Raw genomic sequence first — 56,310 nt, 5'->3', positions numbered from 1 at the left:
ATTCCTTCTGCTTTATTTCCTTGAGTGCCTGTATGACTGCAGCTGTCTTGCAGTGTTTCTTGCATTTGGCAATGATTATAGCTCAGCACCAGTTGTATCTGTTGCAGATGCCATAGAAATGGGAAAAGGAGCTTGCTGTAAAACACCCGACACCCTACTACTTCTTCCCAAGGCCCTGTCTTGATTGTGGCCCAAGACTCTCCCACTACAAGGCAACAGGCAGTACCTCAGCTCTCAGACAACGTGGTCTGTGAGATCTTTCAGCATCACTTGGGTTCCTGTAGCCTGCATCCAGCAATGCTCATTTCTGTTGCATGTTGAAGTTGCAAGAGCCAGAAAAATGATGAGTGCACGTTGTGCTCAGTTTTGTAAGTTTTCACATCAGCTAACAAGGTGGGAGGTGTCACAACTGTTTAACCAGGGATAGGAATGTCTACTACTTAGTTGTAGGGCCCCATACTGTAAAAGAAGTGTGGAGTTTTTGGTGAATAGAATGATTTACTGTCTACCCACAAGCCTCAAAGCATTTAATAAAATGAGAGCAATGTCCTAATTCCTCATTTGCAGGCAAGGATACTGAGATGGGTAAAGGCTGCCCAGCAAACCTGTGACTGGATGCATTTTATTCCTAATTTTAAGCTAGAGTTTCAGCCATTAGGTCTTCTTGTACTTTCAGCTCAAAAATTGTATTTATTTTAAGGGTGTGTGAAATCAACTAGTAGGATAGATAGGTAGGTATCTAAAATGCAGTCTCCCAAGGGCCTTTAATTCTAGCAAGTCTGAGTCACCAGGAAAGTAAAAACTGTCACAAGACAATTCAGATGGATATGTTTCTTTCAAATAGGCATTACCTTCTGGAGGAGTGCTGCTTTCTCACTAAATCAGTGCGTATAGGCCGAGTGTGTGTCCTCATCTGACTGTAAATAGCACCCAGGATTACCCTAAGACACAGGTAATATGGCAAACAAGAAGTCAGTTTGCAACAGCCTGTCCTGATACTTCTTCATAACACTCCCACCCTGAACTTCATTGTAAGTCTAGCATTGCAGGAATGAAGTACATAGCATTAAGTAGCCCCTTTGACAGCTGAAATAAAGTGCTGTCCTGAAGCATGTAGCACTTCATATTATTAGAAGGTGTAAAACTATTTCTCTTCTGCCTGTCTCTTGGGCGCATGGAGTTTCCTCCTGTGATTTGCCATGAGCTGATAGAAATCTGAGCACTAAAAGGTAACACTTCTATTTTGAATAATGGATGAGAAGAGTATCTGTCTTCAATCCCGAAGTGTGCAAAGGAGAGATATCTGGCATTCACATTAAATAAAGCCTAGTTCTCTTATCAATCTGTTCTAACTTGATTTCAGATTCCTGCCGATACGCTTTAGGTGCAGACTTTCAGATACTCTCCATCTGTCAGTGTAGTCCTGCTCTTATTAATGACAGCAGTTGCGGAACTGTTTTTTAAGAGGAAATCAATAAGGTGGCACTCAATAAGTGGTATCTCTGTTGGAGTTTCCCATGCATAAACTGAATTTACCTATTTGTTATAGTTATCAGATACCTGCAGTATCTTAAGAGAGATGTTGTGAAGGGTAGTGGTAGGGAGCATTGGGAGATATATGTTCATTATTTCAGTAAGATACTAGAAACAGCATGAATTACTACTTGTAAATGTATATCCTTCTTGTTACTTGTGCTTAAGGAATGACTGAATAACAAATGAAGCACAAGCTCTGACCTGGGAGCAGTCTTGATTGTTGAGGTGGGAGCAACTGCCAAAGTGTGCTCAGAATAATCCCTTTGTACTCTGTGATATTTGCACTGGTTGCTGTTGCTGCACTGCATGCTTCTATTTCTTAGCTAGGTGGGAGTCACTTAGTGGCTTTTACCCTACAGCTTCTCTTCATATCTATTCCAGCTTTCATCTTTATGTAGGTGCACCTGTAGGTGCTATTTTGTAGTTCTTCATATCAAAAGGTGGGGATATGTATGTGCCCACACATATGCTCATCTATACAGGGAAACCCCCTGCCTACCTTTTATTGAATGTTGGCAAGTACAAGGAAACTGTATAAAGGGCTAGGAATCTCTTCCTGACCATGCTATGGTCTCAGATGGCAGTAAGTCACCTTGGGTTCATTGGAAATATTACTAAGATTTTAGGGGAATAGTATCACTCTGCTACCAATCATTGAAGTTCTGAACTGCTATTGTGTGAAGAATAATGCATATTCCATGTTGAATATTTGTGAATAATTGAACTGGTTTGCCCTTTATCTGTCCAAATCCACGTTCATTATAAAGCCCATTTTACAAACTGCAAACTACCATGTCACGTTCTGGCCACAGAAACATACTTCAGCTCTCAGTGTGATAGATTCTTTCTGAATAGTTTGTTTTGGGGACTTAGCAGATATCTTTCCGTTTGATGGTTACTGAGCACAGGCATGTGGTGGGCTCATAAAGTACAGCCTTGGTGATTTTTAGTTTGCTTTTTTGCTTTTCAAAGGCTGGAGAGAACTGGAAAGCAAGCCAGATCTGTTGGCAAGCACTAGCTGGGTTCCCAATCTATGTAAATAGCAATATAGAGACATTTATGAAGCATTAGCTAGCACTTAAAATGTAGACTTGAAACACAAAATACTTGCATCACAGCTTCTCAGTAACTGTAAGCCATTTTTTTTATCATGCTGGGGTTTTTTGTGTTACCTACTCACTATATGGTTGCATTGAGGACTAATCAACATACATAGTGATACATGGTTTTGAAGGCTCAAAATGCTCCCTTGAAAAGCATTTATCAAAGTGAGCTCAAAGCAAGCTGCTCTGTATTATGATAGTGTCATGGTTTGACATGACAGCCTTTTCTGGTAAGGGGGAAGGGGCTGCAAAGATGGCTCCTGTAAGAAGTTGCTCACAACTCTCCCCAGCTCTGAGCCAGACCCACTTCTGGGGCTGAGCCAATTAGACGCCTCCACGATCACTTTTTAAGAAGAAGCCGGAAGGGGAGGTGTCTTCCTCCATCTTCTTTCCTTCTTCTGCCCCTTCTTCTCTTCTTCTGGCTGGTGGTGGTGCAAGGAGTAGGAACGGTGAGAGAAACAACCATGCGGACTCCAAGGTCAGTGATGAAAGGGAGGAGATGTACTGTAGCAGAGACTCCCCTGCATTCTATGGAGAGAACTGGTGAAGCTGAGATTTATTTTCATTTCTTTAAAGACCCCGCATCAGCGGTACAGACTCATTTTGATAATGAGCCCGCATCAGGGGCAGAAACTCATTTTGCTAAAGCTGACCCCGGACCAGGGGCAGCGATTCACTTCATTAAAGGCACCAAGCCAGGGACAGTGATTTTGGCCGGAGGAGGCCTTGTCCCGAAGGAGGGGCCCTTTATCACTATGGCCGGAGGAGGCCTTGTCCCGAGAGAGGGACCTTGCAACTGCAGAAACTGCAACCGCGGTGAAGAATCCACGTCAGAGATATTCACCAAGGACTGTGTCCCGTGTGAGGGAACCTGTATCGGCAGAAGCCGCAGCTGCTGGGAACAACCCACACCAGAGAAGTTTGTTAAGGACTGTGTTCCGGGGGAGGAACCCCGTGTTGGAGCAGGGGAAGAATGCCAGGAGTCATCCTCATCTGAGAAGACAGAAGCGGCAAAGCCCATCTGTGAGAGACTGACCACATCCCCCACTCCCTGCCCCCCTGAGCTGTTGCGGGGGGAGGAGGTAGAGATATCGGGAGCAGTGAGCTGGGCCCGGGAAGAAAGGAGGGATGGGGGAGGGAGATCTTAAAGTGCTGGTTGTAATTTTCTCATCATCCTACTCCCTTTTTGCTTTTATTCCGTTCTGTTTCTTGTAGAATAAACTTTCCTACTTTCCTCTCTAAGTCGAGTACTGGAGTCTGTTTTGCCCAGAACCATAATTGGCAGTGAGCCCTCCCTGCCCTTGTCTCAATCCACAACAATCTTGCTTATCTTTTTACTCCCATTTCACTGGGTCCTCCGCCATCTTAACGAGGGTGGGGGTGAATGGGGGCATCGAGCAAGAAACTGTCGTGGTGCTGTTGTGCTAGCTGGGCCAAACCACGACATTATTGGCGCCCAACGTGGGGCCCCGAGTCTGTGGGACTTGGAGCATTACAGATTAAATTTGAGACAAGGATACTAATTGGGAGTGGTAACGGGCAAAACATGAACTGTACTGCTGACTATTGAGGTTTTAAGTGGTTCTACCTTTGGTGAAGGGACGAGGGGTGGATTTTTAACACCTCCTTAAAAAGCAATTCGTGAAGGCGAGGGGTGGAATGTCATGGTTTGACATGACAGCCTTTTCTGGTAAGGGGGAAGGGGCTGCAAAGATGGCTCCTGTAAGAAGTTGCTCACAACTCTCCCCAGCTCTGAGCCAGACCCACTTCTGGGGCTGAGCCAATTAGACGCCTCCACGATCACTTTTTAAGAAGAAGCCGGAAGGGGAGGTGTCTTCCTCCATCTTCTTTTTTTCTTCTGCCCCTTCTTCTCTTCTTCTGGCTGGTGGTGGTGCAAGGAGTAGGAACGGTGAGAGAAACAACCATGCGGACTCCAAGGTCAGTGATGAAAGGGAGGAGGTGTACTGTAGCAGAGACTCCCCTGCATTCTATGGAGAGAACTGGTGAAGCTGAGATTTATTTTCATTTCTTTAAAGACCCTACATCAGCGGTAGAGACTCATTTTGATAATGAGCCCGCATCAGGGGCAGAGACTCATTTTGCTAAAGCTGACCCCGGACCAGGGGCAGCGATTCACTTCATTAAAGGCCCCGAGCCAGGGACAGTGATTTTGGCCGGAGGAGGCCTTGTCCCGAAGGAGGGGCCCTTTATCACTATGGCCGGAGCAGGCCCTGTCCCGAGGAAGGGACCCAATATCCACAGCTGCAACTGTGGGGAGGAACCCACGACAAAGCAGCTCATTAAACTTAGGCCCAGAAGAGGCCTTGTCCCGAGAGAGGGACCCTGCAACTGCAGAAACTGCAACCGCGGTGAAGAATCCACGTCAGAGATATTCACCAAGGACTGTGTCCCGTGTGAGGGAACTTGTATCGGCAGAAGCCGCAGCTGCTGGGAACAACCCACACCAGAGAAGTTTGTTAAGGACTGTGTTCCGGGGGAGGAACCCCGTGTTGGAGCAGGGGAAGAATGCCAGGAGTCATCCTCATCTGAGAAGACAGAAGCGGCAAAGCCCATCTGTGAGAGACTGACCACATCCCCCACTCCCTGCCCCCCTGAGCTGTTGCGGGGGGAGGAGGTAGAGATATCGGGAGCAGTGAGCTGGGCCCGGGAAGAAAGGAGGGATGGGGGAGGGAGATCTTAAAGTGCTGGTTGTAATTTTCTCATCATCCTACTCCCTTTTTGCTTTTATTCTGTTCTGTTTCTTGTAGAATAAACTTTCCTACTTTCCTCTCTAAGTCGAGTACTGGAGTCTGTTTTGCCCAGAACCATAATTGGCAGTGAGCCCTCCCTGCCCTTGTCTCAATCCACAACAATCTTGCTTATCTTTTTACTCCCATTTCACTGGGTCCTCCGCCATCTTAACGAGGGTGGGGGTGAATGGGGGCATCGAGCGAGAAACTGTCGTGGTGCTGTTGTGCTAGCTGGGCCAAACCACGACAGAGACAGCCTTTGTGCTTTGGATTAAAGCCCAGCTTTTGTACAAGTGCATTTATTGATGTATTTAAACCCAGCTTTACAGATTTTTCTTATTTCCACTTACGGTGCAGAATTTCATTTGAATGTGACAGAGATGCTTGGTGTTTAATTTTAAATTTAGATTCCATCGGCATCATTTTCTCCAAGCTTCGAGTTAGGTGGTAATTGCAGTAGCACTTAGTCAAGCCAGCCCTCTCTTGTCTGTTTAGTCTTATCTTCTGTTTTTCTTCATCTGCATTTTTTTCAGGCTGTAGGCTACTACAGAGAAGGAATACCTTTTGTTGCTCCCAGAGCTTTAGCCAGCACAGCAAAAAGAAAAGATTAGCATACCACTGACTGCAGTTAACTTTGTCTTATATTTGTTGCCTGGTAGAGAGGTTAAGTGTGGAATAACATCTTCCAGACTTTCATACTGTTGGGTTTAATCCTTCTGCCATTTATATCTTTATTCTTTTAAAACAGCAGAAGGTTTTTTTGGTTTGGATTTTTTTTAGTGGTATTCCCTGGTACAGTTGCTCAATCAGATTTAAACCTCTAGAATATGTGATCACACCAAAATCTTGATAGCTAGTGATGATCATCTTCACCCAGCCATAGCGCTTAAACTTGTAACAAAAGCTGCTTAAGTTGATTCTAATACATTCCTCCTCTAGAGCCCTGGTATCCTGCACTTAAATTTAGTGCACCTCATCACCATATTCATTTAAATATTCTCTTCTTTTTTTCTCCTCAGAAGTTTTGTCTCTGTCTATAATGTCTAGTGACTATACATTGTTCACAGATATATTCTGAAACTCGTAGTTTCCATTTGTAAGAGGAATGTGCATTTACTTGGTATGACTCTTCTTAGGTGTGGCTTTTCTTCCAAAATACAGTGTGGTTGTCTTGTTGGTGCTGGGCACTGTAGAGCAGCAGAAGTGTTTCCCAGCAGGCACAATTAGCTTTCTGAAAGCAATCAGATTAGAAATGAGAGAAGAGAGTGGAATGGGGTAGGACTTGCCTACCCTACAGGTACATTGTTTTAAGTGTAACTTGATTATACTATGTGTGGAGGAGAGGGGGAACAGAATTCAAAACACTGCACTTGTTGCAAAATAGGGAGTGAGACCATGTCAGTTTTAACCAGTGCAAGAGCTGCTAATGCAAGAACATGCGCTGAAGTACAGGAGGAGTGAAGACAAAGCTGTTGCGAGTTGATTTGAGCCCCTTTTGACCTGTCATTTTGTACCAGGCACGGCTCCACAGTAACATCTCAGTGCAGCAATGTTCTCTTCTAAACTAAACCCTGGGAAATGTCTCCTTTGAGAACTTAGCACTTGCTCAAGTGGAAGAGAGATTTCACAAGCACACTTGGTATTATCAAAATGCACTGAGATATAACAATTGTTGAAGTTTCCCCTCCCTTCCATGTATCACTTTCCAAGCAAAGAGATGGAAAACTCTTAGGGTGAGAAAAAATATGCTGTTCGTTCACTTTAGATAGCTTGTTCAGAGGAAGTATGCACTTACTTTGCAGCAGGATCAAGATTTCAGAAGAATGCACTGATAGTGATGAGAGAGGCTGTCAAGAGAAATAACTGCAGCCTCTGTGGGGTGAAGACCCTCGTTCTTTCTTGCACATGCCACATTTAACAAGCAGAGAATAATCAGAAGTGTTAGCTACCTCTCCATCAGCTGGTCATTTTTCTCAAAGCTAAACTGAGCAGGATTAGATCTGACCACATAGACAGATAAACCCTTTAAGCAGAGCTCCTCAAAATGTTCTTCCTGAAATTCTGAGGCAGTTTTCTTCCTTCTCTCTTGCAACTGCAGATTCAGGGCTAGAAATGGGAGCCCTAGTAATAGCAAGGTACCTGCAATCCTGGCTATTAAGCTTTTTATGTAATCTTTAAAACCAAATAATTATTATGCTACCAGCAGCTGTGGCCTGGTGTTACCAGAGGTTGAGGTTAAATGATGGAAATTGAGCAAGAACGCTCCAGGGAGACTCCTGACTCTTGATGCACTTGTGGGTCCTGACCCACAAGTGGGCTGGAAATGTTGCTGGTTCCTTCCACCTGACAACTTCTGTGTTGCATAAAAGCTCTCCCCTAGAATAAAGCCAGCATCACTGGTTTTCTCATTGCTACAGTAATCAGTCCTAAAGTGAAGAGACTTTGTGGCATCATTTGTGAATACTCATTATGGTAGTGAGGGCACAAGAAGCACTTCCGTGAGTGATTACATTTGGACAGAACTTGTCAGCATGTGGGCTGAGTCAGGGGAGCATCTCTGGAGTGGCAAGTAGATACTGGGAGGTTTAAACATCTCTGCTTTTCTAAACTTGGAGCAGCAATTAGGTCCAGACTGGATGGGCAGATGTTTTTTAGGAAGTAAGGTGGAAGGGCCTAATACAGGAAAATTTGAGAAGCACAGCTCTAAGTATGTAGTTTTAATTACTGAGTTGGACTAGACTGATTTAAAACTCATTATGTGATAATGACTGGGCACTCCTTGCCAGGTGATCAGGCCTCGGATGAGTCCCTCTTGAATGCATTGCTAAAAATGACAATGTGCTTTACTGGCACAGGAGCTGTGGGTAAAATAAACAGTGAACCAAAACTATGCAAGGCAGCTTGCTTGTGTCAGGATGAAAACATTGACTGGGCACTTAGGAGGATGTTCCTGGGACTGCTGACTGTGCTGACCACTGTGACTTCATTCCCTGAGACTGCTTACTCTCTACCTGCCTCTGTGTGTTAAGTTTACATTTGAAAAAAGGAAACACATACACACACACAGACAGCACTTGAACAGGGAAAATGCTTAATCTTCAAGTCAGCTTTCAATTCTGAAGTATTAATGTTAAGATACAATTTACCTCTGTTCAATGCAGTTTTCTTGGGCTTACCTACTCACAAGTCGCTGTGTAGCTAGATAGAGATTTGGAAAGATTGTTTTGCTTTCCAAGAGCATTATCTGACTTGAGATGATTAGCAAAATATACCGTATTGCTGCAGGCAGATCTCAACAAATAGCTGATCTTCATATGCATTTTAATATGGATTTGGAGTGTTTGGGGATGGTGGTGATTTGGGTTGGCAGTCTTTTATTTTCTGTACTGCTTTTGAGCAAACGCAGCTTACTGCATCTGCTTTGACTGATTAGAATGCGTTATTGGCTTTTTTTGGCACAGTTTGTCAGGGTATTCACTACCACACACAAGGTAAAGGCAGCTTTTCTGTGTAGTGTGGCACTCACACTCAGATGGGGTAGACTGGATCTGCTGCCCTCTGTTCCCCTCTCCTAGAAAGGCAATTGTAATGCGTAACGATGTCTCCCTTTCTGTGCTCTTATAAGATGACACACTGAATACTTTGTACTAGAAGTAGCTTCACCAGCATTTTTTTTTCCTTTTTTCCTCCTTTTCTCTGTGTGTTTTTTTTTTCTTCTTGCTGATTGTCTTACACATGGTTGCTTTACAGATGGGACTACTTTTGCAGGCTGGAGGATGTCACCTAAAACTTGTCTTCCAGTTAGATAAGTACCTTGAAGTACCCCTTAAAATATCCCAGTGTTGTTCATTGACATTGATGAAGATAATTTATTCAATCCTTCATTTCAACACTGATGAATTTAAGTGTTCCCTTTACTCCCATCTCTCCTACTTGTGAATTACATCAAGAAATCCTTCACTAGTAAATTCATAGGGGCCATAAAAGTAGGCTTCTAGCACAAGTGGGATGCTTGTATGCAAGAAATAACCTCAGATTTCATCAAAGTAACACCTGGTTGGGATATATCCTTGCTAACTTGGATGGTTTTACTTGTGCTGCCTCCATGAACAACGAATCACAAAAATATTACTTCCTTGAGTAGTACTTCACTGAAACAGTAATCGTAACATCACTTAAAAACAAAGCACAGCAGTCTGATGCGTGACCTGTACTTGCACACACTGATAACAGCTTGTTTCCTCAGCCTCCAGTTGAATCCTTGTGAGGAAGGCAAGTAAAAAAAGGATTGGTGTATTCAGAGAACCACATTTCTTTTGTAAAATCATATATTTGATATATTTAGTGATTACTTTAAAAAAAAAGGTCTGAGTCTAGGAGACATTCTTTATATAGAAAATATCTGTGTATGTGTGTATACTTTTATTTATATATATAAATCACCGTTTTTCTGATGTGCTGAGGAGATGAAGGTTAAGCTATTGTACTAACAATCCTCATCTTCCTAACCTATTGGTCAATTCCAGCTGAATGTGACAAAGTGGAAGAGTACCAGAAGATGTCAGATTCTTGTAAATGCCAAGAAAATGTGCTGAGGATACCCTCTTAGCAGAAAACAGCTACGTGGAGTAGATTGACCTTACAAATAGCCCCACTGCAGCGAGTACTTCCCATGGAGTCTGAACTTACTTGGACATAGAGGTGAGCCAACCTCAAAGTTCACAGGAAACAAAGCCTTTTAATTGTGGGGCTTATGGGAACATCTGTGTCACAGCAAATTTCATGTCAGAATTGTCTCATAGTTAGCATTAAGGGAGACATTCACAAATATATGATGGACTTAAGTCAGCTTAACTTTAGTAATTAAAGCCACATCCATCTCAGAGCATCCTCTGCTTACTCTAAATCTAGTACTGCAAACCACAGGGCTGTGAAAATTCACATGATTTAAATACCAAGGTTGCCCACAGTAGAAGGACTGTTTTTTAGCTGCACTATGAATGTTTAGTAAAATCCTTACTGGTGTGTTTTTTCTCATGGTTCAATGAGCTTAGATAGCCTAACTCCTATCAGCTCTTCTCTCAATCTCTTAAAATCCCCAATTGAAAACCTTCCTTTCTTCTGAAATTCTCTTCTCCCTCACTGATCTAGCAAAGAAGTATTATCCATGCTCAGTAGCTGGTTAGTAGGGTGATAAATGACTTGTCAGAATAAGCTTTCTCAAGACATGTCATAAATGGGATAAGCCTTTGTTCTGAGGAAATCCCAGTCCTTCCAAAAGGCAGCCCATCATCCATCCCCCGAGGGCTCTGTAGTCTGATACCACGCACCATTCTCACACAGCCCAAAGCCTGCAATTTTCAAAGCAGAGTAAATGACTTGAGAAATTTAACAAATATTGCCTTTCTGATTCATTTAAAAATCCCAGCAGCTTTTGCTAGACTGGCAACAGACAACACACTCTGTTCTCTTTAAATACAGGCAGCCATAATAGAAAAATCATTCTCTCTCCTATTTCTCTCCTGTTTCTTCCAGGCTCGTATTTCTCTCTATAGTTGTTTTCAGGAACCTGGAACCGAAGAATGCAGAAAGATGCTGCCTTGCATCACTGCAGCTGTTTTTTCCTGCACTCACACAAGGCTTACCAGGTATGAGCAGTTTTGCATGCTGGTTTTCTGCATTTGTCTGTAACAATGCTACAAAGGCATCCACTGATTATTTATAGTGATGAGCAGTGTTCTGTATCTTCTAAAACACTGGTGCCTGCACCACTATGTCCTGCTTTGAGTTCAACTTGACTGTGTTTTTGTGCTTTGGAGATTTATTTCTTTGTTTTTATTTTGTTTGAGGGCTAAGACTGTTTTATGAATACAAATATCAGGGTCATTTGTTCTTTGTGTTCATTGAAGTCTTTTGGCACTGGTCTACTCGCAAAGATAAATTGCTGCTTTGAAAATACAGATACCGTATCGCTCAGTCACTTGGAGATTTAATCACAGAATTGTTTTGGTTGGAAAAGACCTTTAAGATCAAGTCCAATAGTTAACCTCACACAGTCAAGCCCATCACTAAACTAAACCATGTCCCTCAGCACCTTATCTATACATCTTCTAAATATAACCAGGGATGGTGACTCCACCACCCCCCTGGGAAGCCTTTGCCAGCGTCTTATTTACCAACCCTCTCAAAAAAGTGGAAAAGTTCTTCCTAATGTCCAATCTAAACCTACCCTGGCGCAACTTGAGCCCATTTCCTCTTGTCCTATCACTCGTTATTTGGGAGAAGAGACTGACCCTAACCTTGCTACCACCTTCTTTCAGGTAGTTGTAGAGAGTGATTGCGTTTCCCCTCAGCCTTCTCTCCTCCAAACTAAACAATCCCAGTTAGGTGGTCTAACGTGTTCCTGTTAACATTTTGCTCTCCTTCTGTTAATGGATAGATGTCAAATGTCTTTGCCCCATATTACCACAACAGCTGTGCAAAGCAGTATAAAGGTAAGTAAAACATATGCCTGTGTGTCTCTGCTTTCTCCTTCCATGACTGTGTTCTCCATGGCTTAAGTCAGTGCTTTGCCAGGCTTCCAGTTCTCCTCTCCTGCACTTAAGCCTGCTGTGACAGAGCAGGTACACCCTGGTACCTCTCCCCAGCCAGCTGCTGTCTTTCTCAGCAGATGCTGCAATCAGCCCACTGACCTTTTTGTTTGTTTTTCTCCCTCTGGGTGGGGATTTTCCACCTTTAAACCTCGCAGCCGACCTGCATAAAACTAATTCTCCCTGTGCATTCCTGTGTGACCTGATCTATGTGGACCTGCTTTGGCAGAGGGGTTGGACTGGGTGATCACTAAATGTCCCTTCCAACCCCTGCCATTCTATGATTCATTACCCAACTATTGGCCAGGCATAGCCCAGCTAGTGAGATTTGAGAGATCTGTATTCTACTACCACTTCAGGACAAAGAGGTGATGTGTTGGGCATTGGAACTGCATGTATATTGTACAGCTGGGGAGCTAGAGCACTATCAAGATCATAGCTTTATGGAATTAACTGGAATTCATGTTTGTGGTTTCTCAAATCCCTTGGGTCATCTCTTGTCATGTTCTGTATAACACGGACAAAAAAAAAAGTCAAATTTGTCAATTTAGTAAAGGGTGTACTTAAATCCATAGGTTTTAATTATAGATTTAAAAAGATGGAGAGTCTACTGCTGTACTTAATAAATAATTGAAATAGCTAATTATGCTGTATTAAAAAAAAAAACCTCCAAACAACAAAGATGCTTTATTTTCAGTCTGAACTTGTCCAACTTCAGCTTTCAGCCATGGTATCTCATTCTCTCTGTAGTTATAGGCACACAGCAAGCTCAAGTCATCTCCTAATAACTGAGCATAGTATAAGGCACACTTTAAGTCTCTGTCATGTTTCAGGGTGTTGTACCAACCACAGCAGGGCAAGATAGCTGTCTTAATAAAGCCTACAAGCAAGCTGATGGCAGAAGTTCTGAGGTGGCTGTAAACTTTCTCCCTAAACATGGATGATGTGATGAAACCACAGTGGAATTGTTCGGTCTTTCCCTAATTATCTAAAAACAAATATGGCATTGACAATTATTGAAGGTGATCTTTCCCTCCAGCTGTTTTGCACTAGGCTTGGGTGCTGTATAAACAATACCTGCTGTGATGTACACAAACACTTAGGCAAGCACCATCTTTAATGAATAGAAAAAATATATATTCTCAAGTGCTGTAATCACTAGTATGTGTTTGTACCATAGTAATATTTGAAGGCCTACAGAGAGCTGTTGACCCAAATGAAAATGTTTGAGTGTGCCTCAGGGACAGCTAATCTGGACATGCTCAGGAGCAGAATAAGCTCCTTCCTCACATAACATGACACTGGACAGTCTCTAGCATTCAGATGACTTGTGATTTGCAGTTGTGAGAAGGCCTGGCCATGAGTTGCACTGGAACTGTGCATGCAGGCTCACTGTAGAGCAAGACATTTGAGAAACAGCCTGTGAAATGCAGTATGGGCAGACTCTTGCAGATACATTACAGATTTAAGGTCCTTGACCCCAGAGCATGAAAACCACAACTCCCATTCTGAGAAGATTTGTGCATAGACGTCACACTTCTCACTACAAACTCTTCTCTTGAGTAGACAAGCTCTCTGCCCTGAAGTTAAGCATATGGGTACAGCGTGCAGAGATGGTGTTTCAAATACAAATTGGCTCTGGAGGAAGTAAGCAATTTTTCTTGAGCACAGTATCTAAGACACGGCTGTGTTTCAGGGCTGGCAGGGATTTTAGATTCCCAGAGCAGATAAAACAGCTGGTGAAAGGCTAATGCACAGAAAATACATGGCTTATGTACTTTGTCATTTCTTTCCTTAGCACAGTCTCTATCACCAGTTTATAATGGACTATGAACTAGGAAAGAGAAAAAGTCAGTATATTACTGTTCATGGCATGAAGTTAATTCTCTGTATGGCACTGCCTATGTTCTAAGACAGCTTATATCTGTGTATCTAGAGTCAGGCCTTTGTCCATATAATTCAAGTAAACATAATGTAAATAAATATTTGGAAGGAGTACAGAACACAAATAGCTAAATTTTGCATTTGCCAGAATTATAGTAACTTATGTATCTGATGATCAAATCACATGTGCTGTCATTACTCAGACTGCAGTTTCAATCGCTGTTGATTTTATGTTCGTTAATGTTGGGGTGCACAAGCTTCAAAACCAAACAGACGTTGCATTCAGTAACCCCACATACAGATACTCAACAGATTTGCAGAAAAATAGTAATTTTGAAAATATAAGCAGCTCTTTTTTTCCCTCTCTGTTGCAGCCAGTGTCTCAAGTATCCAAGTATCCCAATGATTATTTGCTTTGCAAAATACGGGTTCATACAGAGTCATTTGCCTTGATTGATCATTAGGCACACCTATAGCACACGTCACTAGCGAAGTACAAATCAAGTATTTCTGGTTTGGGTTAGTACAAATCAGTTTTTCCATATGGTCATAAGCCGCCAAAGAGTAATATATGTTATTAATTACTTAAATTTATTTGTAGCTCAAAGCCTACACCTTGCTGGTTCCAAAAAGCCACTAGGAAATACTCCAAACACTTCTTGATTTAATGCTAACTAAAAATATCACATCCTCAGTTTAGCACAGTGGGATGTCAAGGGTGAGAATATTTGTCCTGGACATCCGACATGTTCCTTTCATATGACCTGGGTTCCACAGAAAGTAAAATTCCATTCTTTCCCTCTTCAGAATAAGTTCCCTTAGCTTTCTTAGATCACTCCCAGGTGCTTTAAAGACAGTAAGTTGTTGACTGAAATCTATTGATCACCCGTGAAAAATGTTGATCACCTTTCCTTTTCTGTGTTTACTTGTCTTACCTAAAAAAGAAGTCTGAATAACTTTGGCAGTTGAAAATTCTAGGATTTGGGAGAGAAGGGAAGCTGTATTTCAAAACCTGAAAACCAATTCAGGAAATTCCAGTCAGCTCTACTTCTTGGGCCCATGAGTCTGCTTTAATTAGCACTTCCAGTTGGCCAGATTGTTGCTAAGAAGGTAGTTCTAAAGACCCTGACCAGTAATCTCAGAAATGTTGATACCTCAGGATTTGAGAACCAAACCAACTTAAATGGAAGACTCTGTCAATTAGATATCAAGACATTCAGCCCTCTACTTAGAAACCTGATAATGCTCGTGTCAACTATTTTGCTATTGCTGAAACATTTACAAGATTTACAGTGAAAGGCTTCATGAAATTAGGGCCTTTTTTTCCTAATCACAATTTACTTCTTTATAGTAATGAAGAGGGATTACAATCTTGACTGGTATTTAAAAGCGTCACCAATCCTCCCCTTGAAAGGTTAATTTAAAATACAGAAAACAGGCCACCTTCTTCTCTCCTGATAGTTCTGTAATAAAAGGTTGATTGTTCAAGCAGCAGCACTCAATTATTTTGCTTCTGATACTATCTACATGTAAAAAAAACCTAGCTAAGCTGAGATGGTCCCTGCAAGCTTTCCAGTTCTAGCCTTCAGTGCAAGGATGCAAAACAAAAAGTTAGAGCCTCACAGTTAACATTCAAAATGGGAAGTATTATGTTGTCAATTTAAAGAATGAAAGTTGTTTCCTGGAATATCAGTGACATGGGAATGTTTCTGGAGTGTTTGCCCTGTTTTTTTTAGTGAAACTCATTCTTCAACTATGTTTGCCTGCGGAAAAATGTACTAACTAGGGAAGTCAGAGTGGCAGCTGGTGTTCAGAGGAGTTGCTCAGAAATGTAGCCATCTAGTTCTTGTTGAATTAGTCATGGTAACTAGACCTCTACAACAGACACTGAAAACTTATGCTATATTAACAGGTTTAGTATAGCTGAAACAGTAAACAAATGTTTCCCTATCTGTGGATTTTGGTTTACTTTTTATTCCACTGGAGCTGGGACACTTCAACGATAGATGTGCAGAACAAAAGCAATGAAATGTAGTGCTCTGATTGCAAGGGTTGAAGCAACATTGACCTCCAGAAGTTAGGGAGGAAAATAAATACAGAGTTTTAGCAGTACACATCAAAACCGAGACTACTGAATATAACATCCTGGAAACACAGTGAGAAAATACATCCAGTGTAAAATACCTGAGCTTTTGAAGGGAAAGCAGTGAATTACTCAAACCATTTGGAAACTTTTCATTAATTTTGTTGTTGGCATGAGTTTTATCCCCACATTTACTCATTTTTACTTCCTGATCTTATAGGTGGGAAACTGAAAAGACGGGAGTCTTTCAGAGGAGAAAATCAATGCTGTCATAATGGATCCTCACAAACAGCACCTCAAAGCGGCTCTGGCATAGGAAAGAAGCTTGGCAGTGCTGAGCAATCAGATAAAGCACTTTTTATTTGCAAGCCAGTCGAAGCAGGTCTCTAAACAGACCAGTGCACAGATGTGTTCTGTTTTTTTTCAAGTCTTATCATCTCTTATTTAAGAGAAAGGGACAAAATGGGAATGCAACCAATACAGAAATGCCCGTAACCACCAAAAAAATCCTCAATTGTTTTGCCAAAACATGTAAAATTCCTCTTTCCTGATTGAGATGTTTGAGTGTGTGGTTTGCTAATGGTCCATTTCTTTTCCTCACAAAGAAATTGTATGATCTGTCTATATGCTGAACGGCTGGCATCTCATTGTGATGACCTTCAGTTCGCGTTCGCAAAACTGCCACATTTATTCTGCCATCTTAAATGAAGTGTCCAGTGTCTATGAGCATGTGGAGACTCCACAGAGCCTGAGCCAAGACACACATTCCAAGAAGCTCATGGAGTGCTATGACACAATTACACTCTGAGCAGAGGCATAATCATGCAAGAGAATCAGTTCCTTTGGCTAATTCATGTTCCCTGTATTTCTGGGAGAAACTCTGCCATCCTCATTCCCCTCCTCCCTCGTAGCTGCTTCAGTTCCTTGCTGAAAGGTAATACTGCAAAATCCCTCCTTTCTTAGCCAGGAGAGCAGCATTAAACAACTTGAGGACAGTAATACCAGACATATGGAAAACACTTCATTTTTACTGAGCAGACACATGCAAATGCTTTGCTAATGAGATTTCCCAAATGTTGAAAGAAACTATAACCTGCTTGCGTGTTGTTGAAGCACCGTACTTTTTGTAGAGTGGAAGATCTCTTTAGAAGCTCTGAAATGAACTAGAAATTATTATTTTTTACAAGGCAGCAATGAATTCTAGACTGGAAACGTACTAAAAATATAGGTTAGGGAGCAGCTCAACACTCAGGTAAGTAGGCCAGTAATGACCTCATACTTTCCATTTCCAGTGACTTTCATGGCTTTTAAGAAGTCTTTGGCACAGGAAGACTTTTAGTTGTTTAGAGGAGCTCGATTAATCCTCATTTTCAGCTCCATGAGGTCTATGGTATCTCCTGGCACTTCACAGTGGTTCCTCTCTTAACAGTGTGCCTCCAATGAGCACTGGCAGCCATGAGAGACAAGAACCGACAACACCAGCACATCTCTTAACGTTTGCTGCCCGCGGAAAAAAGCAGTGCTAGCCTCGATGGACGGTGGTGGCGGGGGCTGGACCCCCCCCCACCAAACCGTGCTCACCCCTGAGGCAATGGCAGTTTCTCGCGGAGTGTTTTTCCAGCGAAGGGCTGGCTCAACCCGGCTCCTCGGCCACACTGGAGACAGACACCTATAGAAGTCCAGGAGGTCGGGAAATGGTTTCAGAGGGGTCCCGCGTTGCCCCTCCCCCGAGCCCTTCCCTAGCGCTGCGGATCCCCCGAGCAGGGGTCCCCCACAACGGCTCTGGCAGCCGGTCCCCAGCGCCGCCCCTCAGCCCCCCGCCCGCTCCTTCCCCGTGAGCCGGCTGCCCCACTCCGGCTCCGGGCTAGCTGCGGAAGGGCTGGGCGGGCAGCACACCCCCGGACCCGCCTCTCCGCCCGGGGCCGGCCGCTGAGCACCCTCCTCCCCTCGCTGAGGCGAGGGGCTGCCCGCGGGGCCGCGGCCACATAAAGCGGCGAGCGGCTGCGCGTTTCCCGCCGCCCCTCAGGCGGCAGCCACCCCCCGCCTCCGCCCCGCCGCGCTCGGGGCTGGCCGGGAGGCGCGGGGCAGCCCCGCGGCGCCGACGATGGAGCCGCCGGTGCCGTCGCCTCAGGAGCAGCCGCCGCGCTCTCGCTCCCACACGGTCACCACCACCAGCAGCTCCTTCACCGCCAACCTGTCGGCCAGCTCCAGCACCCTCGCTTACGACAGGGAGTTCCTGCGGACTCTGCCCGGGCTCCTCATGGTGACCGAGATCGTGAGTGACCCCGGGCAGGCGGCGGCCATGGAGGAGCGCTCGGGCCGGGTCGGGGTGCGCGGAGGGGCGCGGAGCGTCGGGCCGGCATAGGGTTTCCAGCTGGGTTTCCGATCAGCCCTATGCGGAGTTCCCGCTGTGGGTTGGAGGGTGGGCGCGTTCCCCTCAGTTCATCACCTGATGCGGCTTCGATGTGTCCGTGCAGGACGGTGAGGCGGAGGGAAGGGACGGCTTGGCAGCAAGGGTGGCTTTACCGAGACGGGCACAACGCTCCCGCCTCGAAACTATGGCCAGTTGCAAAAGTAGTGCAGGGCACATGCAGTCTGTGTCGTCTCTTGCCTATCATCACCTCTTGTAGCGGGAAAAAATAGTCTTGGCAGATTGGGATCTGGTTTTTGGAGGCTTGTCTTTAACTTCATTGGTTATATACTCTTCATACTTTATAATGCACAGATAACAGTGTTGCGGGAGCTAATTGGGCAACTTATCTTTATTGTCTAGGTCAATAAAAAAGTATTTCCTTACGCTTCTCATTGATTAGATACAGCTATGCAGAATGGGATATGAACTAGCACCTCTTGGGTTTGGTAGTGATTTTATGTTTTGCAGGTAACAAACATACAGAGGGCCGAGCAGTGTGGGTTTTAGTCATTTGTCTTAGTGGTAGGCAGTGAATGACACAGCACTGGAATCTCTGCAGGCCTCTCTGGCTCTCAAGGTGTTAAGAAATACTCACCACCTTCATTCAAAATGAACACATTTCGTTCAAGTCTGCCTGTTAATAGTTAAGGAACTTAAAGAGCTATTTGTCCTGACAAGTTTTTTGCTTCCTGTATGATGTTTTTGCATTGATGGCACTGGAAGGATTAACTGATCTGACCAGACCCATTTTCAAGGCTTGAAAACATTGTGCTTCACCAGAGCAGTGGAATGACTGTTGGTTTTGCTGACTTCAAAGTTAAAATAACCAAGCAAAGCTTGAGGCTGATACGGAGTGTAAGGACCTCTGATAGGGACAGTGCTGTCCTTGAGAGAGGATGTGCATTGAGGTGTCAGCTACTTCGCGGGCAGGTAGCAATGAGGGTGTCAAGTGGGAGCCTGCAATCAACTGGCAGCTTGTATGCCAGCATGGATGGGAGTTCTGGCAATCTTTAGTAGGCAGGTGATTATAGGATTTTTTCAATTGTTAGATACACAGAATTTCACTTCACTGTGAGAGTTGTGGTAGATCTGTGAATAAAGAAATTTTAGTTTTTGAAAGGAAAGCTTTTTTTTTCCCACTCTTTTTCTATTACTAATTGCAAAATAATTATGAACCTTTATCAGAAGAGTAATCCCACTGTTGATTGTTAGAGAGGTGCCCAAGGCTTTTCCCAGGCCCTGCTGGAATGTCACATATTCAGCCTGGTTTCGAATGCTGCATCAGCTGCACTTACGTGGAGCAATTTGGCTACAGCGCATGGATGGGCTCTGGCTTACTTTTTGCTGGAAGTGTGCTTTCTAGTTTTTGGCAAGAGGTGATGATACCCGTGTAGTTTACCTTTCTAAAGAGAGTGATGAGTGTTCTTCGGGGGCCTTTATTTCCTATCAGAAGTTCCTGACTCTTGGAATAATTATAAACTAATCTTCAACCACCATTTTGAGATGCCCGAGTCTATTAATATTGTCATTTAGATCCATCTTTGGTTACGCTTCATAAGTGTTTGAGAATACATTTACCAACTTCAGAAAGACCTCGGCACTACCTGATTTTGTAGGCTACTGTAGAGTTGTGTGTACAACAGGCATCCACATGGATATTTTTATTGATCATGTGACGATGTGTTCCTGGCCAGTTCCAAGGAGCCAACAGATGTCTCTGGTGTAGATGAACTCATACAGGTTTGTGATAATGTATTTGGAATAATGGAGGACAGTTTTAATATGAAGTTGAAAGCAATAAGGCAGGTATGGTGTTATTAGATATTGCCTTTGAGGAACTACTTCTGCTTCTTAACCTCACTTCTTCTAAAGGAGGTAAAGTAGCTCTTCTTTCATGAAATTAAAGGAAAAGCATGTTAATGAATGCATTGATAAGGAATTAATTGAAATGAAAACACCAAATAAGTGATTTTTATATGTCTGTCTGTGTATACTTTTGTAGATATATGTTTGACATTGGTTTTTGGATAAACCTTTTGCACCAGTTCTGTATGTTCTTTTCTTTCTGAGAGATGTGCTTTATGAGATCATAACTAGCTTTACAGAAGATACATATTTCAAAATTGGCTGTGCATATTCAACAGTAGTGGAGTTGTATACCTTAAATCAGTCTGTTCCAGCCTGTATCGTCCTGTATACATCAAAGTTCTGGCTTGCCAGCACAGATGGTCTCTTCAGGATGTTTCTGACTCTGAGTACTGATCCTCCAGCTCACAGCACAATCCTCCTGCTAAGGGTTTGCAAACCTGTAAATGGGACCGACTCATGTGCATGTCTGTATTTCAGTCTCAGGAGTCTGCAGCTTGAGAGAGCATTTTCAGTCTAGGCATCAATCTCTGAAGTACAGCAGCTGTAATAAGAGCATACCTTTGCTTCAGCTCTGGAGACACCTACGAGACGGTCAGGGAAGGGGACTGGTTTTTGTAGTATCTGTTTACCACTGCATCTACTCCTCTGCCACAGCCCATGTTCATTAAGATACTACGTTAAAGCTGAAATAGGGATGTTAAACAATAGTGCTAAATGTTCAGAGACTTTGCACTGTGGGGCTGCATAAATATTTGGTTGTTGCTGCTGTCAGTTAGCAATGTGCAGGCAGCAAGAGGAGACCAGCTCCTGGCACTGAAACTGGAGCTCTCTTCTCTGTATTGGCAGAGAGCAGATCTGTGTTATTCTTCAACCAAAGAGAATGGAAAGCACAAAGTTGGCACATAAATTCTTTCAATCCCTTAAATGAAGGCTCTTGATCAGCTTTTGCTCATACCTCCTTCATGTGAATGCTGTGAACATGAATTAACTGCTGTAGAGATGTCCACGTGTGCTAGTTAGTGACCAACCTGCTTCTGCTCTGAGGCAGTGGTTTAGTGACACAGTAAATTCAGTTTAACAACTCCCACTAAGAGATTCCCTACAATGCTGCAAGGCACTGGTCTGCTATTAGCTCAGTCTACTGTTTCCAATTTGTTCAAAATGAGTTATCTTTGTAACGATGGGTCTTATGATGGATCAGGTATTATCTGTCCTTTATGTAACTGCTTTAAAGCCAGTGTAAATCTGGAATGAGGTTGACTGTGCATATTCAGTAGTAATGGAGACATGTACCCAAACATGGTTCAGCTTCATTTTGTAATGCCATTTGGCGTATACTGCACACATCCAGTATAAATGAGCACAGAACTGCAGCCTGAAGTGCAGGCTAAATTACCTGGTGCTGATAGATTGTCATTGCCTTTTGCATCTGTCTATGCAACAGGAGGGCTAGTGAGGTTTCCTGACACTCACTGAGGAAAAAACTGAGGCAGTTTGTTTCAGTGCAAAGAGCAAAATAGAAAATGCCACTGGATTTCTGAGGGAGGCCTTTGAGAACTGGCATAAAACAGATCTTTGGCGTTTGAAGGATTGTATAGATTACTTACAGAAGTAATGATGCTTGCTGAACAGGGCAGGGGTTTCTTATTCAGGAGGCTTGGATTCACTGGCCTTAGTTGTCCAGGGACTACTAACAATGAATTTATCTTCTCTGAATGACTTCTCCCTTCACAGGATATGGATGCAAATCTTTGTACTGCACACTGAGACCTGTTGGGGAAAAGCTGGATTTAAGATGTAGGCAGCGTTACATAAATTCTTTAATTCAGATGCCGACCATCTGAGTTGACACTGTGGTAAAAATATATACAGAAAGTAATTGATACATATTCCTATAGTGTAACCCACCTCCCCCTCCCCAAGGAGGACTTACATTTTCAAAAGAACCAAGTACAGCAATTTCCAGAGATGTCTTTTGAGTGTTTCTGTTCTGTACAATGATGACCCAGAAAGACTATATATTTGTCTTCCCAGGAATTTTATGGCCAAGATAAATGATGGCTAGTGCTACCTTCTTAGAGCTTTAAATCAGTTTCTGAAGTCAAGCATTATGGATCACTTTGCTGAAGTGGAGAGTTTTGTGGTTGCTATGGATATAGTTATAAAAATATTTACTTTCTAGCAGAATTACATTGATTCCTTCAGATTGTTGGTTCACACTAGTATGTTGCTCGATACTATCTCGTAAAACTTGCCCTGATAATTTTAAGACTTGTATCTATTTGCCCTTAACAAAAACACATACTACATAGCTCAGAAAGGTTACGCTGCCGCTGCAAGCAAAAGCCTGTGGTGGTGTAAACTTTAGTAAATTGTAATTACAGTTGCATTTCTTCATGCTTTTCTATGCAGATTATTATTTGAGCGAAATGCCCAGAATAAAATTTATGCTTGAAATAGAAGCCTGATAGGAGACTCTTTACATTATTGGCACCACATAAAATCATGGTTTGAAGTTACATTTCTGGACAAAACAAAAAGAATTGTCATCACCATTTCATTATTCTTCAAACGTAAGGCTTTTGATGGTTTAATTGAGAAAGTCTTGTTGAATTTGTTTATTCTAATAGAATGGTGAGTCTCAAAATACTAAATAGATGTTGAAACTTATGTCAGATTTAAGTTACTGAGGTTAGCACAACCACAACTGGGCATGTCCAAATGTCTGTTCAATAGGCTTTCTACCCTCCTTTTTTTCTGAGGGAAATAAAAAAATCTTCTACAGATCTTCAGGTTTTTAATGAAGTTAGCAATGAAATCATATAAATGTTAAAAACCCAGAAGTAATACAATGGGACCATCACCTTGAAAAACCTAAAAGACAAAAAATGTACTTAAATAATTTAAGTTTTCCTTGCATTTAGCTTTTTATTTGTTTTTTTTCCTTTGCTTTTACCTCAGTTCAGAGTTTTGTGTGTAGGTCCCACACTCCTCTTGCACCCCTAGTTCTTGGATAGCCTTCAGAAACACAGGGAGTTTCATAAAGCCCCTTTCCTCATCTGAGTAGCATCAAGACTTTCTCTTCTATCAGGAGCCATGGAGATGTTATTTCTGTTTTTTCTTCTTATAATGCAGTTTTTACTTCAGTCATAGTATGTTTACTTGCTTGTAGTTGACAACACTGAGACACCTCCTGATGTGTCAAACAAGTGCTTTGCCTAGGGGAGATGTACATAAGCATGGTCTTAAAACAGTTCACTTCGCATTAATGAGTGAAAAGAGGTATCTTGTACTAGTCACTTCATACAGTAGCTTTGTCTTCCTGTGCATGATTAAGAAAATGCACAATGTAAAGTCTAAGCTCTCTCCTTTGCTCTTGATTAGACAAAACTCTCATGGAGGTCTGTTATGTAATCTCTTTTTTAGATACCATTGTTATGGCTAACCCTTAGTGTACCTGCCTCTATTGTAGTGATATACACATCCATATGTGTGTTCCTCTAGGATCATACCATTGTTTAAAGTTCTGTTCCCTTAAAGGTCTTTGGTTTCCTGGATGAGATCAGGGTGTTTCCTTGGGAAGACAGAACTGTTCAGGGGATGCAAGAAAACAGAAGCTTTGGAAAATGTCTGAATCGTGCTTTAAATGCAGATAGAAACAGCATTAGGACTGACGGGTAAGAGGGTGAAAATGCCTCTCAAGCTGAATGCAGGTATTTTACAAAAGGTCAAAAATGCAAAATATTCACAATACCTCAAGGTTAAGGTGGACTATGTATGAATTGTTATTATCTCTTCATGAGAAAAATGCTTTAAAGACATACTTGAACATCAACTTTCTCCTTTCCTCCCTGGAACACCAACTTTAATCTCCCTCACCCTTCCTAAACTCTAGAAAACAATTTCTTTCTTTTGTACCTACGAAAACACTTATACAACCCCAAGCTGTTTTTTTTTCCTTTAGTAGCTCATGTCTGTTGGTGAAACGTGGAGGTCTCCCATTATTCCTAGTGGAATAGGTGCAGCTTCCTAGGTGCTCAGCTTTAGAGCTGGGGCTGGGTGTGTAGCTCACGAGGGTAAGTGCTGAGGTTAAAACCATCATGGTCTGAGGACAAAGGTTGATGATGCAGTTGGAAAGAGATTGAGACTGCATCCCTGACAACTGCTTTTTTCCAGCTATGCCAGCAGGTCCTATAAAAATCATTATGGAAGCTCCCTGGCTCTTCAGAGTCCCACGTCCCTGGGTAATTGCACTATGGCAACTGAGTTGCTTGTGAAGACAGTGGTATTAGCAGATACAGCAAATAGTGGAGGTACTTGATTCTCTGTTTAGTTATAAAATTAATACCAATCCCAGACCTTTATGTATCCCTTTGCACTGTGATTGTTGGTTTGTTTGGGGATTTTTTTTTTTGTCCCTTCGTGTTCTATTCTTTTTTTCCTCTTTCTGCACTGGGATTCCAGCCTTCTCCTTGAAATGATTTATTACACACTGTTAAGACCTCAGATAAGAGGTCTTAAAGTAGGGTATACCTATCTTAAAAAAACCAAACAATGTTCTCCATGCCATGTGTGATGGAGAGATACATGTGCTGACAGTGTTGTAAGAATGCGAGCAAGATAAAAAGCTTGACTGTGAGTGACACAGGACTCTTTCAAAATCATAAATAGCCCCCAAGTTTTTAGCTCCTAGTCTTAACCATTAACAAACTGCTGCTTCTACAGTAAGAGCAGATGCCTTTCACTTCCTGCCCTAAGATGCTGGGAGCGCTCCTGCATTCCTGAGGAGCCTGCAGGTGTGTCTGCTCTGTCCTATGTCCTGCACCAACTGCATAGCAGCAACAGGCAGGGTTAGAGCAATAGTGGCTTAAGGATTCTTCTTGAAAGTTGAATTATCAAATGCACCAAAAAAAATCTCATAGGGAGTCTGAGGCCTTCTGAAATGGGAAAAGTACCAGGAGTTGTGATGTACTGCCCTTGTTTGAAGAGTGCCTTCTCATTCAGCCTGCTGTTCTTTCCTGTTTTCTCCTGGGAAGAACAGTGCCGTAGCCGGTTTCTAATGGTCCTGCTTTTATATATGAATGTATTATTTTTAGCTTCATTTTTCTTTTGGATAAAGTATGTATTGTAACAGGGGGATATTTCTGCACTTGTTCTGTTTCAATTCCAGAAAAGCAGTAAAAAGTGTGTCCCTACAGAGAACCAACCCCGATTTTTCTAGAGTCAAAGAGCAAATGGATTTTAGTGTCCATCAGACTTTTGGAGAGGTAGTTCTGTTCATGTGATGAGCTAGTCCGTGTGGAAGCTGCTGTCACTGATTGACCTGCCTGTGAAAGGAGCAGCTCAGGTGTAAGACTCATAAAACTCTAGTGAAGGAGGAACTTGAGTAAGGAAGGAGTCAAATCACTGTTTTCAGAGGATTTTAGATCTAGTCCAAGGAAGGTTTGCTATTAAGCATAAGTTAGGGAAATGAAAGAAGCTGGGGTCTTGGTTCCACATTCACTAGCACTGGGTTCAAGTTTTACCAGATGACTTGGCTACACAGACTCATGTAAGTTCTGGGTGTGACTATGTTTTGCCAAGTTAGAGCACAACATTGAGTGTTTACAACTGTTCATTTTTGCAATATATTGGTGTGCAAATGATGTTAGTGCAACCACAGATTTTCTGAGACTAAAATCCTCAAAGCAAAACAAAACCAGTTTCAACAAATTGGTAGTGTTAGAGTGGTGCTTTCCCAGCAGTTTGTTCTGGGCAGTGCAATGTTTCTGATGCAATAAGAGATCACACTAAAATCAGATTTAGAACTGAGGTGAACTAAGCAAGTGTGGTAATTATCAGCAAGATGGTGTCAACCTTTGGAGATACCATAATCTAGGTACAAAGAATAAATATATTGAAAAATCCTAGGTAAGGCTGTAAAGATGCCTTGTGGGAAAGTATGCTCTGTGATCATACTCCAGTAATTGCTGTTTTTGTTTAGCTGATGGCCTAATGTACACAACTTGAAAGGAAACCTGTCAAAGACCTATGCTTCATACCTGAAAACAAGACTGGTTTATATCATCAGCTTCAAATGTGACTCATATATCCAGGTCTGGATTTAAATATATTCAAAGTGACATTGTTTCACACAGAATCCGTTTATTTAGCTTGGAAGCTGTACAACCACTAACAGGGTCCCTTTTGTTTTTTTCTTTATCTGTGTGTATAGTTGACTACATGAAAGAATCCCTCTAATAAGTTTTTTAGCAGCATTTGCTTCTTCAGTCAACAGTAGTGCTATTCCCAAGGCTGCATCTCCTGCAGCAGGTAATAGCTGAATGTGGCAGCAGAGTTCTGAGAGAGAAACGTAAAAATGGAGACATGGAGAGTGTTGTGGGTAGGAATTAAGCATTGAAAGGTAAGGGAACAAGCAAAAAAAACCACTCTTCAACAAAAGGAAAACCTCTGCAATGTGCCTTTAAAATGACACTTCAGCTGATAAAATCAGCCTTGTTTTCTCCAACTGGAGACAGCCCCTGTAGGGCAGACTCTGACAAGGATCAGATGAGGGGAGGGTGATTCCATGGTTGGACGCCTGTTACTACTGTTGTAGACTGGAAGGCATAAACAAATGAGGTTCAGGGCACAACCATCATCCACGTTGTGAAGTGTGCTGCTCTTATTCAGTCCTTAGAGGGGGAAAAAACACCCCCAAAATTACAAACATCTGCACTGATTTGGTTTAGTTTAATTTCTGAACCATGATGTACCTTGTTACCTGTAACGTCACATGTGATTTCAAAGAGATAGCATGAGTATAGGTACATTAAAAAAACACTAATAAACTTTTATTCTAGGTTTCGGGAAATTAAGAAGCATCAGAATTGAGGCTCACTCTGGAAGTGTTGGTTTTGTACTGGATTGTGTGCAGGCACTGGAGTCCAATAAAAACCTGTGTGAGCTCATTATTTTTATCAAGAAACTTCTGTCACGGTCACTGCACAGGAGAGTTTTTTTTTCTGGGAGTGACTGTGATATTGTGCATACAAAGTTGGAGGAAAGTATGTCCCGAGTAAAGAAAGGGATTATTCAAAGAGAAAGGATAGTCTCCTGGCTAACTGCTTACTTGGAAAATTTGATTCTTATCTTCTGCTTGCACCACAGTGCTCCTGTGGGATGACAAGTAAGCTTTACTTTTTGGTGTGCTTGCTTTTCTCCTTGTTTTCCGGATCTCAAACTTTGGGTCTGAGATGCTAAAGAAGTTATTCAGCAGTTGTAACTGCAGCCAGTCAAAGCTATGTTCTGAAAACGCAAAATGCAATGCCACAGTAAGTGGTGTAGGGGGAAAAAAGGTTTTCCAGTGAAATTTGGCAAGAAGTACTCAACCTTAATTTTAACACGCTATCTGTAAAATTGGGAAACCACGCTTCTTTATCTCACAGAGATATGTACTAATGACTGAGAGATAATTCAAGGTACTTTTTTAAAGAGCTCAAGCAGGTAGAAGGCTTTGAGTTCCATGCAAGGAGCAAGTCTGTAAGCCACACAAGTAAACGAGTAGAAAGCAAGATAGTGGAATGCAATAGTTCTGAAGAAGACTCTCCCTTTTGTTGCCGCATGCAGGTGGTGTTACAAGGAAGGGCGAAGTATGTGGTCATGTAATTACAGCCTATGCTGTAATGTATACTTAACTACTGATAAGATGTGTGAAAAACTTACTTCCAGCAGTGTTGTACACTTAACTGGAAGTGTCTTTGCCTCTGTCCCAAGTCCTAATTTTCCAGCTCTTCCAATTGTGAGGGGTTTTTTTGTCTCTTCATGCCTTCTTGCACAGCAGCTCAGGACAACTTGCTGAAGGCCTGCTTTGCATGACCTTCATCCAGTCTGTTCTTCAGACCTGACACAGTTAATCAACTTTGAAATTGCAAGTCCTACTATAAGACTTTGGCAAAATCGCCTCTCAGGACAGGAGGTGTGAAGCAACTGAAAGAATAGTCTCTGCTCAATATAAGGTGTCCATCTTTAATGATTTCATAAAGCTGTAGGTGGATAAAACTATGAAAAATGGTGTTTTAGAGAAATATTAGAAACATTGATATTGATACAGTGATTTTGGAGATTATTGGTGAATACTGTGACCTTTTTTACATTGTGGAAGGTGATTGCCTTTAAATGAAAAAATGCTTTTGGCTGAGCCATGCGCATAGAGCAGGTTGGGCAGACTGGGGTTTGTTCAGACCTACCACAATCTTGTGATAACCTCAATGAGAGATTTTAATTTTTTTTTTTTTTTTTAAAGGCTGCAAAGTTCTTCAATATACAAAAGTCAGGATGCGTGGAAAAGCAGGATCTCTATTAGCATTTCTGATTATTTGAAGCCTAGCTGTGTGTGTAAGCCATGTTCATTGGACTGTGCAACAGTTATTTACTGTTGTGGATTGCCAGTTGACCTCCAAGGTGGAAATATTTCTCCTTCCCTGTGGTGTGACTAAGATGTAGCACAGTACAAATGAATACATTATTAGTGTTCTTTTTTTCTTCTCCTGATGCACAGGAATTTGGCTAATGACAGTCTGTGTGCCAAATAAAATTCATACCAGCCAGAAAGACATTTGTCACTGGGAAATAACTATATTGAGTTTTGAAAAACCACAATCCTTATTTTACTCTTTTGAGTAGATTCTTGCATTAATGGGACTTGACTTTTTAAAAGGCAGTGTGCAAGAGGCAAGTAATGACCTAGTTGAAGAGATGACTTCTCTTGTGGTGTGTTTTCTGCTTGAAATATGAATTCCATTTAAAGATGTATGAAACAAGCTTTGAACATATAACACAAGCCTATAGAACTACAATTGATGAGACTTAGTAGAATAGAATTCTTCCTGTTTATCTTCCCAGCAAAAAAAATCTCAGCCAGGAGAATAAGGTTTCCAAACGTTTTGTTTTAACTTGGGATTCCTTTCTAGACCTTGGTAGTCATGAAACATGACCAGATGCTTATACAAAGAACCTGATATTCTGTTTATGGACTAACAGAGAACTACCTAGCAAATGTTTGCCTGAAGTAAGCAAGTCAAGATAATGTGTTAAAGGTGAGATGGGTCTCTTAGAAAGTGTTTTACTATGTCAAGTTAAAACTAAACTGAGCACACAGCAATAAATGAGTTGAAATTCTCTAAGCTTGGTTACATTTGATTTTCACTTTCTTATTGGGCTGAACAGTGGAATGCTAGCCTCAGGGGGAAAAAAACCCTCAAAACCACTTCAACCCGCCACGAACTATGTCTGAAGTATTTTTCACTTTAAAAAAATCGAGGTTTATTTCAAAATGCCTCTTCAATTCAGGTTTTGGGTTTTAAAAATGAATAAATGTGTTTTATAAGAAGACTTAACTTTGACTTGTGGTGATTGCTTTTTCTGTCAGATTACACAGATGACATACATAAACAAGAAGATGACCCCGAGAAGAGATGAAAATAAGAGTAAAGATGAGTCGATAGGATGGAGATCTAATGTACACAAATAGTATAGTTATGAAGGCTGTAATGAATCAATTCTTGATGGTATTAAAACCTGTTGCTTTCAAATTTCACACTGACTTCAGTCATCCCCACATATCTGCACATGAAATGAAAAGAACCTGAAAGCCTATCTACTGCTGAGATTGCACATACTAATGGTCCCTTGTATTGTTTGTCGGGCTCTTAAAGACCAGCAGCGACTTTCCGATAGTCATTTCCTATCCCCTTGTTAGCATTTGGTAAAAGGGAGGCTCTGCTGTTCCTTCCGTTTTTTTGCCAAAGGAAAGTGTATGCCCAGAAACTTTCCCCACTTGTTTCTTTTGCCAACTCCATGGTATAATAAGACATCACCTTCCTTCAGACCTTTCCTCTCCAATACTCTGGTGATGGGAATGTACCATTAAATTAGAGCGAGATTAGGAGGAGCCTAATTAACACATTTTTCCCTTGTGTTTACCTACTGTGCTAAAATTTACTTTGGGAAAATGAAAGGCACAGTTAACCCACTTGTTACCAAGAATCCTATTTCCTATGTGCAGCTTCTTTGGCTTGAACAGAGTAGCTAACAGATCAGAGAATCACAGAATCCTAAGGGTTGGAAGGGACCTGGAAAGATAATCTAGTCCAACCCCCCTGCCAGAACAGGACCACCTAGAGCAGGTCACACAGGAACTTGCCCAGGTGGATTTTGAATGTCTCCGGAGGAGACTCAACAACCCATAAAGGGGAAGCTGTGCAGATCCATTTCTCAGGGATGCCCTTTTATAATGCAAATGTCTATCATACATTTGTTTGAAGTCAGGTATCCCACAGTACAAGTAGATATCTTCTTTCATGATGAAGCATTTGGCATTTTGTCCCGTCCACATCACCGTAGCCTCATGGTGCTATTTAATCCTAGAAGTCAAAACATCTCAGCGTCAAAAATATCAATCTAAACCTATTTCTTCAGCCCAACAAATGAGTGTGTCCCATAGTTTTCCTGCTTCATCACATACGCTTTCTCCTGTATGGAAGGCAAGTCACTATGCATACTGTGTTCTTCCTTTTCCCTTTATGTGAACTAGCAGAGCTCCCAGATAGTGGTGCCTTTCAGTGCCTGATTCCTTTTTGCTTTCTTGGATTTTATTTGCTAAGACCTGTAATATCAGCAGTAGGAGATTACATTACATGCTTCTGTGTTTGTGCACAGTTTATGATAGTGGGTTGAGTTTTCAATGTGTGTGGATTTGAGCATTTTAATATATAGCAATAGTTGGTAGCCTGAAGAAGGGAATACCTGCAAAATACTACTTTTGTAGTCAGATCATTTTTTTTTTTTAGTTCTTTAAAGAATTTCTCGTCTTTCTTTTGAATTTTCCCTCTCTGATTTGAAACTGGTAATATCGTGTTTGGTGGGGGGAGGGGAACAACATACTAAATATCTCTGACTGCACACAGACTTTTTAAACAAAAAGCTGCCATATCGCTATACAGGCTTAAGGCTTTCCCTTCCCCCCCTCGGTGGGAAAACAGGAACTTCTGAGTGGGAGGTAAATAGCTGAAATACTTAACAAAGAGTGTTTGAACAAAGACTGGTAACACCTCTTTATTGTATCTGCACCATTGTCATTCTAGGGAAGAAAACTCTAGGCTGAAGAAAGCTGTGATCCAAATCAGAGGAAAGAGAAAGGGGAAAAGGTGTGGAAGTTATCTACATAAATATAATTTAGTTGGTTGTGTATATTGGGATGGTATAATATAAACAGAACTAGAGGAAAACACTTAGGTTTTGCAGAAGAACCACTTGGGTTGGAAGGGAGCCTGCTGCCAGCACAGCCTGTACTTAACCTTGGCTACTTCGGGTTTGTTACCTTGCCTCAAGCTCTCCTCCTTAAAACTTTGGTGTGCATGCGGCATCACTCGCTGCTAACAAATTGCAGGTCTGATGCAGATAGTCTTCAACAAAGTTGGTTGCTGCATTTTTGGATATTGGTTTTACCAGCTGTCCACTGGGTCAGGTGGTGGCTGCCTCCACTGAACCAGCAGCTGACCCAGTCTCGATTTCCATTCCCTTAAACCGTGATGAACTGTGACCTGAGCACTGCAAAGGTGCTTGACTGGTAAGCAGTTCCAAATTTGGTGCTGGAGGCTGACAAGTTGACTGCCCTCTAATTATCTGCTTTACTCATCTGCTAATGGTTTGGTGTAGTAGCCTTGTCCTCTCTTCTCAGTTTAGTCTATGTCTATGGATGAGACCATGCTCTGAGACAGAACTGTTATCCTGATCTGCTGATTCAGCCTCTGTAATGCAGGGAAGGCAGGGACGGAGTTTGAATGGGATGGAGAGCAAGCAGTGCCTTGTATTTTACACTGGTATTTACATCTTCTGCTCAGGAGATTTGACTGAATTTTTGGACAAAATTCTAGCCTGTCCTAGGGCTGTGGGTACACTCTGTTAGATACGTCTGGGAGTTGTACCAGTTTTCAGTCTAGCAGCATGCTCATCTCGCAGAGAAAATCACTATTCCTGCAGAGGAGTTAGTGTATGGGGAATAAGTTTCCATTCTGAGATGTAATTGCTTTAAAATCTTCACTTTTAGGCATGGGAGATCCACTAATCTGTAGTTAACCCTGGTAGTTTGAAGCAGGTCTGACATCTGTGAACTGTATTGAAAAAAACAGATTTAGGGAGAGAAATGGAGTTGAGTGTGCTTAAAGATTCAAAATCTACTAGTAGCTGTGCTGTGGGGACAGTGAAGTAGAAGTGCATGCAATGAGAGCAGCAGCTAAGAAGAGAAGGCCTTGTTACTGCTTGTTTCTTGACTTTTCTGTGTTTACATATTACAGGAGGCAAATACAGAAGTTCTGGTTTCAGGCTGGTTGCTCTTAAATGCAGACAGCTGAAAAGATTTCCATATCTTGCTGTTCACTGCAGTTCAGATTAGCATATGGTGATACCCCAAACCAGTGATGTGTTTACCACAGACTCACTGGTCAATAGAGTGTGGTAATTCAGGAGCAGCTTTGCATGCAGTCACTCTTGCAGGGAAGCGACCTCTGGCAGAAAAGCAGAGCCAGACATCTGAAGGATGGTAAATCATTTCTGCTCACTTCTTTAAATCCGAATAAGCCAACGTCTTCAGGCTATGATGTTTTGGTTTTTTGATTGGAGACTTTTTTTCCTTGCACTAGAAAGCTGCCGTTTGTATCCAGTTGTTCTATTCTTTGTTTACATAAGGCCCTTGAAGCAGTTAGAGAACATTACACCCTGCCTCACACACAAGCACATATATACTTAATTTATGACTTTGGTAGTTTGAATTTCAAGTGTCAGGTATCCCACGGAGTTTTTACTTTGTTCTGTTATGCTGCATGCACCATTTGAATATTTATTATGGAGAGCAGAGAGGCTGTGGGAAGTCCTTCAGGCTTGTGGACTTCCCTTCTTTGAAACATTAAAAGTAGAGTTACAGAACATGGTAACAAGGACTGCTATAAAAGCATGACTGATCTGCAGTGTCTTTTTACATGTTTGTCTAATTATTTTTTTTACTTTGGCATTGTTTTCACTTGCATATAATCCTTCATCTTAAAGCTGCTTTTATATCCTAAACTTCTTATTAATTGTGGGACAGGAGTAACAACCTAAATAGTTCTCTCTTGAAAACTTAATTCTAGATTTACCCTGTTTCTGATTCCTTCAAAGTAAACTCTTTCTACTACTGTTGTGAAAAGAAAAAGGAGGAAAAATAAAAGGAGGGAGGGAAAGCTTTTTTTTCAAAGCAGTGTTGGTGTTTGATTATCTCTTGTTCAGTTTTTCTTGTCAACCATTTTAAATACAGCTCTTAGTACAAAGTTTCCTTTGATATATCAGTGACAGGTGGACATTTCAGAAAAGAACATGCCTGGAAACTCAAACAAATTCAGGTGAGAGGTGGGGCTGAGGTTTCTCAACAATAAGAGTAGTGGGCATGATGGTAGCATATTTAGAAACAGTATGAATCTTATCATTGCTGTAACTATGCCAAGATATTATCTCTTTATAAAAAACCATGTTGTACGTTGAAGTCTTTGTACATTGCCCACATGGCCAAAATGATCCTTTTTGACTGTGAAGTCAGTAAACACCATTGCCTCCAGAAAAGCAAATTTGCAAATGGTAAATATTTATAAACATGCTGTCTTCTATGTTGTTAATGCAAAATGTATTCAGGAAAGAAACCCATTTTGCCAGGAAAGGAAAAAGATTTTTCCATGAGGTGCTTTCACAACATGTGTATCAGTCTGTGAAATACTTACTCTTTACCCTAAAGACATGGATAATGGTTCCAAGGGCTGGACTTCTATACTTGGCACTCAATATAGAAATAGTTAAGAGACACAATAAGCTCCTAATTAGGCAGACAACAGCATATCTGGACGCAGATTATTCAAATTTCTTCTGTTTGTGATGCAAGGGGAACTATTTCAACTTTTGATGACTAGAAGATTTTGTCTTGGAGCAAGAAAGAAATACATATTGTACAACGTCAATTTCTGTAGTGTTCAGCTGGAAATTAAAAGGAACTTCCATTCTAATTTTTTTAAAGAAACTTTTTTGAATGAGCAGTTAACATTTTCCTCACCTTTAAACGCGTGTAGAAGGTAGCAGTAGGCTTTCCTAACAGATACTGTCTTTGATTTTTCCATTGCATCATATTTGGCTTTTAACTATTCGGCAAAGTAAAAGTTATTCCCAAAAGAAGTAATAAGCTTTCTATTTTAATGGAACAGTTAAGATTTGTGAAACAATGCTGTGCGTCCGCTAATTATAGGCATCTCTATTTACATGGCCTAACAGGAAGATGGAGATGTAAAAATAGCAACAAAGAGGCAGTGACATTATTAATAAAGCAGCTGTATACAGCATTGTTCTCCTGAAGAACGTAGACACCGTTTAAACAGTGGACACGTAAATAATCAGTCATAATTCATAAGTAACCATTGTTGGGAATGCTCTTTTAAAAATAGTTCACCTCATTAATGGGCAAACGATGGCAGAATGACTTTCTGTGTGCATGTGTGTATTTTACATGGACACATGCACCAAATGTTAAGAGTAACTTAATAATTGTCGTTTATTTAGAAGCTGGTGTTTTTTCTACTCTCAGGAGCGATATCCCTTCAGGGGAGATGAGAGAAAAGAGTGCTTTAAAGTTTCTTCCAAAGGAAAAATTTATATCCAGACAGAAGAGGCAAGATCAAGGTAGGAGAACACTTGCATGAGTTTATTAGAACAAAAGAGCAAACCCTTCCTGCCATCATGTTCCATTAAGAAACAGTTGTGTTAACAAAAATAATACTAAATAGCCACACTGGGGAAGATACGTTGAGACAGACATGTGTGACCATCTTTATAACCCAGGATCTGCTTCTGAGCTTATCCAGTTTAAATAATAAAAGAAAAAGTAAAAAGATATTACTGACAGTTAGAGATTACTGAAGCTAATAGCTTTTTAAAATTCCCTTTTATTTTTCTATGCATGAGGAATAATTTCCTCACAATGCACTTCCCAAAAAATATGAAATCAAACGTACATTCAGTGTACGTGGCAGGGTAAACTTGCGCACTCCCAGCTTGGATGAGTGCTTTTTAAAGGAGAAATCATATTCAGAGCACAAGGGCTATACCATGGACTTCGCCTCCAGAAATATATCTCTGCTACTTGACTTGAAAACCTGCAGACTCTCTCAGAAAAGCTCTTTGTGAACCAGACTCTACATTTGCACAAACAAAAGATGGTATGTTAAGCTTGCCACCTGCCCCACCCAAGAAATGCTCTCCAAAACCCCCAAACCCAGAACTGGGAGGAGGCAGACCCTATCCCACAGCTAAACAGCAACTGCACTTCTGAAATCCTTTCTGTCTTGAGAAGAGATATGGAATTTATCATCAGTTGAAACTGTTAAATATGAAAAAGCTTATTCCTTTGTCCAGATCTCATCTTCAAGTCTCAACTTTTAAATTTGAATTACTGCAAAGCAGCACTTCAAGCCCTTTTAAGTCCTTCCTTCCACTAAATAGCTGATGTTCCCTACTACTGTGAGCTCTCAAATCTGCACATAGTTTTGTCACATGAAGGTGTTTTAAAATTGAAATCAATGACATCATATGGCATTGTGTGAGTTTGGTGATAGGACTTATCACAAATCAACTAAATTCATTGCTCATATGTTTCGTGTGGGTCATATAGGATGTCGTTTTGCTTCTCTGCTGACTGGATAGGGACACAACTGCTTAGGAGACCAAATTGTGAACTTTGCTTCTTGAAGTTGTTTAAAAATTTTACTCGGAGTTCCACAATGCTTTAGTGTTTGAATGTTAAATACAATAACATTTAACCCTGTAGTTTCACCTGTCTTGATGATTTATATCTAGGCTTTGAAAATAAAAAATGATCAGAGTATGCAATTTATTTGCTAATTTTAACTCTGAAGGTGCTTGTACCAAATCTTCATGTTTTTCCCAAAAGCCCCCACTTCCAGAGGCTGCACAAAAGCAACCCCTAGGAACAAATAAATACGTATCCTGTGCCACGTGTCTGACTATTTTGCTTTGCAATTGTCTTCCTTAAAATTCGTACTTGAAAGCAACATTAAGTGAAAATTTCCTCAGAAAGTAACTGAAAAGATTATTTTGTGTTTGACTCTAATATGCTGTTACTTTACATTTTCCTTTCTCAACTACTAAAAAGCAAAGCATAGCAGGAGTTCCAATGAGTAATTCCCAGCTCCATGATACCATGGTGTTTGCTATAGCAGTAGCACGTCTCCCAGCTGTGACAGGAAACTCTAGAGACAGTGAATTTGAAATCAACAGCATTGCTGCACAATAGCAAGATGTGTCTTGGGAAATGTGAGGTGGTGGGAGCAATCCCTGCTGCAGCCAGGCCTTGCTGAAGTGGAAGGAAAAGGGAGCAGCAGTATTCCTTTTATTTGCATCCTTCATGGTTGCTAGACAAGAGGCCAGGCAACCTTGCATTGAGGTCACATTTTCAGATTAAGCACTGTGGAGGTCATTGCCTTCTAGTTGGGTGCCCTTCTAGAGAGGTAAGTGCTTTTTGGACAGAGTGTCTTTGGTGTTTTACACTACCCTTCTTTATATTACACCGTGGTCCTGGGGAAGCCGTTGACAGCAGTAACCTGTGTGTTCCCAGTCAGCTGCAACAGCTCTGGGGTTGGTTGCAGGTGTTCTGACTGACTGACCTGGGATGGGCACATCACACTGGATCCTGTGTAAAGATACTTCGTCAGATAATGGAATGTTATGAGCAAAGTTGAGTCTGTGTCTTCTGCTGTGGCTTTGTAGATAAAATGATAGGTAGCACTCTGTTAGTAAGGGTGTATAAGCTAATATATGCATAGTGCACAGTAACCTATATAAAAGTCTCTGTGTGCAGATCCTCAGGCAATACAGAAGTGTTAAGCTGGAATTTACAGGCCTCGGTAAACAGTAGTGTGCTTCTGAATGCGGCCCTCAAACCTTAAAGTACTTAATGTGGAAAGTGCCCTGGGACAAGAACCAATCTTTATGCTTTGTACACATTTTAATGTTCTGTTAATGATCAACCACCCCTCTGCAGAGAAGATGAATTTTATGATGATATTCAAGTCAGTTTCTTCACCATTGCTTGAGATTATTCTGTGTAATTCTGCTTTAGAGACAAATGGTATATTCACGTGGGATGTAGTCATCCATCCCATCCTATTCTATTAATGCTTTTGCAGCTTCCAGAGCTCAGTTGCCAGAGTCTCCTGCAGGAAAGTAAGACAAATTAAAACCAGAAGTTGGCAGTGGTGGCTGTAATGTATCTGATCAGTGATCTGTTCAGTCCAATATTTGAAGGTTTAGGAAGGAGTGTTAAGAGGGAGAACATAAGGCAGATTCTTCTCTGCTGTAGTTTTCTAGCTTCTAGCAAACTGTTCATTGAGGAATTTCCAGGTTGCACCTTGGCTATCATGTATGTAGGTAATATGTACAGACAGGACTGACCTGTATTTCAGGAACATCTATCATGTTTCCTGTGGTAATGAATTCTGTAATTTGGTTATGTATTGGGTTTTTCTTCTTCTTGATTTTTTAAAAAAATACCACTTCCTTCTGTTTGTTTTTCAACTTTCTGCCTGATAATGTAGCGGGATACTCCGTGTGTTGCAAGTCCCAATCCAGCCCTTGTTCCTTTCTTTATACCACCTGTCATTCTACAGACTTCCCGTATCCTCCTTCAGTCTTCAATAGAAAGTGGGACTAATCTTTTTCCCATTTTTAACCTTTTGGGTTTTTTTGCAGGACCCATTCTCTGTGCCTTGCATAATCCAAAGGAATCGTTTTAGAAATGGGAGAGAGGAAGTAACAGAACATAATGCGTGGGTACACCACTGATTTATAAAGCACCGTGATATGTTCTGTTTGGTGGAGTGTTTTAGTATTTTATTCTTTTCCTAACAGTTTCTAATCTTCTGTTGTGACATTTTTGGTCACAGGGAATAAAATTTACAACCCATGCCCTGTCTTATTTCTTGTTTACCTTCTGAATATCCACTACTCCACCTTGAGCTATTTTTTCCAACAAAACTTCCTGAGAAACTGTAAGAAATAAACTCCCAGCAATTTTGATGGGAGATGAGACAGTCTGTTTTCCAGAAAATACATCTTCCTTTTTAAATTTAAGCTACCTCCTTTTGATCTGTGTTACTGGCGTTAGCTCCGGTCTCACACATTCCACACATATTTCTCAGGTGAAGCAACATTTGAGCATTGTGGTACAGCTGGGATGGACAATAGGGTTTCCTTACTCTCTCCCACCCTGGAGTTATTTTTCTCAGCTGTCAGTTGCAGTGAGTGGAGCTCAGTGTCACAGAGGAGTGACTCTTCAAGCATGAGTTGCAGTATGGTCAGTGAAGTTAACAGTGGAGGCTAGAGAAGGAGTACCTTTGTGATTCATTCATTTGAGTAGATGGTGGGCTCATTAAGGTAACGTGAAGTTGGGGTGTGATGCTACATTTTGCTCAGGTGTTATTGTCTTTATGCCTAGGCAGCACTGCAGTATTGCAATACCCACTGTAATCAGAAATATGTTTCCCACTTGCATGTCAGCCACTGCTTCCCTCTCTTGGCTCTTCTCAATGAGACTTATACTTTTTGGGAACTTCTGCGAGCTGGCTCTGCCTCTCAGCACAAATCCTTTTGTAAATGCTAGCTGCTGCCCTTATTTACACCTGCTGTGGTCAGGTCAGTACATACTCGCTGCTTGGTTCTTCTGGATAATGAGTGTCCTGATCTGAACATCAGGATTATGCCCTTCTTTACTGGTCTTTCTTCACTGGCTCAGGTGTGAAGAGGAGAGGTCTGGTCCCCATTTTTTTAGGTGGGGGCGCTCTTGGACTCTTTCCTGGGGAACTGGGGTAGGTGTGGGAGGACTTCCCTGCTCTGTGGAGCTGTGGGAAAGGCACTAGAGGTCTGTCAGCTATTGAAGGGCTTGGTCTGAATTCTCACTCCGGAATAGGCGTGATCCCTAGTGATATAAATGTCTGCCAGTGGGCCTTGACTCATTTCAAGCCTGGGTCAGGAAGTTTTTCTGTGTGGCTTGTAAAAGGATTGTATAAAACTTTTAAGTCAGTCCTTAGTGAAAACATACTTCTGGAGCATATTTTGGCATGCGCTGCTTCTAGTAGTTTTCTTACTTAGGTTATCTACCCTAAAATTAAGCTCTGTGAGGGAGTTCTCTCAAGTGGTGGTTAGTATTGCTAGTATTTTGAGCCCTCCTGTTTGGTCTATACTGAAGGATGCTTATTGGTGCTGCCAAGGATACAAGGACATGACAGAAAGTTTGAAGTCTTGTGGGAAGATTCAGTGGTGAAACTGTTTGCTTGAAAACCATTTAAAAGGTATTCAGACAATTTTTGGAAATTCTGTGACAGCAGAAGAGATGAATTTTGCATAGGTTTTTACAGATCAAAATGAGAATTTTTTCTTCATGTGTGTAGAGCCTGAGTTCTCTTCTGCAGGACTGTCCCGCCAGATCCAGGTGAATCACTAGGCTTTCCTCCACTAAGGAACTCTTGGTGAAATAAATGCTTCCAGCTACTGGTGGAGAAGTGATACACAGTTGTCAGTAACGAGGAGGGGAGTGGTAGTGACTGGCTGATGTTAACTCACTGTAGTGTTTGACTGAGACTGGGAAAAAGGAGCTGTAGGCTAAGGCAGTGTATCCGTTAGATTATTACAGAGTGTGTTAACATAGTCCTTGAAATTTCAGAGACATTTAAGGATCTTATATCTCTAAAAAGTATATCTGAAAGGTGGTTTTGAATCTCCTCATCTTTGCATCTTTACTCAGTGTTAATAGAAGTCTTATTTAAGTTTGAATCCTTCCAGTTTTAAAAGCTGAGTTTTAAAACGTGTTCATCACTTTCTGATTGCAACACAAACAAGATTTTATATTTTGGATTTTAGTCTGAGTTGATATCTGATTTATCCACTATTTGCAGGCATTCACCTTAATTTCTCGTAGGCGTTTTTGCTCCATGGGTATTAAAATACTATTTCCTAAATAGTGGGGAAGAGTTTTGTGTTGTGGGGTTATTTTTTGGGAGGAGTTGTTTTGTTTAAGTAAAACAGTCAAATGAACCTTGAGTAGTTTGTAGGTAAAGTTGCATTTGCTATTGCTCTTGTAGCCAGTGTGGAAGTGAACCTATCAGCTTAGCATAACCTTTGTGAAAGATTTCAATACATCTGCCACTTAGTTTGGGCTTTCCGTTGCAGTCCGCAGGGGTCCCTCTGATGTTTTTGCTGGGGATCTGAAGCCTGACCAGTGCACTCTCTTCCGAAGCGGTTTTTCGGGGAAAAAAAAGCAATGATCGTGCTCCCTCCGGTGGCCGAAGGCGGAGTTGTTGTACGTCACTTCATGCGCCGTGTAGGAGAGCACAAACCCTCCGATTTAAAGACATCATTTAAGTGCAGTGCAAACTACGTTTAGCCATAGCTTGAAGATAGGAAAATAATTCGTTCTATATCTGTCAAATATAAGACAATTAAATCTGCCTGTTCTTACAACTGACTATCCAGAGTATGTCTTAAGAGAAACAAGGGAGGAGGAATCCTCTTTTTTTCCCATCTCTTTTGGTCTTTAAATAATGCCTGCCCCCTCCCTCTCGATATTTTGATTGACAGTATAAGGTCCTACGTTTTAGTGTGTGACCTATGTCATGACAGGTTTGCAAGAATGTTTGTTAATCCTCCCAAAAGCACCCAAAGAGTGGTTGACTAACTGACATCAAATAACAGTGCTGAACTGCTGGTCTGGCTACCCTTGGGCTCCTTGCTTACCCTGTTAGTGCCCGAGGAAAGTGTCTCCAACCTTGTCTTCCGAAGGGGCATGAAAGTTGAGATAAAAAACTAGGGAGCAGGGGTGAAAAATGTTCATGCTCTCCCTGCCTACAAGAGACTAAGTGGATTTGGGTTTTTTGGCTGCAGAGAGTAGTCAAAGGAAGAAAATTATGGAGGTTAAGACATTCAGGGGCTGCCTGTGGTGCTACTGGTGAGGTAGCTCCTGACATGTGATTTAGTAGTGAAATAATGAAGTGCAGTAGTTCAGAATGGTCTCTGAAGTCATAAATCTCATTTCTTCGGAGGGAGACGCAAGATGTCCTGCTTTCCACTTGTTGAGTTCTGTCCATGTTGAGGTGACTTGAATACAGGAGACAACTGTTGCTGGAAATGCACAACTCTCCTAGTCTTCTTCTACCATCATTTCCATCTGTGCTACTAGTAACTGTGTATAAATCTTACACCACTTAGACATACAGAGAACGGAAATGGTCCTAGGAAACATCTCTAAGATAAAGAGTAAAAAAGGTTTCGGGCAAACATGTCAAATAGTTGTGGGATTTCTTTATTTCATGAAACTAGATAAGCCTTGGGTTTTTCTCCCTGTCAATTCTACCACAATGAGACTTCTTTTTCTTTTGAAAAGGATGCATGAACATTTTTAACTGTGTTGCTGAGTTAACCAGCCAAGATGAATGCTGCAGAGTTTTCAGCACTAGTGTCACTGGACAAGAGTCACTACATTATAGGCTTTTTAAATACAGTTTGCAAGTATGAGTTCAGCTCTCCAGTTTTTAAGCTGCTTCAAAAGCAAAACTGGAGACCAAGATTCAAACTCACACCCACCTTCATACCTACTGAGTTGTACCAGCGACATGAGACAAGATGTGTCTTATCTAGTAAGCAACAAAGCCTTTACTTTTTTGTGACTAAATAGTTAGATACTTTTGAAGTGCTCGGCAATGTGGAGAAATGATGACACTTATTTAAGGGTTTGAATATTCCATTAAGCATCTAATTTTAAACCTGCACACTCAATAATATTGGACTTTGCTACAAAGTTATTTCCTTTTTATGGTGTCTGCCAACTGCTGAAGTATGCATTAGTGCGTTTGACATATTAATGCCTTCTAGTAATGGAGGTACCTGATCAAGCAGTGGCCAAATGATCCCAAATTAGATGTCTGACGTGAAATTGGAGACTGCAATAAACAAGGGACAACTGCTTGCCTTTATCATGTACTGACAGGTGAAATCCTAGTCTCCCATCTGACTTGAAAACCTGGACCCAGTTGGTGGAGCCCTTCTACTCTCATCGACTTCCACATGCGTTATTTTCTTCAGTCTTGATGGATTTTCCTCCCTTTCTCAGAATCATTTTTTACAGGGTCGTAGTATGTTCCTGTAATTCTGAATAAGCATATTCTGACTAGCTCATCAATTAAAATAAAATACTTAGCTGTTACAGTTACACTAGCATACCTGGTTATAACAAGATACAGGCTTTTCCCCTGTCCTGAGTGGAGGTTTTTCCCTTGTCTTTCAGCTGATCTGAAGCACAGAAGGTAGCTGTATATTACCTGTGCATGCTGAATTACTGTGGGCACTCCTCAGGTTTTGCAATCACTGGTCTTTGCCTTACAGTATCACATACCTACCACTCACTTGCCAGATTCTGTACTCTAGGTGCTCATTGAGACATCATTTGAATATAGTGCAGTTACTCCCAGCGGGGAGCTTTGTTATCAAATAAGCAGGTGAAGCTGCCCCCTCGGTTCCAGCAAATGCACAAGTGTCATTCAGTTTGTACTGATCTGTTGAACACCGAATGTGTAATGTAAGGGGTGGTCAGAATATTAGGAGACGGGCTTTTAACAGTGCAGAAGCTATCTCAGTATTTAACATGCCAAAAAGACAAGCTAATCACAAAAGACTTGTCTAGATGTCTGTGCTCCTTTGACTCCTTAGGTATTTTGTAGATGCTGACAGCCAGTGTGAACTTTTAAATCAATTTATTGTCTATGTTTACATATGCAGTAAAACCATTTGCTATATCATTTAACTACACACAGAGTGAATTTTTGACCATGAGCTGATCTGACCTTTTCGGGTCTAATCAAGAAATCTGAAACACTGTTTCAGCTTGTCAGCTCCAGTAATATGCAGTAAGAGTATCTTGATCTGCCTGGAAATGTCAGATGCGCTCTAATACGCAACCCGTCAAAGATAAGATGCATGTGAACCAGGAACTGGCTAAGAATGTAAATCTAACATCCGTGGTGCATCTCAATCGCTTAGATAAATTGTTCTGCCATTGAAATGGGCTGGCTAAAAGCATACATTAAAAGCAATTCTTTGCAATACCTATGAGATGCACAGCCACTTTAATATTTAAATGATCTTGAAAGAGAGATGATAAGACCAGGTTCGAATATTACTTTGAAAAAACAGTGACCTTACCGGTGCTCTGATTAATGTCTCCCCAGCTTGGTCATGTGGTAATGGAAGATTAGTGGTCTCATGTAGCCTTGAAATTTTCCTTTTTAATTTTAATAGTTTGCTGCTTGTGAAGCTTTTACTCTTTCCAGAAATAATCTCTCAAAGAGGCTGATGTGTCCTTATCAATCTTACTTGTATTGAATTTAGTATGAAGCATTTTTCATAGTCTCCTGGTTTTTATGCAAAAGTCTACTTCTGTTTTTAAAAGCTTTCAAAAAACCATCACTGTTGCCAGAAGGTTATGGTGTTAAGTGATGAATTTCTTTGTGTTCTGTCTCTCACCTTTGAGATTTCTGTTTTTGATATTGTACTAGATATTTAGATCCAGCATAAATCTGTCCTTGAAAATTATTTATCAAGCTTGAAACCAGTGGTTCATTCCTATTGTTTCTGGTTGATGAATTTGAATTTGGATTAAAGTGGATGGTCACAATGAAAAGCAAGTCTGTATCCAAAGAAAACAGTAGTTTGTTAGTTAAACAGTCTATCAAGATTGTTTAAGCAATTGTTATACTAAAATTGAGTTGGTTTTTAATCTAATCATGGGTAGTTTGTGCAATTAGAGGCATTATTAACTGAATTGCTACTATTAATTTAATACTGTTGGAACTAGAATGAAAATGAACTGCGGGAAGCATTGGTAAACTCGTGACTTTGCATTAAAGAATAATGCATGTTTTAAACTCCCCTGTTAATGCTCTTTGAACTGTTCTTGTGAGGCAATGCTGCCCTCCCCTGGTATCTTGAGGAAAGCAGAAATTTTTATCCCAGTCCAAGCAAGTTCTAGAGCTTCCTATTAAATTGCTGAATTGGTGAAAATAGTGGGAAAAAAAAAAAGCTCTTTAAAAGGCTGTTGTAGGCAAGAGAAAAAAAAAAAAAAAGAAGAATGGAACAGACATTTGTGGGGTACTTTTATGTATATGTGGTGCAGATGTGACTGCCTGTACCGATAATCTACAGGAATATAGTGTGAACACACAAGACAACAAATGAGGGCTGAATCAAGTTTGGATGGCAATTTAGAGGATGAATTGATAACAAAATGAACAGATACTAGGTAGCTGCGGGACGTTAGCAGGACCAGTTACAATAAACTTTAAAAGTATAGTTTTGTTTTCTATCAAATGTTTACATTTTCAATTCTGCAATAGAAAAGTGAATGGGGCCATGCTCAACAACTTTCATGGGAATAGGATTGGCTCTTATGCCAATGAAGCTGTAGCAAACTGTCATCTTCTGTCTAGGGCTATGGATTGCAAAGATGCCACTGTAGGCTCTGGTAGTCCCTCTGCTGCACATTCCTGAGAGCTGAGGAAGGTAGTCCAAGGAAAGATTACTACTGCGTACTCTATTTTTCAGTATATTTTTTCAGACATCTGTTATTGAACACTGCTAGAGACAGAACATTGACCTAAGAGGTTCCTTAGATTGTCCAGCTATGGCTGTTTGTGAAGTAAGTGTGTTGCTATTTGCTTTAATTTTGTGTTCTTTGCATTTCTCACTGCTATGCAGTTTCACCACAGTCTGGATAGCAGAAAGAGAGGAACCTTGTTTCAAATATGAGTTGTAGTTCCCACATCTGACTCCAGTAAAGTATATGTGGTGGGGTTTGGGTTTATGTTTTTATTTTTGAGGTATAAAGTATCCCTTTCTTTTTATAATGAAGATTTTTCTCATTGCTGAACAACTTGCAAAACACACTTTTCTTCCTGTATTGTATGACTTGACTTCTGTGTGCTTCTCATCCCTCTTAATGTGTTGGAGATCACCTAGCACTAGAGAAAACTGGATTAAAAATGTTAAAATCTCTGGTTCATGTATTTCTTCATATCTTCAATGTGAACAGATTGCCAGATTCAGAAGGGAGGGGTTTTTTTCCCAGACTGGTTTGCTTGAGGACTTTGCTTGAGTGTGAGCTCTTGTCTACTCTCTATGGGTAGGTCACTTGTGAGATGTTTTAAGAACTGGGATTTGCCATCTCTCAAGTGACTTGCTCTGGTCCAGCAGCATGTTGCAGGGGAAAGCTTTTTATAATAAGGTCCTAGGAGTTGTGTTTTGTCTTTGGTGCCTGCCAGTCCACAGAGCAGGTGTGGACCATTTTGAACTAGATCACAACTATTTTGTTACCTTTGACTGGCAGATGAGACCTGAAGATCCCAGTGGTCCATCACAGGCGTCCATATCTAAACCGACCTCACCGACTGCGAAACAGTGGTATTCACCTTCATGCGTGTAAGCTAGTGGGATATAATAAGCAATACTTTTGAAAGTTAGATGTAAAACCACTGCAAGTGTAGCTCCATAATAGTTAAAAGTGAGCTAAACAACACTGAGATACCTCTTTCTGCCTCTCCCTTCGTGACACTCTGCCACAGAGAAACTAGTTTCATACGTTCTTTTTTGTTAAATTAGTATGCTGTGAGTGTAGCATCCTAACTCAGCTCCTCTAACAGTTACGTGAATGGCAGTAGTGTCCTTCCTTGACCTAGAACAAATGTGTGAGATCTGAAACTGTGTTTTCTTTCTTCTCCATAACTTTTGCAGGTGTTGGGGCTGCTGGTGTGGACTCTGATTGCTGGAACAGAATACTTTCTATATCCGGCCTTCGGCTGGGTGATGTTTGTAGCAGTGTTCTACTGGGTTCTTACCGTCTTCTTTCTGATCATCTACATGACAATGACCTACACCAGAATCCCCCAGGTGCCATGGACCACGGTGGTAAATACACCCATTCTTTATTATTTCAGGTTTGCTGAGTTATGAAGAGAATAAAATATTGGTGCATTTTGTGAGTGTAGTTAACCAACTGTACTTGTGCTTTTTACAGATTTTTCTTTTCCCCTAATTACTGTGTGGCTGTGTACCTGCAGGCTACCTGCAGTGTGTAACCTTCATGCTACCCAGACACTTCTAAAACACTTTTCCTATGATGTTTCACTGTTTTGTTCAGCAGTTGATGTAGTGACTTGATTTTTAATAATGTGCGTGTGACTGATGCTTATGCACAGTGGCCTCTTTTTCTCCCTGTAGTGATTACATACCATGAAGAATGAGTCTGTTGCTGCCTCTGAGCTAACAGACCTGGTCATATGGGTTAAACAGAAGAAATCTGTACTTGAGTCAACACTGTGAATGGGGAGCAGGACGCTGACTCTTAAAAAATGAGTCTTCCTCTGCTAAAATAAAAGCAAAGGTGGTTCAGAGGTAGCAACAGTCTGACAATGCATATATAGATTGCAAAAATGATGCTGAAAATTAGTGTTATATGTATGTAAAACACATGCCATGTAATCCTTTGCTTCTAGCTCAAGACTTAATGCAAATCAGATAAACAGCTAATGTAATTACTGAAAAATTTCACAGGCACTTAAAATTCTGATCCAGTTTTTGTGGTCTGAGCAAACCTGACTGGCTGTACCTCTCAACAGTGTATTTTTACATGATTTTCAGAACAGCATGGTGTTCAGGGTAATAGATCCTAAAAGTCATTGTCATCTCAGCCAAATGGCTTTTTGTGACCCACCCAAGAGTTATTATAAATTTTAGCTTTTCATATTTCTGAGTGAAATACTGTTCTCTTTTTTTTTTTCACTAGCTAAAGGTTATTGACTAGAATTCTGTTATTTTTATGATAAAATGTAATTGACTTCTGTGTTGCAAACAGCTTGTTATCAGCTATATTTTGTACGTGACTAGAATTGAAACCTCTTTTAATCTTCCCATTTGCTTCTGTAACAAATAGCCAGCTATAGCAATTATTAATAAGAACAACCAGGATTACATTGAGATAGCTTCTCTGTTTTCAAGTTTCATGACCAGCAATTACCATTAATGCTATAACACAGCTATAGAAATGCTGGATTATTTCAATTACAGCAGTAATGTGTCTGGGTGCATTTAAAGGTGTGAAGGTGTGGGTTTGTTTTTTGGGTTTGTTTGGTTGGGTTTTTTTTCCTTTTCCCATTGCATTACAGAGTCACAGAATAGTAGGGTTGGAAGGGACCTTTAGAGATTATCCAGTCTAACACCCCTGCTAAAGCAGAACCACCTAGGTCAGGTCACACAGGAACACATCCAGGCAGGTTTTGAAACCCTCCAGAGAGGGAGACTCCACACCCTCCCTGGGCAGCCTGTGCCAGGGCTCCCTCACTTGAACAGGAAAGTAACTTTTTCTTATGTTTAAAGTGGAGCTTTGTATGTTCCAGCTTTTGTCCATTACCCCTTGTCCTGTCACTTAGGCAATAGGAAAAACTGCCACTTCATTCTCTTGCCACGCACCTTTCAAATACTTTTAAGTGTTGTTGAGATCCCCCCTCAGTCTCTTCTCCAGGCTGAACAGCCCCAGATCCCACAACCTTTCCTCATAAGAATGACTCTCCAGTCCCCTGATCATCTTGGTAACCCTGCATTGGACTCCCTCCAAAAGTTCCTTGTCCCTCTTGAGCTGGGGAGCCCAAATCTGGACAGAGGACTCCGGATGAGGCCTCATTCAAAAGGAAAACATCTTTTTATCTATTTGGATACAGCTTTAGTGATTACTCCTCTTTCATCAGTTTAACACTATTATCAGGCACCAGCTACACATAAATGAGTTGCCACTGATCTATGTGGTATACAAGCTGGAGTATTTGATTTGTTTCTGCTTCATATTGAGTGTATTTCTTGCTCTGAGTTCCAAACACATTGTAGATAAGATCCCATAGATACAGGTCCAAAAGGTAGTCTTCTTTTATAGCAAAAGCTAATGTGAAGAGAAAATAAATGCAAAATAAATAAAAGATGCTTCTGCACTAACTTGTTTTGCCCTAAGATATTAAAAGAACCTTTGGGAACAGCCTTTGAATTGATAATGTCCTCATTCAAGAGAGTGTGACACATACCTTGAGTGACTTTAGGCCCGCCTTCCCTCTATTCTCTGAAGTATCTTGAATTTCAGTCTCTGATAGTTATTGCTCTACCTCCTTAGGTGACACTTAGCTCAAACTGTGCCTATTGTATACAGTATTCAAAATTACATCTGGACTTCTCTGTCATAAATTCACTTTTTGCAGGTTAAGCACATTACCAAATTGCTTAAGATGTGGTAACTTTTACTGCAAATTAGCCCAAAGGACATGGTTCAAAACTGACTCTCCTTAATAGTGCAAGTTCTTAGCTTCCATTGATTGTTTTAGCATTTACAATCTGGTAAATCTGAATTTCAGAAGCAGATGGTAATTTAGCATGAACCATTTGGTTTGAGTAATATATTGGCAGTAAAGGCCCAATCAGCTTGCATTGCATTCCATCTTCCCCAACAGTGTTATTTCCCAGAGTAGCACTTCTCAAAAATTACGTGCTTTTTTCTTTTCTACGTGACAAGATATTGCAGGGATTTGTAGCTTTCCAGGGTAATTGAGTCTTTTCCGAACGGGAAGTCTAAAAATAACAACAACAAATACTCTAGGCAATCAAATTTGGAATTTGAAAACCAGTGCTTTACAGAAATTCACCTGACCCTGCCAGTTGTTGGCATCTTATCTGAAAACTGACAGTCTGATATTTTATTATTCATAAGAGATGTGAGACCTATGGATACAGATAATACTTTTTATTAGATCAACTGATACAGGTGAGAGAAACTCCACTAATTTTTAACAAACGCCAAGTGCCAGCCCTTGGACTCCATCTAAGTGCTGAGGCAATGCCTACTGTTCCCTGCAGAAAAATGGGTAAGTGGTTCATTTCCAAGGGCCCTGATGTTGCAAGGGCTTAGGAACCACAGGAGGATGTGTATGCTCTTCAGCCTGCTCTGAAAACTGTAAAAAGGTCTTTTTGCATGATAAGTCTCATAGAGGCAGTGGTGACCTGAAGACTGGCATGTTGACAGGTGACAGCACAGCAGGGCCTGCAGTTGAGAGAGCATGTTTGGGGAATGGCTCCCCTTCAGAAAGAACCCTGTGTGTCATGGGAGCATATGGCAGTGAGCCAGAGTCCACTCTGAAGGAAACTGCCAGAACCAAATATCCTGGAGATGGATGTGAGGAGCTTCTGTATCAACCACTTCAAGCTGTTGATTGATGCTTTGGTGCACCGAAGGAATTGCTGATGTGGATACAGCTGTTGTTGGTGCTTTCTGAACCGAGCTTCTTGGGTTGCAGCTGTTTTTTAGATTCTGACAGAGCTGATGGTTAGTGAATGCAAGAATGAATAATTGGCCAATATTCCTAGCATCCACTGGGTCACACCATGGAAATTAATAAGTTGGAGCTGCACCACTATGGCAACATTTAGAGACTGGGTAAACAGAGCTAGAGGTTATGATGTTTGTGCAACACTGGAGTGCAAACATGGGTCCAGACGGTGAAAGAAGCAGATAATGTACATTAGAACCTGATCTAAATGGAGTTGCCAGGTCCTGCAGTTGTAACTAGATGCAAAGCATGCCACGAGTACTCCACTTACAGTTTTGCTTCACTGGTGCCATATTTATTTTATGGCCAAATTCATATGCAGGGTGGGATTTGGGAGATCATGCTTATTTAAAAAAAAAAAACCAAACCTTCCTATAGCCATGACCAAGTAGTGAGTAAGTAAAGGACAATGTATTAAAATCAAGTACTTTGAAAAACCCACTTCTACCTTTTTATCCATCTTTCATCTTCTCAGACTTCCATTCTCCCTTTCTTTCCTGTTCTGTCTCACATGCAAAACCCAAACAAACTGGTTTTGTTTGTTCTCTGTAGTGTGTTATGTGAGATCAATATTATCTGCTTTGCTGCTTTCTTAGTAATGAACGTAAATACTGTGAGACATTGCCTCTGCTTCTTGGAAGAGAAAATGCAGCATCTGCCATGGATGAGTCTTGATGGCCCATATAGTCCACTCAGACTGTTCTCCTCCTTGGTTTTATCTGTTTCTTTCTCCTCTCAAAAACAGTCAGAAAGGTACTGAAAGGTGGAAGGATATAGCTTTTAAAAATTACACCTTTATCTCCTTCAGAAGTGGAGACAATAAATTTTGAAAGCTTTAGAAATATTCTTCACATGCCACAACTTACTGATTCCTACAGTGTATCTTTGTATTAGAAATGTAATCAGACTGCAGTCTTGGTTACTTTCTGGGTTTTTTTGTGTAGTGTCATGTTCTTACTGACTAATGATTGGGTTGTGATAACCAACTGGTGTACTTAAATTTGCTTTTGGAAAATTACAGCATACTATCTTTAAGACTTTTCTGGATTTAGTGTGATAGAGAAAACAGTTTGTCCAAAATGTACTTTAATATTTCTGGATCTTCATAATAGCAGCTAAATTTTAGTCTTTCAGAAAGAAACTTGCAAGAAGGTAAAAATAGTTAAGGATCATATTTCTTGTGTATATTCCATGTGTAAAGTATATTTCAGAGGAGAGTTTCATAATGTTAGAATGAAAAATGGTAACGAATTCATGTGCATAGTAATTACATTGTTTGGTTTTTTTCAACAGGGTCTGTGTTTTAATGGAAGTGCCTTCATTTTGTACCTCATTGCTGCCATTGTAGATGCAGCGTCAGTTACCAAAGAACTGGACAGTCACAATTACAACAGCTGGGCAGCTTCTTCAGTGAGTTAATTTTTTGTTTATATCACTTCTATGTCCCATAAAGTTTTATCAGAAGAAGGCTCACTTGAAAAGCAGGTTGAAGTGCATGTGGTCTGGATTTTGAAAAGCTGCTCACTGATACAGAAGCTCACACACAAAACCTATAGGTAGCTGTCATTTAGTTCATAGTTTTTGAAGGTGATTAGAAATTCCACCAGGAGATGACAGCCACATTGGAAAAGGCTGTAATGATTTTTAAGATCATATCACTTTTCCCTTCCCTGTCCCTATTTATTACTATCTCTCTGGCAGAGGCCATAGCCTACACATCAGAGTAGGCAAAATAGATTGTGTGAGCACCAAGTAACTTCAAATATGCTTGGACAACTTCAAAAGCTGTTCAAGCTAACTCAGCTAACTTTGCATGCATGTGGATAAGATGCATACAGCTTTCTGTGGGCTGAGCCATATACACAGCACCTCTGAGAAGGTCCTAAAGTTGTATTGCTGTTTCTACAGAGATCTTCCTGTTTCAGCCTGAACTTTTGATAGTCCTTCTGAGTTGGGTGGGCAGTGCTGTAAAAATCATGTAACTTCCCAGTGTTTTAAAGTGGATGTAAATTATTATTTGGTCTGACATTACTGCCTTAGATTTGGAAATCCCAAGTAGTCAAAGTGGGTGAAAGCCAACTTTCCCTAGCTAAGGGAGTTGTCACAACATTGAAAAGTTCTTTTACAACAGTAGTCTAATTCAGTTGTATACCATAATTTTGAATTACAGCTACTTTTCTGACTGTTCATGCTTTTGCAGTTGTCCTCTCTGTTCACAAATCCTGTCTTCTGTCTGAAGCTTATTGCATACAGGCATGAACACAGAAACTTGAACAGCAGCTCAGTTTTTTCTCTTGGGAACTGGATAACTATGTCCCTGTAATTTCACGAGTATTCAGGATCTTAGCCCCTTGGCAGTTTGTAACTATTGATCTGCTACTCAGCTAATGCTGTTGACAGGACCTTGCTTGCTGCTAGATAAGCTTCCATGCTGATTTGGGTTTTATGCAAAATGCATGAATGCTCAGTGTCTCATGGGATGTTTGGAATCTCTTCTAATACCTCCTAATAGTGTTTATCTAATGCACTGTCTAAATAAACTATTAAACGTAGGTTCTAGCTTTCTAAACCCATTAAGAGTTTTATGGATAGATGTCTGTGGGAATGTAGCAAATCATCTATCCCTAACAGTCATTCTCTGTTAGAAAGGTTTTTAGGTAGAGGTTCTATTTCATAAGAAGTGAAATTATTGGAAAAGAATGATACTCCCAGTTTTCTGTTGTAAGAATATATTACATCATTGCCTGTAGTTTGTGGTGCCACAGATTAAATTTACATTGGATGGGACTTGCCAAGAGCCCTCTGTGGGAAGGCTTGGATTTACTGCCTGCTGTGGATGTTTAGCAGTGCCCTCAGAGCTGTCCTGCCTACCCAGGTATGGGTACCAATGATGGTACATAAGCAAGAGACATGGGTAGAATCATAAAATATTTTTAGGCTGGAAGGGACCCCATGAGGCCATCAGGTTCAACTCTTTCCCCACCTTAAAGCAGGGTTAACTTGTATCAGGCTATTGGGGCCTTGTTCACTTGAGTTTTGAATAGTTCTAGGGATGGCTATTCCACAGGCCTCTGAGCTGCCATTGCCATGTTTTATTACTCTCACTGTAATATCTAATTGAAATTTCCCTTCTTGTAACTTGTGTTTGTTCCCTTTTCCCCTATCATTGCTCACCTCTAAGAAAAGTAGTGTTAATCCTATTTGCAGTGTCGGCGTTACCAGCATCACTTCAGTTACCAGCCCAAAACATTCTGGTCTTATCATAAAGACCATTTTGAACATTGTCTGTTTTGAACAACATGCAGCTATTAACATGAACATAACCACTGGCACTGGATTGGACTTTATCAGTGCAACTGAAATAAGTTCACAGCTGTTATTTGGTTTCTGTGCACGTATGTGGAAGCCACACTGCTAACACTGGACAGTTTTAATCTTTAAACATTACATGAATCTAGACTGCTAGAGACAAAGTAGTAATATCTCAGTGTGGTTGCCATCACTGTTATTTGCACTGGGGGACACCTTTATTTATCAATAGACAATCTCTGGAATTGGTAACCTCACAGGTACCGCTGTTTGAGAATGCATAAGGGCCTGCATTTGAATCCAGAGTTTCTCTGTAGACAGGCTTATTTTGAGGCACGGTGTGTCAGGCATACAGAGGTACAGGTGGGCTATAGGCAATTCCTGGAACATAGCAGCAGGGCAGGACTGTTAGCTGGAGCTCATGCTCCCACATGGACTGTCCCCTCAGTCTTTACTAGCAATTGATGTTAAAAGCAGCAAGTGTGGGATTGGTAGGAGTCCGATCACTTAAGTTCCTTTCTGAGGCAGTATAATGCGGATATAGGAGTTTAAATATGCCATGTTTCATCTGCTTCTAGGCCCATATTTTCTATGCCTAAAATAAGCTTATTTACACCATGTTGTCTGTGATTGACCCCACCAGTACAAGGAGGTAAAAGTGCCATTTTACCCTGTTGTTTCTCCTTTATCCTAAGTTCCATAACTATTTTTTTCATAGGGAAAAAAAATGCTCTCAAACATCTATATATTTTTTCCTAATGTATTTTTTTCCCCTCTCTCCACAGTTCTTTGCCTTTGTGGTTACCTCCTGCTATGCCGGAAATACGTATTTTAGCTTTATATCTTGGCGATCACGAACTTTGCAGTAAATAGTTTGTTAAAATGAATTCTGTAGTATAAAATACCTTGAGAATCACACTTTTTCGACAAAAGCTTGGAAGAGGGATGAGGTATTTTTGAACACTTCTGTTAGAGTTGACACAATAAGTTTTAAGATGAGATTAAATGATTATTTATAATGCAGTTCCATCTTTAGAGACATCTAACACTCTCTTTGTACTGTATAATAAAATTTCATACTGCTTCTTTTAACATGGTATTTTTCCAGACATTGTATAGATGTTACTACTGAACCGTTAATAAATGTTACTCAAACAATGTGCCAATTTTGTAAATGTAACTGTTAAAATGTTACAGGTATACTTTTGATACTGAATGCTACAAATCAAAACTAAGATTGTATTGGTTTTATGTATAAAAAATGACATTGTGCAGAAAAAAAACCCACCCAAAACTTCAAAAATAAAGAAAATATAGACCCGAGTGTGCATGTTTTGTAAACTGGAATAGAAGATTGCTGTTGTAATTGCTTTTTCAGAGTAAAATATCTACTACTAAGAATTCTGATGATGCTGTCAGTTTGTGTATTCTCAACAGCTTCTCACAATCGTGAGATTGCTTTCGGAATCTGTTACTGTAGGTCTGAAGCTCACTGAAGGAATGTTGTGCCTGAAACTCATTATCTTAACAGGTTTCTCAAATCCAGTAGGCTCCAAGGCATAAGTCTAGACAACAGTCCCTTAGTGCTCAGTGAGAATACCTACTGAGAATATGACAAAACACCTACTTGAGGTAATACATTCTGTTTCTCAGGGGACTGTGTTTTTCTCCTCTTCAGATTAGGCCACTAATCTGTCCTAATTAAAATCTAGGTTTCTAAATTCTATTAAATGGTATAAAGATGACAGTGCTAGAAACAAAGACTTTCCTTCCTCCTTTCTTGTCTGCTGGTATCATCTGCGAGTCGTTCATTTAATAAATGAAGCTTTTAATTTTATGCTCGTATTTAAATATCTTTGAGTGAAACAGAAGTATGACAGAAGATTATGACTTTCAAAACAGACACCTTTGAAAATTAGTTTAAAATACAAATTACCCAAGGAATTTTTCCCAGGAATTATGTGGACAGTGTAAGGCTGCGATTATTTTGTGATGTTATTTACAGTTTTCCTCATTTAAAATTACTAATAAGTCTTTTATTCTTGGATTAAGAAAATGTGGACTGTCTTCCAGTTTTCACATAGCTGGACAATTATAAATGGTAGCAGAGAGCTCTTGGTGCTTAAAAATCTTTATTTCTCCCCGTAAGTAAATGGTGTGGGCTTACTTACGTGTGTGCCTTGCAGCAAAGAAGACTTAGCAGCAGCCAACTAATTCTGTTACCCAATCACATTGTTTTGTCCTTGATCATCTGTCAGAGTCACAGGATTTCAGTGTAAGGGAAGCCAAGATATTATTTAAAAACCTATATTTGTCTGCAAATTGCATCTGGCCTCTACAACAAAGGTCAGGCTGTCTGCTGCTTGCTAAAATTATCCAGTTGTGAGAAGGAAGAAGGGCTATGAACTGTGCATTTTATCTGCACAGATAAAATGTGTCATTTAAGTCCCGTATGCTCTTTTCCATTGCTGGAAAAAAATCAAAGCCACACAAAAAAAGGATCCAAATGTCAAGTGATAAAATGTGACTACAAATATATCCAGAATTAAAGTCTCATTGGTGATCTCTCATTAGTAAAAATGCTTTTGTAGTAATTAGAAATTCTTTCTTAAATGATATTTGATGGACCTGTTTTAAGTCCAAAGAACCTGACTGTGTTAGCACAAATGCTTCACAATTTTGTAGTAACTGTGATGGTCTGGTCCAAAATCATAACCATCCAGTTTACCAAAAAACTGTCATGGAAACTACGTTTCATGTCAGAATAAATCCATTAACAAAGGACAAATCCAGGTAAGGAATTATTCTGCCAAAGTATCTACCACGTCTCTGAGTCTTCAATGCTGAACCTCAAGGGAAAATGTGCAGAATGTCTTCCAAAGGCAAATCTGTGAGTCTGAATGCTTAATTCTGAAGGTACTAGGCAAAAATTGCCTTTATGCTTGGCCTTGCTTTTTTTTTTTGCACTAACCAAAACTTAACCTGCCATGCTCTTTTGTTTTAGAAAGACAGTTACCTATCTTCTCATGTTTTTTCTCACCTGTCTCATTTCTCATCAGTTCCCTGAGTATCAATCAAGTGTCTGTTTTTCAAGTGTTATAAATATCTAGTAAAAACCAGACAAACCCCTACAAGCTGAGAATTACTTCTGAAGTGTGCTCCTCCTGTTTTAGGCCTGAAAAAAGGCATAAGCACCCAAAAGTTTATCCGTTTCTTCCAGCATGTTAGTCTTAAATACTGATTTG

The 56,310-nt window shown here is 40.8% G+C and overlaps 1 protein-coding gene across 1 annotated transcript; it reads left to right on the top strand.

The window, feature by feature from the left end:
• The first annotated feature begins 17,871 nt into the window (after positions 1-17,871).
• Positions 17,872-54,388, top strand: CMTM8 (CKLF like MARVEL transmembrane domain containing 8). The gene is made up of 4 exons (XM_061996969.1): positions 17,872-18,221; positions 46,128-46,301; positions 51,050-51,166; positions 53,851-54,388. The coding sequence occupies exons 1-4, from the start codon at positions 18,051-18,053 to the stop codon at positions 53,932-53,934; spliced, it is 546 nt and encodes a 181-aa protein (XP_061852953.1). The 5' UTR covers positions 17,872-18,050; the 3' UTR covers positions 53,935-54,388.
• Positions 54,389-56,310: the final 1,922 nt, after the last annotated feature.

This window comes from Colius striatus, chromosome 5 (assembly GCF_028858725.1).
Source record: "Colius striatus isolate bColStr4 chromosome 5, bColStr4.1.hap1, whole genome shotgun sequence".
NCBI lineage: Eukaryota > Metazoa > Chordata > Aves > Coliiformes > Coliidae > Colius > Colius striatus.
This window is presented reverse-complemented; position numbering and strand designations above follow the sequence as displayed.

Bases quoted from the DNA above. Each gene is read 5' to 3' on its own strand.
- CMTM8 (XM_061996969.1), top strand. From the start codon at position 18,051: ATGGAGCCGCCGGTGCCGTCGCCTCAGGAGCAGCCGCCGCGCTCTCGC. The intron at 18,222-46,127 runs GTGAGTGACCCC...TAACTTTTGCAG, and splicing joins TCCTCATGGTGACCGAGATC to GTGTTGGGGCTGCTGGTGTG. The intron at 51,167-53,850 runs GTGAGTTAATTT...CTCTCTCCACAG, and splicing joins ACAGCTGGGCAGCTTCTTCA to TTCTTTGCCTTTGTGGTTAC.